This window comes from Diceros bicornis, chromosome 11, assembly GCF_020826845.1.
Source record: "Diceros bicornis minor isolate mBicDic1 chromosome 11, mDicBic1.mat.cur, whole genome shotgun sequence".
Classification (NCBI taxonomy): Eukaryota; Metazoa; Chordata; class Mammalia; order Perissodactyla; family Rhinocerotidae; genus Diceros; species Diceros bicornis.
In genome coordinates, this window is record NC_080750.1 from 29,869,170 (window position 1) to 29,938,757 (window position 69,588).

The window sequence follows — 69,588 nt, forward strand, 5'->3', positions numbered from 1 at the left end:
GTCTGAACTAGCGAGGGGCAGTGATGACGGAGAAACATGGGTGGATTTCAAGACATGTAGAAGGTAGATGTATTAGTTTCCCAGGACAACCAGGGACAAACTTTGGGATTTTAAACAACAGGAATTTATTCTTTCACAGTTTTGGAGGCCAGACGTCTGAAATCAAGGTGCCATGCAGGGTTGGCAATCCTTGGTGTTCCTTGGCCTATAGCAGCCAAAAACTCCCTCCATCTTCACAGGGGTCTTCATATGGCCTTCTTCCCTGTATCTGTGTCTCCAATCCCCCTCTCCTTTCTCATATGAGGACACCAGTCATTGGATTTAGGGCCCATACTAAATCCAGATGCTCTCATCTTGAGATCTTTAAATTAATCATATCTGCAAAGATCCTATTTCCAAATAAGGTCACATTCACAGGTACCAGGGGTTAGGATCTGGATATATCTTTTGGGGGGGGACACAATTCAATCCAATATAGTAGAATTAATAGAATCTGATGATTGGCTGGATGGAGTTGAGGGGGTTTGAAGGAGAAGGAGAAACCAAGGATAACATCCATGAACAACTGGGTGGATGATGGTACCATTCGCTAAAATAAATATATAACACTGGAGGAGAAACAAGTTTGAAGATGGAAGATAACATCTTTACTTTGAGGAAATCCAAGTGGGGATCAAGTAAGTACTAGGCCACATAAATTGTGAGCCCAGTAGATGGAGATGTAAGCTGGGCACGCAGATTTGGGTGGTAACTGAAGCGATGGACGTGGGTAAGTTTGCCAAGGGAGAGCTTGTAAGATAAGAAGAACTCTGATCAGAACCCTGAGATACACAAAATTTGAGGGAGGGACAGGAAGAGTAGCAGTCAGGGAAGTAGGAGAAAACCAATAGGAGAATCATGTCTTGGAAAAGCTCAGGGAAGAAAATGATTAAAGCAGGAGTGAGCTGTTTCTCAGGAGTTTTAGAGAAACCAGAATGAATGAGAGGTGAGGCAAGACAAAGAGGGTAAAGAAGTATTTCAAAAATTTTGGCTGTGAGGGTAGGAGAGAGAGATTGGCAGCTGCTAGGAGATGCAGAGGATTTTCTTTTCTTCTTTGATTTTTATTTAAGATGAAAGAGACTTGTGTCTGCTGGGAAAAAAAGTCTGTGAGAGTTGGATCTAAAGGCTAAGTCGAGGTCATTGAGGAGGCAGGATGGAGGGGAGACATTAACCTCAGACAGGAAGAAAAACATCTCTTCTACTTAAAAGGAGGGAGAGGGGAAATGATGGCTCTGGAGGCAGGTAAGTTTGCTGATTTGATGGCAGGAAGTTAAAGGTTTTTTCATTTATTCATTCAACAAATATTTTTGAATGCCTGGTACATGCCAGGCACTGTTCTAGATGCTAGTGATACAAAGAGAACAAAACAAAGTCGCCATCTTCACAGAACTTACATTTCAGGGGGGAAGGCAAAATAAATATATATGTATGTATGTGTTTTACAATGCCAAGGTAGGGTAAACGCTATGAGGAAAAATAAAGAAGCATAAGGAGAGTCTTGGAGGGGTATCTATTTAAATAGGGTGCCTAGGTCCAGACTCGCTGAGGTGGGAAATGAAAAAGCAAGGCATTCAAGATCTGGGAGGAGCATTCCAGGCAGCAGGAACAACAGACATACAGGCCCTGAGGCAGGAGTATGCTTGGCACCAGCAAAGAACAGAAAGGAGGCCAGTGCAGCTGAGCAGAGTAGGGTAGGAGAGAGGTAGGAGAATGGTAGGGAGAAGCCAGATCACAGCAGTCCAGGAGGCTTTGGTAAGGAGTTGAGATTTTTCGTCTAAGAGTGATGGGGACCTCTTGGAAGGTTTTGAGCAGAGAAGTGACATGATATAATTTGTGAATGAATATCTTTGGCTGCACGTGAAGAGCAGATGGTGGGGAGCAAGAATGGAAGCAGAGAGTCCAGTTAGGAAGTTACTGCACAGTCAGATGAGGGATGATGATGGCTTGGTCCAGGACGGTCATTGTGGAGGGGTCAGAAATAGTTGAATTCGGGATCTATGCCGAAAGTGAACCCCACAGGACTTATTGACTGATTGAAAATGGAATGTGAAAGAAAAAAAGTAGACAGCCTCAAATACCTCAGATAAAACATTGGCCAAGATAGAATTGATTCTTTCAAAGAAATGCTAGCCCAGGTGTCGGAGGAACGCTTGGATGATATAAGTCCAGACTCAGGGAGAAGGGAAGGAAATGTCTGTTTGCTAGCTGCCTGTATGTCCCAGTTTCATGTGTCATCTTGTTGAAGCTCTCCACCACCTTTGGTGATGCTATTATCCTTAATTTTAGAGATAAGAAAAAATTTAACTTGAATTAAATTTAATAATTTATTCAAGTCATAGCTAATACCTGAATTTTGACTCAAGACTGTCTAACAACTAAGCTCTTTTCACTAGCTCACACTGTTCTCTAAAAATACATAGCTGGAAAATAAAGGAAATAACACTTTTATAATACTAGTACAAATTAAAAGATTTAATTTATTTGGGAGCAAACTGGTACTTGAGAAAAATCAGCTTTAATTACATGATGATTCAAAGGTATGTATTCATTTTAGGAGCAATTCTGAAAGACTTTTTTGGGTTTTCAAGAGCTTCAGAGGCTAATGGCACTAGATATTTCAGATTTCTAATTTCACTTTTAGAAGATTTATCTCTAGTATAATTATTGCACTTATTAGCACTTATGCCATCTGTTTTGATGCACAAAGATAGAGAGATCCAGAGCTGGAGACCATTTTCCCTGAGAATTTGGGCAAGAGCCAGAAGAGAAAGGGGAAGAAGTTTGTGAACAAGTGTGTATAGTGATATTAACTCTAAGCTCTGGTAAATGGAAAACTTAAGGGGAACGCAGCATGGGTTAAAGTGGAGCCGGGAAACCCAAAGAAGCCTATCCATAGTCCCAACTCTCTGATGTAAGATTCCTTAGTATCTGGACCCTGGAACAATTCAAAGTAAGTGTGTTTCTATCTGGACAACATTCTTACAAGGTGCTTGGAGTAAAGTTATTTTGTTTCCTTATGTTTCTCTCAGTAAGTGTTTATACTTACTCTCTTTTCAATCAAGGGCACACGCTAAGAGTCGACACCAAAAGCAATGAAGGAAGAGGCGGTGGGATATAGTGGAAAGGTCAAGGGCAATTCAGAGACTAAGACGGCACCGAGGAGGTTCGGGAGAGGTAGGTGGATCTCAGGATGGCCGGCTCTACCCGGAGTGTGCAACCTTGGGTAAGTCACTTACTTTCTCTGAACCTCAAGATCCTCATCGTAAATGGAGACAAATGAGAGTAAAAATAGGACCTACCTCATAGGTTCCTATGAATAAAATGAGACAACCCATATAAAGTACTTGGCAGAAGGGCTCAACAAATGTTTGTTACTATTAAGTTTCGCTAACAGTGTGACTTTAGGCTTAAACCTTTTGCCTCTTATTACCTCAGCTATAAAATGAGGGATAGAACTAAGCGATACTGTAGACTTCTTTACAACTTTATAATCATGACGTTATGTGCATTATTTCTTAAGGTGATAGAAAAGAAAGAAGCAATCTGTCTGTGGTAGCTACCAGGTGGCAGTAGTGAAGAGTTTAACTGCCATCCCATTTTGGGGAAAATTTACTATTTTTTCAGTATACAAATTCAAAAAACAATAAAAAAAGTTTAATCATCCACAATCTTATGCCAAGGCAACTATTGTTAACAATTTGATATATAACTTTCCATCCAAGTTATTTGTTCATATATATATATGTAAATTATTTTTTAATTTTACAAAGGTGGGGATACTATTAGACATACTGTTTTGTAATCAACTTTTTTTTTTAACACACAGATATGGTGAACACCTTCCACCACCAATTAATGTGGTGCTACACCATCATTCTTAAAGGCTGCATGGTCTTCCACAAGTATTTGTGTAAACCATCCTGTATTTGTCAAACATTGATGGTTTCCACTGTTTTGACATTACAGACACTGCTTCAATAAGCAGCTCTGCCATATTATCTATTTCTCAGGGAAAATTTCCAGAAGTGGAATGTCTGGGCTAAAGGTATGTACTTTTTTTTTTAAGGCTTTTGATACATACCACCTGTTTGTCTTTTCCTATTTTTTTGTGCCTGGTAGAGCAAGGTCCCTTATCAGTGTCTTTCTTCAGAATTTAATTGACTATTCTAAAGCATTTATTCTTCCTGATGAAATTTAAAATCTTTTTGTCAAATTTTGCCTCTCCATTTCCCCTCAAATTTTCATTGGAATTTTGATTGATACTATGTTAAATTTGTAGGTTAACTTGGGAGGAATTTGCATCATTACAACATCATGCCTTTCCATCCAGCAACCTGGTATGTTTCACTAGTCATTCAATTCTTCTGTCAGTAAAATTTGAATGTTATTTAGTTTCCATTTAGTTTACTTCTGGATATTTTATATTTTTTGTTGCTATTAATAAATATGATCTTTTCCTATATTTTTTCTAGTGGCGTTTGCTGCTATATAGAAATGCTATTAATTTTAGGATTATTGATTTTGTAATTGGCCACATTACTGAATTCACTTAATAGTTCTAATGTTCTTCAGTTGATCTATCCATTCACTCATTCTATAAATATTTATTGAGCACTTACAATGTGCCAGGCACTATTCTGGGCCCTGGAAATAAGAAAAAAAAATCTGTTCTCAAGATCTTTACACTATACTGAGAGAAAATACTAAACAAATAAACATATGACAGGTGGTGATAAGTGCTAAGAAGGTGGGAGTGGGGGGGAGCATAGTAAGAGGATGGAAAGTGACTACAAAAAATACTATTTCAGATAATGTGTTCAAATAAGTCCCCCTGTGATAAGTTGAAGTTTGAGGAGAGACCTGAAAGGATGTTGCATTTTTTGAGTTTTCCAGGTAGACAGTTATATCATTATACCCTTTCCCACCCGCTGCAGAGTTTCCATGCTCCTGGGAGACTGCCTGTCCGGCAGCAGCAATACCAAAGATTTAGTCTATAAAGGAAACTTCTAGGGTTCCCAATGATACTGGATTTAAATAATGCGTCCAGAGGTCCTTTCAGCCACAACCCCAACTGGATTTTAGAGGCTCACAGAGTTCAATGTGCTCTTGGTAAGTCTACTCACCACCCCCGGCAAATCACAATATCTACCTGCTTCACCAATATAAACTGCCTAAGAGAATAATCCTGAGAGTCTATAATTACAAGCTACTAACTGCTTAAATAAACAATCCCAGGAGGCTATAATTAGACCTTCCATTTAAAAAAAAATTAGAAATAACTCCACCATATTCATATGTCTTTTTGTGTCTTTTAATAGGTCAAGTCCATCATAGAGATTCTTAACCCTGTAATGCTTTCCTCTGATCTAACCTAACTTCCCAGTTCTCTTAACCTATTTTGATTCTTTCACTGTGCTGTCATCAGTCAAATCCCCTATATCCTTAACAACTTTTCTAAACATTCAGTTTATCTTCTTACTGTACCCAAAAACCAACCCATCTCCTGATAATAGGCTTCCTTGCAATACTCTCAAGCTGTGGCTGTTTTTTTTTTTTTTTAAATCCCTCTGCCAACTAAGCAAAGGGCCTACAGATGAGGTGGGTGTCCTGCTTGCTCTCCATTGCCAATTCCCGACCTTTCCTCTTCCTTCCAAAGTCCTAGTTGCGTTGAGGTGCATAACATTACACGATATCATCCATTCTCTCCTCTTGTGACAGTCATCTATTGTCCTCCTAGTCACTTGCCCTCATCGCAGAAAAGTTTAGCATGTGGTGTCCTGTCCTTCTCTCCACTGCTACTCCTGCCCTTGTTCTTGGCATCAACAATCCATCTAGTACCTTAACTATGGCCCTACATGATCCAGCATCTGCCTACTTCTTCAACTTCACATCGTGCCATTCTCCTTCTGTGAAGTGTTTGAGATTTCACCCTTCTTGCAAGTTAACAGGTTAGCCTGCCATACTTTCATACACATATACTGACAGAAGACACCAAACTCTTGGGCTAGGGACATAAAAGATTGGGTACCCATAGCAAAAAGCATTTACAGCAATATCTTATGTCAGTTTCCTGTGCCCCCGTTCCCACACGGTGACAGGATGAGGGCCAGATATTTACCTATATGTGTGGTGGTTGCATCACAGGAGAAGAATGCTGAATTTAGGAGACTCTATGCTTTTATCAAGGCTGCTGGTAACCTGCCCATTCCCCCCTCAGGAGAAGTTACTCATTATCTTGAAATGTAAGGAAATTTCCTCTAGGGGAGAGGAGGAAGGCATCTCTAGCTTGATTACCCTGGAATGTAATAAGCATTGGGGTTTTGGGGTAGATATTCATATCATTATGCCCTTTCCCACCCACAGAAGGCTACTCTGAACTTGAAACCCGAACGTAGCCTGAAGCTACCCAGGTTGATTGCTTGCTAAAACAAAAATATCAACATTCTCAGTGGAATTTAAACAAGACCCAGAGTCTCAAAACAGACTTTTCAAAGTGTCCAGGATATAATCCAAAATTATTAAGCATATGAAGAACCAGGAAAATCTCACTTCTCATGGGGAAAAAATGCCAACACTGAGAAAACATAAATGGTGGAATTATCTAACAAAGGCTTTGAAGCAGCTATTTGTTGGGAGACAATTCTCGTTGATGTCTTGTATTTCTGCAAGTCTTTTAGGCAGAGGCATTAACAGCTCCCCCCCCCCCCCCCCCCCCCCCGACTATCTTTTCAGGGACGTTTGCTATGCAAACATCCTTGGAAGATAGAGATAATGTCTTCCTCTGCCGCCAAAGGCAGATTTGTTTGCTGTCCAGGATAAAAAAGATAATGTCTCTCTCCAGGGCAGAGTTGGATAGGTTTGCTAGCCCCTTATTACAAGCTGGAGTTTCCCGTAGAGTTCTTCTTCTATAATGCAACTCACTGCACGTACCAGTGTCACCTGGTCCTCACTCTGGAGGAATCGGGGCTCAGGAAACCGGCATAAATGCTGATACTCTGCTTCCTGCTACTGCTGTGGGTAATAAATTATCCTTTGTGTCTGATCTAGGAGACCCACGTCTTCTGCCACTATCCATGAAACTGTGGCAGCCTAACTTGTTAACTTGCAAGTAAGGTAAAAATCTTGGGACCTTCAAAGTTCTTAACTCTGTTATAAAAATTCTCTGACAAGCAATCAAGAGCACTTTTGAAACCAATGGAAAAATATAAAGTAGCAGCAAAGAAACAGAAAATACAAGGAGAACCAAATTGTTATTTTAGAATTGAAAAATATAGTAGCCAAAATTTTAAAAACTCACTGGATGGTCTCAGTAGTAGAGTGGAGATGACAGAGGAAAGTGTCAGTGAACTTGAAAACAGATCAATAGAAATTATCCAATCTGAACAATAGAGAGAAAAAAATATTGGATAAACAATGAATAGAATCTCAGGAACTTGTGGAACAATAAGAAAAGGGGCTGAAAAAAACTTGAATAAATAATGAATGAAAAGTCTCAAATTTGGCAAAAGGCATAAATCTACAGATTCAAGAAGTTCAACAAAGCCCAAACATAAGGAACATAAAGAAATCTATGCCCATGTTAGCTCAGGGCCGGTGTCCCCCAGCACAAAGAGGAGGATTGGCATGGATGTTAGCTCAGGGCTGATCTTCCTCACACACACACAAAAGAAATCTATGCCCAAACACATTATAAGAAAAATGCTGAAAAATAAAGACAAAGGAAAAGAATCTTGAAAGTAGCCAGAGAAATATATTACCTACAGGGTAACAACAATTTGAATCACTGCAGATTTCTCATAAAGAACCATGCAGTCCAGAAGGAAGCAGCATAATATTTATTTATTTATTTACTTACTTATTTACTTTTTTGGTGAGGAAGATTGGCCCTGAGCTAATATCCCTTGCCAACCTTCCTCTTTTCGCTTGAGGAAGATTGTCCCTAAGCTAACATCTGTGCCAACCTTCCTCTATTTTGTATATGGGACGCCACCACAGCATAGTTTGATGAGTGGTGTGTAGGTCCATGCCTGGGATCTGAGCCTGCGAAAACCCAGGCTGCCAAAGCAGAGCGCACAAATTTAACCACTACACCACCGGGCCGGCCCCTTAAAGTGCTGAAAGAAAAGAATGGTCAACAAATAATAGCATATCCATTGAAAATATCTTTCAAAATTGAGGTGAAATAATGGCATTCTCAGTTGAAGAAAAACTAAAAGAATTCATTGCCAGCAGATCTGTTCTAAAAGAATTGCTAAAGGAAATTCTTCAGACAGAAGAAAAATGATGCTAGAAGGAAACCTGGAACATCAGGAATGAAGGAAGAGCATCAGATATGGTAAACACCCGTATAAATATAGTAAGCTATTCTCCTCTTGAGTTCTTTAGAATATGGTTGATGTTGAAAGAGCAAAAATTACATTGTCTGATGGGGTTTTCAACATATATAGATGTAACTGATGACAACTATGACATAAAGTGAAGAAGGTAAATGGGCCTATATGGTGGTAAGGTTTCTAGGCTTCACTTTAAATGGAAAAAAATATTGATTCTGAGCATATTTAAAAAATTTAAATATGTATATTTACCTTCCTTGCCTCAAGGACTTTGCAGTTGCTTTTTCCTTTGCCTGAAAAACCATTCCAATTATATATACATCACTTGCTACCTCACCTCATTCGTGTCTGTGCATAAATGCCACCTCTTCAAAGAAGGCTTCTCTTACCACCCATGTAAAATAACCTTTTCTTCCCATCATGCTCTAACTTCTTATCTTACTTTATTTTTCTTCCTTTATTTATCATTAACTAAAATTTTATTATATTTTTGTTAATTTGTTTATCTACCCCCCAGCATACAGGCTTTCCATGAAGGCAATGGTTTGCCTTGTTTACTTCAGTACACCCAGTGCCTAGACAGTGTACTGGTTTTCATTTGTTTAAACTATCAAGCACTGAGAGAGTTGCATGGAAATTTGCCATCCCTTGTAGTTCTAACATTTTTTGCTGCGTATATTTCAAGTCCATTTTATTGGTTGCTAACAGGTTTAGAATTATTTTATCATTCTGGTGAATTGAACCTTTTATCATTAGGTAATTATCCTTTCTATTTCTAATAATGCTTTTTGTGTTAAAATATTTTTCTCTAATATAGGTATGTGAATTTTCTTTGGATTCTTTGCCTGGTATATGTTTTTCTATTCCACATCTTCTACTGTTTGGGTCTTTATGTGTTTGAGTGTCTTGTCCATGGCATATGGCTAGACTTTTTCTTTTAATCTGACAAATTCCATCTTTTAATTAATAAATTTAATACATTTGAATTTATTGTGATTCTTGATATATTTAGACTTGTTCCTACATCTTTTTTATGTTTGCCTTGCTTTTTCTATTTTTTCTTCTCCTTTTTTGCATTTTTTAAAAAATTGAGATTTTAGTTGTATGTTTTAAATTCCATTTTCCTCTATCTATTTGGAATTCATATATTATATTTATTCTTTTTGAGAATAGAAGTTTCCTTGTACGTCTAACTTAACAAAATGTAAAGGTAAATAGTATGTTAACAATTCTTTCAAACAAAACAATGATTTTAGAATAATTTGACTCCATTGACCACTCCTCCTGCCAACACCTACATGCTATTGTTATTCAAGTTATTAGTTCTATCTGTTGGGGTTTTTTTTTTTTTGAGGAAGATTGGCCCTGAGCTAACACCTGTTGCCAATCTTCCTCTTTCTTTCTTTTTTCTTCCCAAAGCCCCAGTACATAGTTGTACATCCTAGTTGTAGGTTCTTCTAGTTCTTCCATGTGGGACGCCACCTCAGCATGGCTTGATGAGCAGTAAGTAGGTCTGCGCCCAGGATCCGAACCAGCAAACCCCAGGCTGCTAAAGCAGAACGTGTGAACTTAACCGCTACACCACTGGGCTGCCCCCTGTCTGTTTTTTCAAACCTCACAAATCAGACTTTTTTTTTTTTTTGGCTGACAATGTTTGGGTTGACAAGCTTGTTTATCATTTGATTCACTCACCATTCTATCTTGCATTTCAGATAATTCTTCCAGGATAATTTCCTTTAAAAAAAATTTTTTTAAAAGCTCTCATTTGGGGCCAGCCCAGTGGCAGAGCAGTTAACTGTGTGTGCTCTGCTGCGGCGGCCTGGGGTTCCAACCTGGGCGTGCACCGACACACCAATGCACCAAGGCACCGCTTGTCAAGCCGTACTGTGGCGGTGTCCCATATACAGTGGAGGAAGATGGGCATGGATGTTAGCCCAGGGCCAATCTTCCTCAGGAAAAATGAGGAGGATTGCAACGGATGTTAGCTCAGGGCTGGTCTTCCTCACACACACACACACACACAAAACCTCTCATTTACAAAGCACTTACTTTATGCCAGGCTTTGTTCTAAGTGCCTTGTTTTCTGTTAACTCATATAATCCTCATAACAATTCCATGAGGTATATACTATTATTGTCAACATTTCACAAATGAGAAAACTGAAACACAGAGACGTTAACTCACTTGCCTAACGCCCTACAACTAGCAAATGGCAGAACAGGGATTCATACCCAGGCAGTCTCCAAAGTAAATGCTCTGAACCTCTGTGAAATACTGCCCCTCAATCATTTAGGAGTTCCTTTAATGCAGGTCCCTGAGGTAAACTCTCAGTTCTCATTTATCTTTAAATGTTTCTATTTCACCTTTGCTCTTGAAAGATAGTTTGGGTAAGTACACAATTCTAGCTCACTATTATTTTCTTTCAGCCCTTGAAAGATATTATTCCATTAACTTCTGGCTTCCATTGATGCTGATGAGAAACCCATTGTCATTTTAATTGCTGTTCTTTTGCAAGTAGTGATCTGTCCTTTCTCTCTGGCTGCTTTTAAGATATTTTCTTGCGAGTTCTTCAATTTCTTTACAATGTGTCATTATGCATTTCTTTTTATTTATCATGCTTTGGTTATGTTGTGATTCTTGAATCTGTAGGTACGTGTTTTTCATCATTACTGCAAAAGTCATAGTACCATTTCTTTAAATATTGCCTCTCATTAGAACAGTGGTTACCAGTGTGAGGTGGGGGCAGGGCCGGACTGACAAAGAGCATGAGGGAACTTTCTGGGGTGATGGATATGTTCTATTTTTTTTGTGTGTGTGTGAGGAAGATCAGCCCTGAACTAACATCTGCCAATCCTCCTTTTTTCACTGAGGAAGACCGGCCCTGGGCTAACATCCATGCCCATCTTCCTCCACTTTATATGGGACGCTGCCACAGCATAGCTTAACAAGTAGTGTGTCGGTGCATGCCGGGGATCTGAACCGGCGACCCCTGAGCTGCTGCAGTGGAATGTGCGCACTTAACTGCTTGCGCCACTGGGCCGGCCCCTATTCTATTTTTTGATAGAAGTTTGTGTTACACCAGTATATGCACTTGTAAAAACTCACTGAATGGTGTATTTAAGATTTGTGCATTTTACTGTATGTAAATTTTACCTGGGGAAAAAAAAAAAGAACTATAAAACAATATTGAACACTAGTTAAACATACTGAACTCTTTAGAGGTGAGGTCTGCAACTTACTCTGAAATACATCAAAAAAATATAATGCATTGATGGATGGGTAGAAGAATGGATAGATAAGTGATATAGGATATGTAACAAAATATAGTTCTAGAATGTAAGTGGTGGCTATGAGTGTTCACTGTACAATTCAACTTTTCTGTATGTTCAAAAAGTTTTCCAAAATGTTGGGGGAAAATATTGCCTCTCCTTTATTCTATTCTATCTTCCTGAGATTCCAACTAGTTATATGATAGACTCTCTCATCCTAGCCTCCATCTCTTAATACCCCTTTCATATTTTTAGTTTCTTGTTTCTCTATGGTATATTCTAGGTAATTTCTTCAGATATATCTTCTCACTTATTAATTCTCTCTTCATCTGTATCTAATTTGCTCTTTAACCTTTCCATTGAGTTTTATCATGCCAACAATTGTATTTTTCATGTCTAGGAAGTCTTCCCTCTCCCACCTACCTCCCAATCTGCCTGTTCATTCCTGGTAGTCTCTTGTGCATCTTTGTGATTACGTCCTTTACTTTTTTAAACATTTGGAACATAGATATTCTATACTCTGCATCTGTCAATTCCTCTATCTATGGCCCTTGGAGTTATACTGTTGAATGTTATTCCTACAGATACTCATAACAGTTTGGCTTCTTGGTGCTTGGAGTTCTTTGACTGAGCTCGTTGCTTGACCTTAATCTTGGGTGTCCTCTAGACTTAAATTGGGGATGTTTTCTCCCAGAGAGATATTGCTTCTGTTTCTGCTCATAGTCAGGGAGCAACACAGCCTTAAAACTAATTCTGGTCCCATAGTCTTGTCTCAGCGAGGGAGTTCCATGCATGGCTTTTCCACTTGGCATCTGGTCCAGGGCTCTGTATCTGGACTGCGGCTGCTATAGATACATGTCCTCCTGTCTGTCTGCTGATCAGCCTGGGCTAAGGGTTGGTTTGTGTGTGTGTGGGAGGGGTGATAGTAGGGATTCTTTAGGACTTTCTCAACCTCTTGGGGATTAATGATGCCTTATACAGCATGTCTCATGCAGATTATAGCTGTTCTGCATGAAGAAGGCCCCTCAAAGAACCTTACCAGCCATACTTCTAGAAGAAAATGTTTGATTATCAGCAAATGAAGTATCCCTCTATTCCTAATTTACCAAAGATTTTTAAATTAAAAATTGATGTTAAATTTTATACCCAATGCCTTTTCAGCATCTGTAGAGATGACGACAGTAAGATTTTTCTCCTTTAGGCTATTTATTAAGAATTGTTTTAGGGGCTGGCCTGGTGGCATAGCAGTTAAGTTCACATGCTGTGCTTTGGTGGCCTGGGGTTTGCAGGTTCAGATCCTGGGCATGGACCTACACACCACTTATCAAGCCATGCTGTGGTGGGGTCCCATATAAAGTAGAGGAAGATGGCACAGATGTCAGCCCAGGGCCAATCTTCCTCAGCAAAAAAGAGGGGGATTGGCAACAGATATTAGCTTAGGGCTAAACTTCCTCAAAAAAAAAAATTGTTTTATCTCCTAGATTCATTGCCTGCTCTAAAAGTGGAACAAGGCTATTTAAATATTTTTCCTTTGCTAGCCAGCACAATGTTAAGCTATGTCCAGAGGGTGCTGTAAAGAATTTTTCTTCCTAGTTCTTGCTTGCTTTCTTGGCTGGCACTTGCAACACACATAGCTGCTCTAGCACCCCCCATCCTGCAGTGCCTACAACTTTTCCTTTGCCTGGCTCCTGCGGTACAGGTGGCTTCCTAGTGGCTGACTACTAGGGTGCAAGTGGCTTCCCCAGCACCAGGCTCCTGCAGTATAGGCAATTTCTCCTGCACCCAGCAGGTTCCCCAGATCCACCTTCAGACTGTTTTGTAGTAGAGTGGCTCCTGCAAGACACCTATCCATGAACAGCTTTCTCTGGCACCCTAGAGGGTCAATTTTCAGCAAGTTCCAGCAGGTGGATTTCCAGCATGTTTCACTGGCACAGCACCATAGCAAATTCTCTGCCAGTCAAGAAGCCAGGGCCTTACCCTCTGTAACAAGGTCTAGATCTCAGCCTGGAGCTGGCCGGCGAGGGGGGTGAGGGACGGGACTTTCAGGAATCTATCTCAGCCCTAGGGGTAGTAACTGCTTCTTATATCTGATATTCCTATAATATTTAGAGTTCTCTTTACTTTCTACTACTAATCCCTTATTACCCCAATCCCATTGTAGTTAATAATTCTTTATATTAAACTCTGCATGGCCAAATTACTAGGTGGTTTCTGTTTCCTGATTGGACCTTGACTGATAGAATTTTCAGTCATTTTTAAATTTATTGAGAATTTAAAAAACTCCCAGTTTATAGTCTATCTTAGTGAATGTTCCATGTGCATTTTGAAATAAATGCGTACTCTGCCATTTTGTGATCTAGTATTCTATAAATATCAATTAGGTCAAGTTGGTTGATAATATTGTTCAAGTCCTCTATATCATAACTGATTTTTAAAATCTACTTGTCTATCAAATACTGAGAGGGGAATACTGAAATGTCAACTCTAATTGTGGATTTATTTATTTCTCTTTTTTGGTTTGTCAGTTTTGACTTCATATAATTTGAAGCTTTGTTACTACATCTTCTTGATGAATTGACCCTTTTATTATTAGGAAATGTCCTACTTTATCTCGTCTTGAAGATGGACCAAATTCCTTTTCCTGAAGTCTACGTTCTGACATTACTATAGGTATTTCAGCTTTATTCTGTTTGCATATCTTTTTCCATCATTTTACTTTGCACTTATCTGTGTCTTTATGTTGATGATGATAAATAGTCAACTAAAGCAATTTATAAATGAGAAATAAGTCCTTTTTTAATTTACTCAGATATTTACCTTTTTGGGGGCTTTTCATCCCTTTGTGTAGTTCTGTTTCCATCTAGTATCGTTTTCCCTCAGCCTCAAGAACTTCCTTTAATGTTCCACATAGCACAGGTCTGTTGTGACAAATTTTTCTCAGCTTTTATTTGAAAATGTCCTTATTTTGCCTTCACTTTTAAACGACAAATTTGCTCCATAGAAAATTCTAGGTTGACTTTTTTTCTTTCAGCACTTTTGAGATACTTATTGTCTTCTGTTTTTCTTGTTTCTGATAGAAAGTCAGTGGTAATTCTTAACTTTGTTCTTATGTGTTTATTGTTCTTTTTTCTGACTGCTTTTAAGATCGCCTCATCACTGGTTTTCCGCAATTTGATCATGATGTGCCTTGATGTCGCCTTCTTTCTGCTTATCCTGCTTGGGGTTGATGGAGATTCTTAGATCTATGATTTTATAGTTTTCATCAAATTTTGAAATATTTTGGCCATTACTTCTTCAAGTTCTGCTTTCCCTCAGTGGTCCAATTACTTGTATATCAGATCACTTCATATTGTGCCCCGGGACACTGACCCTCTTCCCTTTTTTTCTGTATGCTGCAGTTTGAATAGCTTCTATTGCCTTCAAGTTCACCAATCCTCTAGTGTCTAATTTGCTGTTAAGCTTCTACAGTCATTTAAAAAATTTTTTCAGATATTGCAGCTTTTATCTGCAGAAGCCGCATTTTATTCTTTCACATATCTTCCATTTTTATCATTATATTCATATTTTCTTGTAAACCCTTGATTATATTCATAACAGCTTTTTAAATGTCCTTATTGCTAATTCTTGGATCACTGTCATCTCTGGTTCTGTTAAATGATTTTTCTTCTGGTGATGGATCACATTTTGCTGAAGATTCACGTATCTGGTAATTTTTTAATTATGTACTGGTCATTGTGAACATTACATTGCTGGTTGTCTTGATTGTGTGTGTGTGTGTAAGAGTGTTGAGTCTTGTTTTGGCAGGCAGTGAAGTTACTTTTGGATCAGCTTGGTCCTTCCAAGGCTTGTGTTTAAATGTTATTAGGGCAAATCTAGAGTAGCCTTTAACCTAGGTCTAAGTTAGTCCTATTATTAAGGCATGAGCCTTCGGGTGTCTCTGCTGAATTCCTCAGGTGTTCAATGAGGTCTCTTTACTCTGGCTGGTAGAAACTCAGAAGTCTTCTGGTCCTACATGAGCTCTGGGAATTTTTCAACTTACAGGTCCCCAGTAATTGTTCTTTCCTTGGTAGTTGATCTTTGCCTGGCCTTGTGGAGTATTACCCTGCTCAGCTTGGCAGTCAGCCAAAGACTCAAGATTTCTGGAAATCTCTGAGTAAATTCCTTCTTCTCTGGTATTCTGTCAAATAAATTTCACAAATTGGGTCTTTTTTGCTGACCACAGTATCCTTAGCAACTCATAGTGCCTACTTATCAAGTGGTAGGTGCTCAATAAAATATTTGTATGAATATATGGATTTATAGATAGTATTCTCTTATATTTAAAATTCCCTTTGTACCTGAGTTTATTTCCTTTTTCATTCCTAACATCTTTCCCATTTAAAAATCTTTGCTATTTTTATTTTGTCATATTTATTTTATTAATTATTTCAAAGAACCAGCTCTTTCCTTTTTTCATCTGTTCTGTATTTCTGGATTTAATTCATTGCTTTCTACTTTTTTCCTCATTATTTCACTTACTTTTCCTTAAAACTTCATGTGTTTTTCTCACTTCAGAGGCAGTATAGTGTAGTGGCCAAAAGGCTGAGTTTAAATCTTGGCTTTATCACTCACTAGCTTAGTGAAATTCAGCAAGACATGTAACCTCTCTGAACCTAGGTTCTTTATCTATAAAAAGAGGAGAATATTACCTACCTCACAGGTTTGTTGTGAACATTAAATGAGTTAATTTTTATAAAACATTTACAACAGTGCCTGACACATATTAAGTACTGCATAAATGATAGCTGTTAGGTAGACCATTTGGTATATTTTTATTTATTCTACACTGGTTAATTTTTACACATCTGATCTGTGATTTTCCTCTATATACTACTTTTGCTGAATCCTTATGTTTCTATTTTTTTGTCCTCCTTGTCATTAATTTCTAAATAGTCTGTAAATCTGCAAATGTGGTTGTGATTTTCTCCTTGAATCTGAACTGTTTAAGAGATTTTCTTCTTAGCTTCCAAGTAGGTGGCTTTCCTTTTATTTTTTTTACTAAAAAAACTAAAAAAAACCTTGTTTTTATTGCTCTGGTATCAGAGAGTGTAACTTAAAATTGACATTTTTCTGTGTAGTTATTTTAAAAATCAGTTTTTATAAATGTCTCATGGATATCAAAAAGTGCTTTCTCTATCTGCAGGTTAGAAAATATATCTATTAAATCTCATAGTTATTTAGGTCCTCTTCAAAATTATTGTCTATTGCCTGTCTGCAGATGTGTCAAATACCGAGAATGCTACATAACCAAATATTCTACAGGCGAGGAGGGAGAAAGAGAATGAAATAAAGAGGAAGAAACAACAGAAGACACAAGACTGTACTTTTTACATACATCATATATTTGTAAGTCGTGCTTATTCACAAGCTGGGTTTATTATCTAGAAGAATGCCACTACCAAAGGCACACTTGTCTTTAACTTATTGTCCACTACAAAGCCTTCCATCTTAGCTCCCAGTCTGCCTCCATACTTCAACATGTCTAGAATTTTTGAAGTCCAGGCCCAAGCACCTCTAGGGTAAAATCTGGCACTCTATTTTATCCTGTGTTATTCATTGATGGTTCCATGTTAACTTGGTTCTGTGGCTAGATTCTAAATTCCTCACGGGCTATAATATTTTGTACTTTCTCCTTCGCCCCAACCACTACCACAGTACTGAGTATATAGCTAAAATTCCATTAATCCTCAATGACCCTACTTATGAAGATATGACTTGAAGAATTCTAAAACTCAGTAAGCTAACCTATAAAATGATGATGGTAATTTACTGTTTAGGTAGTAAAATTAAAGTCTTTGTTATTTATACTGTAATATCTCTTGTGCGATATTTGGGGTTACTATTAAACACACTGATATGGTAATCTAGGGGAGGCTGACAAGACCAATGCTATACTTCTCTAGGGAACTGGAGTTCTGTCTTTAAGGGAGAGGTTGATTCCTACTATTAACTGGGATGGACAGGAAACCAGGCTTGTGAGAAGAGCCCTTATACATGCTAGTGGTTATCAATGAGATGGGGGAAGGGGGCACAATTTTACCCCCCAGGGGCACGTGGCAAAGTCTAGAGATGATATGGGTTGTTACAACTTGGGGTGGAGTACTACCGGCATGTAGTGGGTAGAAGCCAGGTATGCTGCTAAACATCCTATGAGGAACAGGACAGCTGCCCACAACAAAGAACTATCTGGCTCAAAACGTGAACAGTGCCAAGGTTCAGAAACCTTTAAGTAGGCAAGCAAAGGAACTCTCAGCTCTCTGTGCTCATGCCTGAACTTAAGAGTGAAGCTGTCTAGGAGCTATTCCTTGGTAAGACCAGTTAAAAATGGCCTCTGCCACAGGGAGGTGGCATCTCTGTAGGAAACAAAAGCTGAAAATGAGTAATTATATTTTGTACCTAAGATTATCTTTACATTATTGTTTTTAATATCCATTCAATTAGTCTTCCTACTAGAAAAGTATTTTTAAATACCCATCTAAATACCCTAAATAAATTTTAAATAAATAAATCTAAATAACTACCCTAAAGCATTTGTTATGTTCCAGTTTAAGTTGCACTGCTAAAGGAACCAAATTCAGTCTTTCCTCAGCTGTGCAGCAAAGTATTAAGGAAAGGGTTACATGCTTATACTTTGACACCAAGTGGTAGTGACAGCAAGTAGTTAAGAAATTCAAGGACAAAATGAATTCTCAGAAAATAGGGCTGCATAATCCATCCACTCTTCCCAAGAGTAAAATCTCCTTCAAGCATCAAACCTGGAGGTTCTGGGGTTATTCAATTAAGAAGAGTGACATATACTTCAGTCACAGGAGGAGTCTCTCAAACTACAAACTGAAAATACAAAACTCCTCATAACAATGTCAAGTGTCTACAGTGATTTTTCCATCTAAGTAGTGCTGAACTGTGTATAATTGGTAAAGGGTTCAAATTGACAATCCTTACACAAGAAATTTCTCACTTCACACTAATTTATCCATCATTTGCTGAATAACACTGAGCTTTCAGTCAGTAGTCAAGAGTTAACAATCTAGTTGGTAGGACACAACACATAATTATTAAACTTAGACAGTGAAGACAGTATTCAAAGACCAAATGAGCAACACCCCCCTAAAATGTATTAGAATAAAGCAAAGAACACTCTCAGCTGAAATAATTAGGAAAAGCTTCACAGAGATGAGACTTTTGAGCTAGGATGTGAAATATGAATAGGATTTGGATAAACAGAGAAGATAAAGAATTTCTGATGCAGTTTAGAAAGAGCTAAACCCAAAACGCCAGAATACAAAAAAGAAAGAGCAAGGGTCTAGGGGGGCAAAGATGTTGATGCTTTTTTCACCATCCTTTGAAATTACCTGATTATCCACAGCTTTGAATTCTTTAACTGCTTGTTCTTATAAATCTTCAGATTTTCTTCTTTGAATGGGATAGGCAGAGTAAATTAGAGGAATATATTTCAAGGCTGCTTAATAGTTTGATTAATCTTCAAGAAAATAACCTCACATCTGTGAGGTTATTTAATTGTTAAAACAATTAGGGTTTTCCAGCCCACGTTCTAGTTCCTATAACAGAAAACCGAATCAGTGTAATTAGCATATACACATTCAACCAAGCGAGTTACCTTTTTTCCCCTAACATACCGTGTTATATTAGTGACTGTATAAAGCTTTTCTACCTCAACAGAAATTACTATTAAGGCTTTTGCAAACTGCTGTTAACTCTGGGTGTGCTCAGGTTCTACCACTAATTTGCTCTGACTACATTTTCAATTTACATAATGGAATAAGCAGTTTATCTTCTTTCCTAGAACTTGTAGTGCTCTATTGTTTCCCTCACTCTATTTAAAACCTGCCGCATCCTCCTCTCTCCGTAGTCCTTGACTTTCCAAACGGCATAAACATTAGCTCAAACAGAAAAAAAAAAAAGTCTTGTCATTGTGAAACAAACTAACTTTCCACAAAAAGCAACGTTTGCACATTTGGGATCTTTTGTAAGACTTAATGTATGGTAGGTTTCCTTTGAAGAACTCACGGTAACCCAGAGAAGATTCTTTAAGGTTGGGTGGTCTCATTCATTAATACTTTCCTCAAGTAGTTTGCCAAAGACGACAGCGTGTGCTCAGTAACATTTAACGGCTACAGCATCGTCACCCTGGCACTAAGACATAACTAGGGCACATAGCGAGTTCTGGTCTCAGCAGAGAGGCCGCCTGGTAACTTCCGAGTTCAATGCCCCCCAAGTGGCCCACGTGTGGTCTGCTCTACTTCTTGAGCCCAGGCGTTAGCCAAACGCCCCTGGGCACCCGAGGCCCGCGGACATCCTCACGTGGCCTAGGGGTCGCCTAGCGAAATTCTCCGTGCCGAGGCGGTGGGCGGCCTCGAACTCCTGCCTGCTCACTGAAACCATGTACCTGCCAAGCCTAAAAATGCAGAACTCCCCACGGCCAGGAGCTCGCCTCCAAGTGCTCCCCGCGCCGCCGGGCTTCCGGCGGCGCCTCGCGCCCCACTCCCTCCAGCCCCAGGGCTGTCCCAACTCCCGCGCTCCAGACGGCCCGGGGGAGGCAGGGAGCGCAGCTGACTCCGCCGCCCCCAGCTGCAAGCCGGCCTCCGCCTCCAAGTCCCGGGAAGCCCTAAGGAGACATCGATGCCAGAGCCGAACCCAACGCACGAGCCTTTCGACGACCTTACGGACCCTCCTCTGGCACACGGCCCCGTCCAAGGCGGCTGCTCGGCCGTCTCGCGAGAGAGCGTCTGGCGGTACCTCCTTCCTTTCAGCTGTCTTTGTCTCCCCGCCCCCAGAATGATTGCGCGGCTTCCTCCGGAGGGCGGGAGCCTTGGACGTGGCGGAGCCGGGCCAGCCAGGGTGCCGGGCCTGGGGCGCTCTGCTTGGCCGCTTGGCAGGCTGGCCTTCCGCGCCGCCGTTAAACCCCCGACAGGTCCGGTGCCTTCCCAGGTAGACGGGCGCCGGCCCCAGTGACGCCGGGGCGGAGCAGCGGGCCGGGCGGGAGGACCAGCGAGGCTCAGCTGGTGGGCGCCACACCTGCGGGGGGGCGGGGACGGGGGCGGGAAGGTGCGCACGCGCGCCGCGGGGCCGGCGGGCGGTGGCTCCTGGGACGTAGCGCAGCGGAGCCGGCGGGCTGGGCACGTTGGCTCGCGGTGGCGTAATCTCCCCGCCTGTCTGCGTCTCCTTTCCTCCGCCTCAGTTTGGGGCGGGTCAGGAGAATGGCCTCGGAGATGGAGTCCTCGCTGGAGGCGAGCTTTTCGTCCAGCGGTGCGGTGTCAGGAGCTTCCGTGTTTCTGCCTCCGGCTCGCTCCCGCATCTTCAAGATAATCGTGATCGGCGACTCCAATGTGGGCAAGACATGCCTGACCTACCGCTTCTGCGCCGGCCGCTTCCCGGACCGTACCGAGGCTACTATCGGGGTGGATTTCCGAGAACGAGCGGTGGAGATTGATGGGGAGCGCATCAAGGTGAGCGGATGGGGACTGTCAGGGAGCAAGGACGCCTCGGGATGACAAGTGTCCCAACTCCACCATGGGTTAATCGCTGGCTCTGTGCAAGGTGTGTGCTCCATCATTTCTCACGCTGATGTGGAGACTGGAGTTGGGAATTGGAAGGATTTGTATACAGCAAACTTCTAAGGCAGCGCTTCTCAAACTTTACTGTCATGCGATTTACCCGGGCATCTTGCTTTTTAAAAAAATGCAGTTTCAGATTGCGTAAGGTCCCAGATGCAGATGCAGATGCAGCTAGTCCATGGACCACACTTTGAATAGCAAGAGTGTAGGGTGTATCCACTAACTCATTGGCAGTGTCTCTTGTGCTGGGAGTCAGTGAAGTAAGACCAAAGGAAAAACAGAGAAATTTCTCAAGCATGGAAAACTCATTTCATAAATATTATTTATTAAACCGTCATCTGAGTACTGCTCTAGGTATTGTGGAAGTAAAGCCTTCTTGCCTTTGAGGAAGTGCTTAGGTATTCTCTTGCATATGGTTTTGCTACGGTAGTTTCTGTATGACATTTTGTTGTTTAGAAAAATCTATTTTCTTGCAGAAATATTCTGTACATGATAGTTCCTACTTGGGTTGCCAGAAGCACATTCTTGGCGTCACTCTCTCCCAATTCTTCTTTCTTTATTTTTTTTGGTGAGATCAGCCCTCTGCTAACATCTGCCAATCCTCCTGTTTTTTTTGCTGAGGAAGACAGGCTCTGGGCTAACATCTGTGCCCATCTTCCTCCACTTTATATGGGACGCCACCACAGCATGGCTTGCCAAGCAGTGCATTGGTGTGCGGCGGGGATCCTAACCGGCGAATCCCTGGCTGCTGCAGGAGAGCGCGCACACTTTAACCGCATGCGCCACCGGGATGGCCCCTCCCAATTCTTCTTTAATTCTTATTGGTGGCTCCTGAGACTAGGGACATAGTAATAGTGGAGAAGGTAGTAGGCCCAAGACCAAAACTGGGGTTCTGAGGGGTTGGAATGGGGGCATTGGAAAATGAGGATCACTGATGGGGCTGAGGCCTCCTGATGGTATAAACTTTAGACACACATCTTTATTCCAAACCACCACTAACTCCTCAGGTATCTGCTAATACCAGCCCTTAAAACATGCAGACCCAGGGAACTGTTCTGCCTTCCTTATACTGCGTTTACTTTTTTACTTTAAATTAAGGTGTTCATCTTTACCTCAGTCCCCCCTGGGGGGAAAAACAGCCTCACTGCTTCATTCCTATCCTCACATCCTTGAGGCAAGAACAATTTATTTTTTAGTTGCTTAACCACCACCCTACCCTCTATCTAAAAGGGCTTAAATGCTAATGATAGTAAAGGAGAAATAGGGTTGAAAAGAAATCAACCTTCTATAGTCCCTTTTGCCTTTTAATTTTCATTTTAATTTTTCATTGTTCCACTCAAACTGCAATCGGTGGTCCTTTGGGTGCACTGTATTAGCGAGTTAAGAAACATTTATATACATTACAGAGGAAAAGATAGTATGAGAAGAGGCTGAATATTTTTCAATCAGAGTTAGGTTAGGCCCAGGAACCTGTGGGTGAGGAAGATAATGCGGCTTCTGAGGTTTGAGAGGGAGTTTAGTTTGGGAGAAACAGGAATTCAGGGAGAAAGTGCATGGACTTTGGAGCCCAACTCACCTGGATCAAATCTGAACCTATGAAAGGGTAAGGATGGGCTATGTGTCTTTAGTAGGGTGACCAACTTTTCCCGTGACTGTCCCAGTTTTAAAACTGGAAGTCCCACATCTCAGGAACCCCCTCAGTCTGAGGCCAACTGGGGTAGTTGGTTACTCTAGTCTTTAGGCAGTTTCCTTAATCTTTCAGAGTCTATTTTCTCTTCTGAAAAAATTGGGATAATAATACCATATCAGGCTGGTGTGAGGATTAGATGAGACCGTGTATGAAGCACCTGGTTCATAGTTGGTAATCGTAAGAACCCTGGTTGCTTAACATCATTATTCCCCTTTGGCACCATCAGTTCTGTGGCTGCGCAACTAGAGAGTGAAGCAGAGATAAAGTAGCGCATAGGCAGACAGCTGAAGGGGAGAGAAATTCCCCCCAAATGGGAGCAGGATGTTAAATAAGTAGAGGGAATGGAGGCAGAGGAGGAGTTGGGATTTGATGGCCATTTATCTGCTTCTGGGTTGCTATTTATACTTTAAGATCACAAATGGATCAGGTGCAAATTTAAGAGAGAGAACTTATATTGAAAAAAATATAAGACATGTCCAGTGTATAAAGTTGAATATTTAAGTACTGGGATAAGTGCTGGCAGTGGTAAGTCAACCAGAACCCACAGGTGTGATGGGAATCTGTGAGCACAGAGTTGATCCTTCTGGTTGAGAGGAGTAAGGAGGAAACATTTTTTCTGGGATTATTCATCCTGAGCTTTAGCATAGCCTGTTTTGTTGGTAGGGACATGGACACTGAGTTTCTTTTTCTTCTTTCTAAGGCCTTAGCCAATCACTGTACCTCCAACTGTAAGACTTGAGAGAGATTTTTATTGTAGTTGAAAAGACTACAGAAATGTTCTGAGATTTCTATAGTACAAAGAAATATGGCTATATTGGACATTTTTTTAAAAAACTTGATTTTTTTTAGTGTCTTTAAAAAAAAACTGAAGTGATATTAGAAAAGCTTTATTCCCTGTGCTGCTTCTGCTCTTTTGATAAACCTCTAATACATCTTAAGTGCTGCTAAAATGTTTGTACTATGTTCAGATTTTCTCTTTGGAAAATTATAAGCCTAATCTGAAATGACATTTCTTCTAATTTTTCATCTTAAAGTGAAAGCTGGACAGCTCTATGTTGCTTTACTAATAAAATGACATTTGAGACATTATTTTTATTTGATAAAAAATGAGATATTGTGTTAAATGTTTTTAATTGTGGACTGGACATTTTTCAGAGAGCATGTCTTATAGCAGCAGTACCCTTTCAGAATCAGTTAAAATGTTTTATGAAGTGTAATAAAGTCTATATTTGATCATCTGTTCCTAAGTACTATATATGTATGTATAGTTGAAAGAGGAAAATCTCATTTGCAGAATTTTGGAAGTTGAATAAAATTATAGAATTAATTCCTTAAATAAAAATACATTTGATTTTTAAATTGAGACTCCCTACTCTCATCCTTATGCTCCTTCCTTGTATGTGTATCCCCATCATAAGTAGCCATATTCCTTTCGTACAAGCATTTTTATAATGGCAACCAACACAATCATTAAAGCCTAGTGTTGCATTTAATCCGTCCTCTCATTAGGGGTCAGCAGTTTCTATTGGAACATTGGGATAGCTTACTTATCATTTGTAGAGGTATGACATTTTGCTGTTTTAAATACAAGATGTTAATGTTAAACAAAGGAAAGTAATCAGATTCTCTCCCCTCATTGGTAAGTCAAATGTTTAATGAGTAATTGTAGGAAAGAAGACATTTTGTTAGTCACAAGAATTATGATACTCTGCAGGGGGTTGGCAAGCTATGCTTGAGGGCCGAATACGGCCTGCTGCCTGTTTTTTTTTTTTCTTTTTTATTGAGGTCATAATAGTTATAACATTGTGAAATTTCAGTTATACATTATTATTTGTCAGTCACCATATAAATGTGCCCTTTCACCCCTTGTGCCCACCCCCCTACCCTTTTCCCCTTGGTAACCACTAAACTGCTCTCTCTGTCCCTGTGTTAATCTTCCACAAACTAGTGAAATCATGTGGTGTTTGTCTTTCTCTGTCTGGCTCATTTAGCTTAACATAATACCCTCCAGGTCCATCCATGTTGTTGCAAATGGGATGATTTTGTCTTTTTTTTTTTTTTTTTTTTTTGTGAGGAGATCAGCCCTGAGCTAACATCCGCCAATCCTCCTCTTTTTTTGCTGAGGAAGACGGCCCTGGGCTAACATCGGTGCCCATCTTCCTCCACTTTATATGGGACGCCGCCACAGCATGGCTTACCAAGCAGTACTTCGGTGCGCACCCGGGATCCGAACCAGCGAACCCCGGGCCGCCGCAGCGGAGCGCGCGCACTTAACCGCTTGCGCCACCGGGCCGGCCCCTGATTTTGTCTTTTTTATGGCTGAGTAGTATTCTATTGTGTGTGTGTGTGTGTGTGTGTGTGTGTGTGTGTGTGTGTATGTGTATGTATATGGGCCGGCCCCGTGGCTTAGTGGTTAAGTGCGCGTGCTCCACTACTGGTGGCCCGGGTTCAGATCCCGGGCGCGCACCGACACACCGCTTCTCCGGCCATGCTGAGGCTGTGTCCCACATACAGCAACTAGAAGGATGTGCAACTATGACGTACAACTATGTACTGGGGGGCTTTGGGGAAAAAGAAAAGGAGGAGGATTGGCAATGGATGTTAGCTCAGATCTGGTCTTCCTCAGCAAAAAGAGGAGGATTAGCATGGATCTTAGCTCAGGGCTGATCTTCCTCACCAATAAATAAATAAATAAATAAATACACACACACACACACACACACACACACACACACACACACACACACACACACACCCCCCACATCTGCTTTATCCAATTATCAGTCGATGGGCACTTGGGTTGCTTCCACTTCTTGGCTATAGTGAATAATGCTGCAGTGAGCATAGGGGTGCATAAGTCTCTTTGAATTGTTGATTTCAAGTTCTTTGCATAAATACTCAGTAGTGGGATAGCTGGGTCATATGGTATTTCCATTTTTAATTTTTTGAGAAATCTCCATACTGTTTTCCATAGTGGCTGCGCCAGTTTGCACTCCTACCAGCAGTATATGAGAGTTCCCTTCTCTCCACATTCTCTCCAACACTTGTTTCCTGTCTTTTTAATTATAGCCATTCTAATAGGTGTAAGATGATATCTCATTGTAGTTTTGATTTGCATTTCCGTGGTGATTAGTGATGTTGAACATCTTTTCATGTGCCTATTGGCCATCTGTATATCTTCTTTGGAAAAATGTCTGTTCATATCCTCTGCCCATTGTTTGATCAGGTTGTTGGTTTTTTTTGTTGTTCGGTTGTGTGAGTTCTTTGTATATTATGGAGATTAACCCCTTGTCGGATATATGATTTGCAAATGTTTTCTTCCAGTTGGTGGGTTGTCTTTTAGTTTTGATCCTGGTTTCCTTTGCCTTGCAGAAGCTCTTTAGTCTGATGAAGTCCCACTTGTTTTTTTTTTTTTTTTCCTTTTGTTTCCCTTGTCTGAGTAGACATGGTATTCAAAAAGATACTTCTAAGACCCTTGTCAAAGAATGTACTGCCTATATTTTCTTCTAGGAGTTTTATAGTTTGAGGTCTTACCTTCAAGGCTTTGATCCATTTTGAGTTAATTTTTGTGTATGGTGAAAGGTAATGGTCTACTTTCGTTCTTTTGCATGTGGCTGTCCAGTTTTTCAAGCAGCATTTATTGAAGAGACTTTCCTTTCTCCATTGAATGTTCTTAGCTCCTTTGTCGAAGATTAGCTGTCGGTAGATTTGTGATTTTATTTCTGGGCTTTAATTCTGTTCCACTGATCTGTGTGCCTGTTTTTGTACCAGTGCCATGCTGTGTTGATTACTATAGCTTTGTAGTATATTTTGAAGTCAAGGATTGTGATGCTTCCAGCTTTGTTCTTTTTTCTCAAGATTGCTGTAGCTATTCGGGGTCTTTTGTTGCCCCATATAAACTTTAGGATTCTTTGTTCTGTTTCCGTGAAGAATGTCATTGGGATTCTGATTGGGATTGCATTGAATCTGTAGATTGCTTTAGGTAATATGGACATTTTAACTATGTGTATTCTTTCAATCCAAGTGCATGAAATATTTTTCCATTTCTTTATGTCATCATTGATTTCACTCAATAGTGTCTTTTTAGTTTTCATTGTATAGGTCTTTCACTTCTTTGGTTAAATTTATTCCTAGGTATTTTATTCTTTTTGTTGCAATTGTAAATGGGTTTGTCTTCTTGAGCTCTCTTTCTGTTAGTTTGTTGTTGGTATATAGAAATGCAAGTGATTTCTCTAAGTTGATTTTGTACCCTGCAACTTTGCTGTAGTTGTTGATTGTTTCTAATAGTTTTCCAATGGATTCTTTAGGGTTTTCTATATATAAGATCATGTCATCTGCAAACAGTGAGAGTTTCACTTCTTCGTTGCCTATTTGTATTCCTTTTTCTTGCCTAATTGCTATGGCCAACACCTCCAGTGCCGTGTTGAATAAGAGTGGTGAGAGTGGGCACCCTTATCTTGTTCCTATTTTCAGAGGGCTGGCTTTCAGTTTTTCCCTGTCGAGTATGATGTTAGCTGTGAGTTTGTCATATATGGACTTTATTATGTTGTGGTACTTTCCTTTTATAACTCATTTTATTGCGAGTTTTTATCATAAATGGATGTTGGATCTTGTCAAATGCTTTCTCTGCATCTATTGAGATGATCATGTGGTTTTTATTCCTTGTTTTGTTAATGTGGTGTATCACATTGATTTGTGGATGTTGAACCATCCCTGTGTCCCTGGTATAAATCCCACTTGATCATGGTGTATAATCTAATGTATTTCTGTATTTGGTTTGCCAGTATTTTGTTGAGGATTTTTGCATCTATGTTCATCAGCAGTATTGGCCTGTAATTTTTTTTTTTTTTTTTTTTTTTGTGAGGAGATCAGCCCTGAGCTAACATCCGCCAATCCTCCTCTTTTTTTGCTGAGGAAGACGGCCCTGAGCTAACATCGGTGCCTATCTTCCTCCACTTTATATGGGACGCCGCCACAGCATGGCTTACCAAGCAGTACTTCGGTGCGCGCCCGGGATCCGAACCAGCGAACCCCGGGCCGCCTCAGCGGAGCGCGCGCACTTAACCGCTTGCGCCACCGGGCCGGCCCCAGGCCTGTAATTTTTCTTCTTCGTATTGTCTTTGTCTGGCTTTGGTATCAGGGTGATGTTGGCCTTGTAGAATGTGTTAGGAAGTGTTCGCTCTTCCTCAATTTTTTGGAATAGTTTGAGAAGGTTAGGTATTAAATCTTTGAATGTTTGGTAGAATTCTCCAGAGAAGCCATCTGGTCCTGGACTTTTATCTTTGGGGAGGTTTTTGATTACTGTTTTAGTCTCTTTACTTGTGATTGCTCTATTCAAGGAGATTCTCTATGTCTTCTTGATTCAGTTTTGGGAGGTTGTATGAATCTAAGAATTTATCCATTTCTTTGAGATTTTGCAATTTCTTGGCCTATAGTTTTTCATTCTCTTACAATCCTTTGTATTTCTGTGGTATCTGTTGTAATTCCTCCTCTTGCATTTCTAAATTTATTCATTTGAACCTTCTCTCTTTTTTTCTTAGTGAGTCTGGCTAAGGGTTTGTCAGTTTTGTTTATCTTCTCAAAGGACCAGCTCTTTGTTTCATTGATCCTTTCTATTGTTTTTTTTGGTTTCAATTTTGTTTATTTCTGCTGTAATTTTTATTATTTTCCTCCTTCTGCTGACTTTGGGCTTTGTTTGTTCATGTTTTTCTAATTCTGTTATGTGTAGTTTAAGATTGTTTATTTGAGATTTTTCTTGTTTGTTAAGGTAGGCCTGTATTGGTATGAATTTCCCTCTTAGGACTGCTTTTGTTGCATCCCATCTGAGTTGCTGTGGTGTATTTGCATTTTCATTTGTCTCCAGATATTTTTTTATTTCTTCAGTGATCTATTGGTTGTTCAATAGCATGTGGTTTAGTCTCCACATCTTTGTCACTTTCCTAGCTTTTTTCTTTTTTTTTTTTATAATTTTATTTATTTATTTATTTTTCCCCCAAAGCGCCAGTAGATAGTTGTATGTCATAGCTGCACGTCCTTCTAGCTGCTGTATCTGGGATGCGGCCTCAGCAAGGCCGGAGAAGCGATGCTTCGGTGCACACCCGGGATCCAAACCCGGGCCGCCAGCAGCGGAGCACGTGCACTCAACCGCTAAGCCACAGGGCTGGCCCCTCCTAGCTTTTTTCTTGTAGTTGATTTCTAGCTTCATAGCATGTTGGTTGGAAAAGATGCTTGATATGATTTCAATCTTCTTAAATTTATTGAGGCTTGCCTTGTTTCCCAACATATGGTCTATCCTTGAGAATGTTCCATGTGCACTTGAGAAGAATGTGTATTCTGCTCTTTTTGGATGGAATGTTCTATATATATCTATTAAGGCTATCTGGTCTAGTTTTTTGTTTAAATCCACTATTTCCTTGTTGCCTTTCTGTCTGGATGATCTATCAATTGATGTAAGTGCGGTGTTAAGGTCCCCTACTATTATTGTGTTGTTGTTAATATCTCCTTTTAGATTTGTTAGTAGTTGCTTTATGTACTTTGGTGCTCCTGTGTTGGGTGCATATATATTTATCAGTGATACATCTTCTTGGTGGAGTGTTCTTTTTATCATTATATATTGCTCCTCTTTGTTTCTCATTACCTGTTTTATCTTGAAGTCTACTTTGTCTGATATAAGTATGGCAACACCTGCTTTCTTTTGTTTGCCATTAGCTTGTCTTCCATCCCTTCACTCTGAGCCTGTGTTTTTCTTTAGAGCTGAGATGTATTTCCTTGAGACAGCATATTGTTGGACCTTATTTTTTAATCCATCCCACGACTCTGTGTCTTTTGATTGGAGAATTCAATCCATTTACATTTAAAGTGATTATTGATATATGAGGGCTTAATGCTGCCATTTTATCTCTTGTTTTCCGGTTCTTCTGCGTTTCCTTTGTTTCTTGTCCTGTGTATTTCAGACTACCAATTCAGTTTGGTAGTTCTCTATGATGGTTTTCTTAGTTTTCTCTTTATTTATCATTTGTGTCTCTTTTCTGATTATTTGTTTAGTGGTTACCATGAGGTTTGTATAAAAAAATCTCGTAAATGAGATAGTCCATTTTCTGATAGCCTTTTATTTCCTTAGACTAAGCCGATTCCATCCTTTTCCTTTTCCCCTTCTAAGTTATTATTGTCACAACTTACTCCATCTTGTATTGTGAGTTTGTGGTTTAAATGACGAGATTATGTTTATTTTTGGTGTTTTCCTTCCCTTTGTCTCTAATGTTATAATTAAGTGTTTGCTAACCTGTTCTGATAGAGAGCTGCAATTTTCTGATTTTGTCTACCTGTATATCTCCTTGCTCAAGGTTTTGTAACCCCTTTCTTTTTTTTTCAGGTATGAGACCCTTCTTGAGCATTTCTTGTGGGAGTGGTCTTGTGGCGATAAACTCCCTTAGCTTTTGTCTATCTGGGAAAGTTTTTATTTCTCCATCATATCTGAAGGATATTTTCGCTGGATAGAGTATTCTTGGCTGAAAGGTTTTGTCTTTCAGAATTTTGAATATATCGTTTCACTGTCTCCTAGCCTGTAAGGTTTCTGCTGAGAAATCCGCTTAAAGCCTGATAGGGGTTCCTTTGTAAGTTATTTTCTTCTGCCTTGCTGCCCTTAATATTTTTTCTTTGTCATTGCCTTTTGCCAGCTTTACTACTATATGCCTTGGAGAAGGTCTTTTTACATTGATATAGTTAGGAGTTCTATTGGCTTCTCTCACTTGTATTTCCAGCTCCTTCCCCAGATTTTGGAAGTTCTCAGCTATTATTTCTTTGAACAAACTTTCTCCTCCATTCTCCTTCTCTTCTCCCTCTGGAATACCAATAATCCTTTTGTTGCATTTACTAAGTGAGTCAGATATTTCTTGGTGAATTTCTTCATTTCTTTTTAGTCTTAGTTCTCTCTCCTTCTCCATCTGAAGCATTTCTATATTTCTGTCCTCCAGACTGCTGATTCTCTTCTCCATAATATCAGCTCTGTTATTCAGGGAGTCCAGATTTTCTTTATCTCACCCACTGTGTTTTCATCTCCAACATTTCTTGTTGGTTTTTCTTTATAGTTCCAATCTCTTTTGTGAAGAAGTTCCCTGATTTCATTAAACTGTCTATCTGTATTTTCTTGTAACTCGTTGAGTTTTTTTATGGTAGCTATTTTAAATTCTCTGTCATTTAGATTATAAATTTCTCTGCCTTTCAGGATTGATTTCTGGGTGCTTGTCATTTTCCTTCTTGTCTGGAGATTTAATATATTTTTTCATAGTGTTTGATGGCGTGGATTTGTGCCCCAGCATAGTGTTAGTATCTGGCCGCAGCTTCCACTTGCCACCACTGGGTGGCGGTCAAGAGCTGTGTATTCTGAGCTTGCCGCGTCCTCAGCTTGCTCACTTACAGCTGCTGCTTTTCTATTGCATGTGCAGGCGCTCTGGCTGACCGGCTGAGCTGGAGCGCCACGTGGAGGGAGGGGTGCTTTATTTCGCCTGCATGATCCCAGGGGCTTCTCGCTGTGCCCTTGCTATCTGTTCTCCTGGGGCACTAGCTTGATGAAGACACCCCCGCAATAGCTTTGTCACCTCTCTGTGGGGCTTTCCCATGGGCTTTGGGGGAACTTGGAGAGCGAAGGTGTTCTCGTGGAGGGCCGCCCCTCCCCACTCATCTCTCAGAGCCGTGCATGGTCTGGAGCCCAGGGGTCACTGCCATTGGGGAGGGAGAGGAGATCCCCTTACCCTCCTTCCACTTCCTCTCGGGGGTCCAGCACCTCCACCGTCAGACATATGGCTGTGTGGGTTTCTCAAACATCTTTTGTGTTGTGTGCATGTCCTCTGTTGGTATATGAATGTCCTTTTCATTGTATCTTAGGGGGGAGAGTCTAAGGGGAAACCTCGCTCCGCCATGATGCTGACGTCATCTTCTGCTGCCTGTTTTTATATGGCCTGCAAGCTAAGAATGATTTTTACCTTTTTAAATGGTTGGGAAAAAATCTTAAGAATATGATTTCATGACAGGTGAAAGTTATATGAAATTCAAATTTCAATGTCCATAAATAAAGTTGTATTGAAACACAGCTATGCTAATTTTTTATGTATTGTGCTTGCTTTTGTGCTATAATGGCAGAGTTGAGTAGTTGCAACAGAGACTATTAGATCCTCAAAGCCTAAGATATTTACTCTTTTGACCCTTTACAGAAAAAGTTTACTGATCCTGATATAGTGAATAGATAATTTGTTATCCTAGATAGGGATAAGATTTATATACCTAGAAAGATGACCAGCAAAACCAGGCAGTGAATGAGGGCCAAGTTACTGGTTTGGATGTTGGTGGAGGAATCATTCTCACTTGGAGTGCTAGGTGAGGTTTCACAGAGGAAGGGCTGAGCTGAGAGGGCTTTTCTGATGAGGAACATCAGCAGGACGCTCCAACAGGATCAAAGATTCCAGTGGAAAAGTGGCAAGTGAGAAGCAGGTGAAAGTGTTGGTAGCAACATTTGTGAAGAGTTTGAAAACCAAACCTAAGAATCTCAGCTTCATTTTGTATGCATGGTAAAAAGACCAAGATTTTAGGAAGATAAATGTGGTAGCAATTGAGGATGAATGCCCCTTGACTTGTTTTTCTATGTGCATTCTCTCCTTTAGTAGTCTCTTGATCTCAGCTATTGCTTCTATGAAGATAACTTGCAGATCTTTGTTTGGCCCAGACCTGTCTTTTCATTTGCTGTTCTGCATTTCCTACTGTCTTCTAGACATGGCTTTTTGGATAATCCCTCCTTCACCTGAAATGTCTGAAAGTAGTTCCTCTTCCTTGGCAAATCTCCCTTTCCTGTTTCTCTTCAGTGTCACCTAGGTTGTCCTGACGTCGTCATCCTCATGGCCTTACCCCTCTCCTTTGTTCCTTAAGTCCAGTTGGTTTTCTACCTACATAATTTCTCTCATTCATCCTTTCTTCAAAATCCTAGGGCAAGTCTTTTGTTACCTCTCTGTGAACTGTTGCAGCAGCTCAACTCATCTCTCATCTTCACTTACAGGCAAACTTCCTTTTATTGTGCTTTGCTTTATTGTGCTTCACAGATATTGCATTTTTTACAAATTGAAGGTTCATGGCAACCCTGCGTCGAGCAAGTCTATTGGCGCCATTTTTCCAACAACATTTGCTTGCTTCATGTCTCTGTGTCATGTTTTGGTAATTCTCGCAATATGTTGAACTTTTTCACATTTCATCTGTGATCAGTGTTCTTTGATGTTACTATGTAATTGTTTTGGGGCTCCATGAACCGCACCCATAAAAGATGGTGAACTTAACCGGTAAGTGTTGTTTTTCTTCTGACATCTCCAGCAACTGGCTTTTCCCCCATCTCTCTCCCTCTCCTCAGTCCTCCCTATTCCCCGACACACAACAATATTGAAATTAGGCCAATTAATAACCCTACAATGGCCTCTAAGTGTTCAAGGGAAAGGAAGAGTGGCATATCTCTCACTTTAAATCAAAAATCTAGAAATGACTAAGCTTAGTGAGGAAGGCATGTCGAAAGCTGAGATAGGCTAAAATCTAGGCCTCTTGTGCCAGCCAAGTTGTGAATGCAAAGGAAAAGTTCTTGAAGGAAACTTAAGTGCTGCTCCAGTGAACGCATGAATGATAAGAAAGGGAAATAGCCTCATTGCTGATATGGAGAAAGTTTTAGTGGTCTGGATAGATCAAACCAGCCACAACATTCCCTTAAGTCAAAGCCTAATCCAGAGCAGGGCCCTAATTCTCTTCAATTCTGTGAAGGCTGAGAGAGGTTAGGAAGCTGTAGGAGAAAAGTTTGAAGCTAGCAAAGGTTGGTTCATGAGGTTTAGGGAGAGAAACCATCTCATTACATAAAATTTGCAAGGTAAAGCAGCAAGTGCTGATGTAGAAGGTGCAGCAAGTTATCCAGAAGATCTAGCTAAGATAATGAAGATGGCTACACTAAACAAAAGGTTTTCGATGTAGATGAAATAGCCTTCTATTGAAAGAAGATGCCATCTAGGATTTTCATAAGTAGAGAAGAAAAGTCAACACGTGGCTTCAAAGCTTCAAAGGACAGGCTGACTTGCTTGTTATTGGCTGATGCAGCTGGTGACTTGAAGTTGAAGCCAATGCTCATTTTTACCATTCTGAAAATCCTAGGGAGATTTTACTAAATCTACTCTATTTTGCTAAAAGAATTATGCTAAATCTGCTCTGCCTGTGCTCTATAAAATGGAACAACAAAGCCTGGATAACAGAAGATCTGTTTACAACCTGGTTTATTGAATATTTTAAGCCCACTGTTGAGACCTACTGCTCAGAAAAAAGGTTCCTTTCAAAATATTACTGCTCATTGACAATGCACCTGGTCACCCAAGAGCTCTGATGGAGATGTACAACAAGATGAATGTTGTTTTCGTGCCTGCTAACACAACATCCATTCTGCAGTCCTTGGATCAAGGTGTAATTTTGACTTTTAAGTCTTATTGTTTAAGAAATACATTTCATAAGGCTATAGCTGCCATAGATAGTGATTCCTCTGATGGATCTGGGCAAAGTAAATTGAAAACCGTCTGGAGTGATTCACCATTCTAGATGCCATTAAGAACATTTGTGATTCATAGAACCAGGTCAAAATATTGACGTTAACAGGAGTTTGGAAGAAGTTGATTCCAACCCTCATGGATGACTTTGAGGAGTTCAAGACTTCAGTGGAGGAAGTAACTGCAGATGTGGAAATAGCAAGAGAACTGAAATTAGAAGTGGAGCCTGAAGATGTGACTGAATTGCTGCAATGTCATGATAAAACTTTCACAGGTGAGGAGCTGCTTCTTATGGATGAGCAAAGACAGTGGTCTCTTGAGATAGAATCTACTACTGATGAAGATGCTGTGAAGATTGTTGAAATGACAACAAATGATTTGGAATATTACACAAACTTATTTGATAAAGCGCTTGCAGGGTTTGAGATGATTGACTCTAATTTTGAGACATTCTGCTGTGGGTAAAATGCTATCAAACAGCATCACATGCTACAGAGAAATCGATCCTGAAAGGAAGAGTCAATTGATGTGGCAGACTTCATTTTGTCTTATTTTAAGAAATTGCCACAGCCATTCCAACCTTCAGCAGCCACCACCCTGATCAGTCAGCAGACAGCAGCATTGAGGCAAGACCCTCCACCAGCAAAAAGATTACGACTTGCTGAAGGCTCAGATGATGGTTAGCATTTTTTAACAATAAAGTATTTTTAAATTAAGGTATATACATTTTTTTTAGACATGATGCTGTTGCACACTTAATAGACTACACTGTAGTGTAAACATAACTTTTATATGCACTGGAAAACCAAAAAATTTGTGTGACTCATTTTATTGCACCATTCACTTTATTGCAGTGGTCTGGAACCAAACCTGCAATATCTCCAGGGTATGCCTGTAATCAATTTTGTGCATTGTTGCCAAAATGCCAGATTAGTGTTGCACTTTAGGAAGGTTAATCTCCCCTGCCTCAGCTGCCCTGGGTACTTCTCTATTATATTGTGAAGTTCCAACTTTTAAAATTAACATAGGCCTTCCTTCATCTTGCTCCAGACAGCTTTTCTGACTTTTCCCCAGTTAATTTCCTTTAAGTATCCTATAGTCTAGCCAATTATTTGCTGGTCCCTGTTTTTTCCCTTGCATCTCCCACTCTTCGCCTGGACTATCCCCCTTTCCCATATTTCACCACATGTAATTCTTCCTTACTCAACTCAGACAGTATGTCTCTATCAAAAATCTCCCACTTCTCCTTCTCCCTTCTATTTCTTCCTTCTGTGAACTTTCTTTAGCACCATACTTAAGCCTTGAAATGGTCTTTGTCTCCTCGTTGTGTTATATAGGTATCTACCTCTTTTATTAGGTCTTATTCAGGGCAGGATCCATGTCTGGTAATTCCATAGACCTCTTCCAGTGTCTAACTCAGTTTCTAAACCATGCAATACTTAGGGGATACGTATTGAATGTATGGCGGCAAAAAGATCAATTGGTAGGCTGCTCTGGAAATCCAGAATTGAGGAGATAAGGGAAACTAATGGAAAGAAAGAAGTGATAAAAAGTATTTTGATGATCAAGCCAAAAAGCTTCAGTAACTGGCTTTTGGTGATAAGAAGGAAGAGGACTCACAGATGACTGAGATTGTTGAGTCTAGTTGACTAGAGGAAGGTAGTACCATTAGTAGAGATGAGGAGTACAATATGGAACATTGAATAGAGGGTCTCTGTAAAAAGTTTTGTTTTAGTCATTTGTTGAGATGGTGGTATGTTCAAATGGAAATGTCTGATTGGCAGCTTGAAATGTGGGATTGGAGCACAGGGGAAATAATCAAGAATATGAAAATGAAGTTAGATAGATAATTTAGAGGAAGATAGGTAGCTGAGAACAAAACGGCCAATGTGGTTAACATGCACAGAGAGAAGAGGAGGGATTTGTTTTATTGTGTGATGAAGATGATATAGAGGGCTGGCCCCGTGGCTTAGCGGTTAAGTGCGCGTGCTCCGCTGCTGGCGGCCCGGGTTCGGATCCCAGGCGTGCACCGACGCACCGCTTCTCCGGCCGTCCTGAGGCCGCGTCCCACATACAGCAACTAGAAGGATGTGCAGCTATGACATACAACTATCTACTGGGGCTTTGGGGGAAAAAAATTAAACAAAAAAAAAAAGATGATATACAATGAATGCTGAAGCCAAATATAAATTAGATTATTTGCTCTTATCCATTGTTCTGTCTTGATCTTTATTAGAAGTAAATTAATAATAATAATAATAAGTAAATTAATTGACTTTCAAATTCTTTGAAAGTCAAAGAATATTTTATATGAGGTCATCTTATATGTACCTTAGAAGAATTAAATCGATAATTCATCTTAAAATGTGGTGGTGGTGGTGGTTAAGGAGATACTAAATTGGTTGTCTTGATTTGATTCAGTTTGATTTGCATTGGAATTCAGTGAGTGAGAGTATTAGCAGTCAGGGTACCCTAAAAAGAATGCTGAAGAATCTTAACTTGTGACTCCGTAGCTCAGAAAACTTTGGGGGATTTGGTTCTGGTCTGACAGAGATTCTGAACTGCAGTGGTTTGAGGCTTGCATGGTACAAGCAATACATATATGTTTTCCCAGACCCAAGCTTTCTCACTATCTGAAGCATCCCTGCAACCAGCTCAGAGCTCCCATTGTTCTTCCAAACTGATTTCAGAAGCCTGTGATTCTTGGACCTCTTCTTATGAAGATGGCAGCATTGATGTGTGGACTCTGTCAGGACTCTGTACTCAAATTAGCTTAATCAAAATGGAAATTTGTTTCACATAACTGAAAAGCCCAGAAGTAAAGTTCTCTTTTTTGCCAGTTCCCATGATAGTCCTAAGATGGAGACTCAGTGATTCTGTTTGAGGATTCAGGCACATGCCCATTCCTAAACTGTGGAGGGTGGGGGTGTACAATGCTCTGACTGGTCAGGCCCAGATCACATGCCTAGCTGGGGAACCAGGGATTCACATGAATTGAAAGCAGGGGAAGGATGGTTCCCCAGGGAAAATGAGGTGCTGTTAACAGACGTGGGAGTGGATGCTAGGTTGGGAAAAACTATGCGTCCACCACAGGATCAGTCAGCCCAGGTTTAAATTTTGACTTTAAGACTTAGCAGTAGCCTTGTCACCTCAGGTGAATGACTTAACCTTAGTAGACCTTGATTTCCTCATCTGCAGGACTGGGTAGTTATTGCTGTGAGTTGTGTATCTTAAATAAGATAATGCATGTAAAGGGCTTAGCATAGTGCCTGGAATGTGCTCGGGTTGTGCTAAGCCCCCAATAAATACGAGTAGTTTGAGAGTAAGTGCTCATACTTTCAGGAAAGGTGGTGATAATGAAAAATAAATAAGCAGAGGAAGGATAGAGAGGATAGCTAAGGTTAGTGTTTCCAAATTGTGTGTATTCTTTGCTCTAAGGCAACAACTAATTTAAAAAAAAAGGTGAATCCATAATGTTACATAAATTAGCCCTGATTTTAAGATTGAAATAGCCTCTTGAAAGGCTACATGACTGGATCTAGGTCACACAAGTTGGTGGCAGTGCTGGGATTACAACTTGGGTCTCCCAACTCTGGCTTCCTTTCTCTCGCTGCTTACTGTCTTCCTTTCCCTTTCATTACACTATAATTAAATTCCTCAATGTAAAGAAAGTATTTCTTTCAAATAGTCACACAAAATTTGTTACTTCTCCTTATTAGCGAAGCTAAAATTTATTTTTAAAATTTGCCATTTGGATCCAATACATCAGCCGTACATATTTCCACTCTGCATAACAAAAGCAAAAAGAGTTCTCTTGATATGTTACTAATACTAGTTATGATGTTGATTTACAACTTACTAAGTTTTAATAGAAGTGCTCATGTAGTTATCAGATAATCTTTTATATAGGCTGCTTAGAAGCAAAAATAATAAAAGTGTGTTCTTTGGAAGAACAGGGGAAAAGGAAATTTGACAGCCGATCAAAGAAGGAAAGATCATTTGGGTTAATACATTTGTCTTTTTTAGTCAAGCAAAAAAGTATTAAGTCAGCTTTCTCATTTTGGTAATAAAACTGCTAAAAAAAGCTTTCATGAACAATAAGAATCTACTCTTAGGACTTAGCAAATAGCTAGGTTGGCATTTTTCTTAGAACTTGATACTGGAATTTAAAGTAGAGCTTCATGAAATATTATGAAAGGAAGTGTATTTTATTTTGTCTTTATAATGTTTAAAATGGGAGTATTATCTGTGAGAGCATGTATTAGCCATTTTTCCTAAGATATTAAGTATTAAATTGGGGAAAATTCCTCTGAAAATACTTCCTAATTTAACATTTACCAGACAAAAGCATGTTACTTCCTTAGGTTCCAAAGTGTCATTCTCTTTTTTAAACATGGTGAACCATTCCACTCATAGCTAAACCTCAAGGTTTTTCTAGACTGTCATGGGGTTTGTTCTCCACCTAGTGTCTCTCTATCTGTCTCTCTCTCTTTTGATCAAAGTTTTCTCTAACCTCGTACGGCTGACAGTTTTTATCAGTCGTCCTGTCCTTTCTTTGGTGAGTCTCTCACTTCTCCTTCCCCAGTCCCCTTGCTCATCTCAGTGTCGTGTGCGGACATGAAAGGCAGCAGACAGCAGAGCCCAGTGCCTTTGCCCAAGCCTTCCCTTGTTTTAGCAATTCTGAGTGAATTTTTGAATCTTCCTTTTAAATACTCCTTTGTAAATGCCTCATTAACTTAGTAATTACTTTTATGGCTCTCCAGTAAAGTATGAAGAGTTATTATTTCATACTTCTTGTTTACTGGAAGTCTTGATATGATTAGAATGCATAGAGTTTTGAATAGGATTGATGAGGAGTATTGTTGAGTCAGTCCATCCTAAAACAAACAAAAAAAAGTTTTTTAGGGATAAACCTCTTTTTTGTGTGTGTGTGTAAGAGGAAGATCATCCCTGAGCTGACATCCATGCCAATCCTCCTCTTTTTGCTGAGGAAAACTGGCCCTGAGCTAACATCTATTGTCAATGCTCCTCCTTTTTTCCCCCTTTTCTCCCCAAAGCCCCAGTAGATAGTTGTATGTCATAGTTGCACATCCTTCTAGTTGCTGTATGTGGGACACTGCCTCAGCATGGCCGAAGAAGGGGTGCGTCGATGCGGCCCAGGATCCGAACCCGGGCCACCAGTAGCGGAGCACATACACCTAACCACTAAGCCACAGGGCTGGCCCTGGAATAAACGTCTTCATAATCACCACTTCCATATGTTGAGGACTTCCATAGCTCTTTGAGGCAGGCAGGTCTAAACTCTGCGTAATTATTATTTTTTTAAAGTTTAGTTTGTTTTTATAAAATAAATGCATGTTTGTTATGGAAAACATAGGAAAGTTGATATAAAGGGGGAAATTGCCTTAAAGACAACCATTGTGAATATTTTGGTATATAGTCATGCATCGCTTAATGGCGGGGATCCGTTGTGAGAAACGTGTCATTAGGCTATTGCATCCTTGTGGGAACATCATAGTGTACTTACACAAACCTAGATGGTGTAGCCTACTACACACCTAGGCCATATGGTACTAATCTTAAGGGACTACCGTTGTATATGCGGTCTGTCGTTGACTAAAATGTTGTTACGTGGCGCATGACTGTATTTTCTTTTTGTGTGCTTTTAAATTTTTTTTAGTCTGTGAATGTACTTTGCTTAACACATTATAAATCATTTTTTTAATAAATGGTTTTTGAATACTTGAACTACAGGAAATGTTATTAAAAGAGAAAAGATCAACTCCAGTTTCTTTGGACAGCTTTTATATAGGTCATCCATATTATTCCCCAGATACCTTTCTAAATGTTAAAGATACGGTTTGGAGTGGTTTTTTTTTTTTTCATTTTAAAAAACTGGGATATAATTCATATACCAGGAGATTTGTCACTTTAAAATATACAATTCAGTGGTTTTTAGTATATCCACGAAGCTGTGCAACCATCATCATTATCTAATTCCAGAACATTTCATCACTCCAAAAAGCACACCCATTAGCAGTCACTTCTCATTCCTCCTATTCCCTCAAACCCTGGCAACCATTAATCTACTTTATGTCTCTATGGATTTGCCTATACTGGACATCTCATACGCATTGAATCTTACAATATGTGGCCTTTGGTGTCTGGCTTCTTTGACTTAGGATAGTAGTTTCAGTATTCATCCATGTTGTAGCGTGTATCAGTACTTCATTCCTAATGTTGTACAACCACCACCTCTATCTACTTTCTAAATATCGCTGTCACTCCAAAGTAAAACCCCTCACCCACTAAACAATTTCTCCCCATTCCACAGCCCCTGGCAACCACCAATCTGTGTTCTGTCTCTCTGGATTTATCTGTTTTGGATATTTCATATAAATAGAACCATAGAATATGTGACCTTTTGTGTCTGGCCTCTTTATTTAGCATATTTTGGAAGTTCATCCGTGTAGTAGCATGTATCAGTATTCCATTCCTTTTTGTGGCTAAATAATATTCTGTTTAACATTTTGAGGACCTGCCAAACTGTTTTCTAAAGTGGCTGCACTATTTTACATCCCCACCAGCAATGTATGAAGGTTCCAGTTTTTCCGCATCTCTGCCAACACTTATCCATCTTTTCTTTTTATTATAGCCACCCTAGTGAGTGGAAAGTGGTATTTCATTCTGGTTTTGACTTGAATTTTCTTGGTGGCTAATAATGTTGAGCGTCTTTTCTTGTGCTTATAAGCCATTTGTATATTTTCTTTGGAGAAACGTCTATTCAGATCCTTTGCCGAATTTTTAATTGTTGTTGTTTTGTTATTGAGTTGTAAGAGTTCTTAAATATTCTGGATGCTAGATCCCTAACAGATATTTTATTTGCAGATATTTTCTCCTATTCTGTGAGTTGTCTTTTCACTTTCTTGATAAGGTTCTTTGAAATACAAACATTTTTAATTTTGATGAAGTCTAACTTATCTGTTTTTTCTTTGGTTGCTTGTGCTTTAGGTGTCATATCTAAGAAACCATTGCCTAATCCAAGTACACAAATACTTACCTATATGTTTTCTTCTAAGACTTTTATAGTTTTAGCTCTTGAGTTTAGATTGTTCATCCATTTTGAATAAATTTTTGTATATGGTGTGAGGTAGGGGGTCCAAACTCATTTTTTGCATGTTGTCCCAGCACCATTTATTTAAATGACTGTTCTTACCCTTAATGAATTGTTTTAGCACTCGTGTTGAAAATTGGTTGACCATAGATATATGGATTTATTTCTGAACTGTGTTCTGTTCCATTGATCTATATGTCTAATCTTATGCCAATATCACACAGTCTTGATTACTGTAGCTTTGTAATAAGTTTTGACAGCTATAATTTGAAGAATTTTTAATTGTATGTTGAGTATGTTTATTCTTGACATGTTAGTTGGGATAAAGAAGTTGTATTTTTTTTAAAAAATGAAAGTTGTATTTTTAAAGAATTATACATTTACTTTATTAGCTCTTTGCATAGTCAGTGTAACTAGTCTATAAGTGCTTATTTTATAGGGTCTGAAACCCTATAAAATATTTATTTTTGCTGTTGAGGTAGCCAAGGTCTAGAGGTATAACAGTGACCCATTGGCACATAGTAGGTATTGAGTAAATATTTGTTGATTTAAATAGTCTTAGATGTTAGTAGTTCTTAGTTTGCTTTACTGACAGCTGTTTGCTTCTATCTCTGATTTATATGATACTGTCTTTGTGGCCCATCTGCCAATTATGTTTACATCACAAAGTGGGTCTTTTGTAATGAATTACTTTGTCACGTGGTCTCTAGGAATGCATTGAGGCAAAACCTTATGATTTCCTGAGTAAATGTTAGTGTAAGAGGAAAAGGTTTTGAACAGTGTACATGGTAAATAATTTTAGGATGACATTCAGCTACATGTGAGAGAAATTCAACTGTGATGACTTAATCATGTAAGCTTTTATTTTTCTTGTGTAATAAGGAGACCAGAGACAGCAGTCTGTATGATGGTACCCTCTCAGCAGGATTCCAGGTTTATGCTAGACTTGTGCTCTGTCATTCTTGTATGTGGCTTTCTTCTTCATGCTTATAAGATGGCTGCTGAACTTCCAGGCATTATATTCCATTCCAGGCAGAAAGGGCAGGGTAATAGAGGTGCAAAAGGCACGTGCCAAATGCTCTTTTTTAAAATCACAAATCAGTAGCTTTCCTGGAAACCCCAACTGAGAAAACTGTTTACAAATTATTGGCCAGAACTATGTCACCTAGCTTCCCCTAGTTCCAAGACAGCCTGAGAAATCAAGTTTGTGTGGTAGTTTATATTTCTGCCTAGAGCAAAATTAGGAAGAAAGGAAAAATATTAAGAAAGTGGAGGAATTTGGACTAAAAAGAACTACCAAAAAAAAAAAGATGAAAAAATCAGAACTGATAAAAATTAAAGTACCATGGAAGAGATTGGTGAGCAATATTGCCATGTCTAATCACATTTTTTAAAATGTATTTCTTTATTCATTCATTACATCTTAATTGAGCACTTGCCATATCCTGCCATGTTCTGAGCACTTCATATCTTATATTCTACTTACTTTTTGGGCCATCTGCAATATCCCCTCAGTTTCTCTCTACTTCTGTATTGCTCTATGAGAAATCACCAGTTTAGGCTTCCAGTCCATGCTCTGAATATCTATAAATAGTACAGATCTTTCAGTTAAAAGTTATCTAAGTAAATCTGCCTCTAGTCTTTTCCACTGTGGCCAGTACCCTCATCATTTAACTGTTTTTTAGGAAGTAAACAAAGGCAGGATAATTCAGTGTTTTAAGAGAATCATAACACATGACTTGTTAGCCTTAGATATCATTTTCCCCAATTTCCCCATATTTCAATAAGGAGACATTGGAATAGTTTGTTGGTAGACATGTTTAGGACAGATAAGTGATTTTCTAGCTTTTTAAAATTTTCAAGGGGGCCTGGATATCATAGACTGTATATGTATGCTAGTTTGGGGGCTAGACCACATGACTTTGAACATCTGTCCTAAGTCTACTGTTTTAAATAAGACTAGTGAAAGTTAGAGAAGGGCATATAGTAACCAAATTTACAGGAGTTAGACACTTAGCATGTTTGTTAAAACCTGATACATTTTTCTCTTAACATTTTAAAATCAGTTTTTCAGGTATAATTTCATCCAAACAGATTTGATTTACTGAAATTTAAATGCTAAATTGAAACATTTGTTCTGACACTTCATTTATTATGAGGTAACTAGATTGGTATCATGAAGTCTGGCTCCCATAAATAACACTGAAAAGGCATTATGGAAGGGAACAAAGTAATATAGGTGAAGAAGTACTAAAGACCTTGCAAATGTGATTAAAATTTTCGATATGTATAACTGGAATGAAATTTTCAGTTTTCCTCTTTTTTTTTCTTTTCATTTTCAGATCCAGTTATGGGACACGGCAGGACAAGAACGATTCAGAAAGAGCATGGTACAACACTACTACAGAAACGTACATGCCGTTGTCTTCGTGTATGATATGACCAACATGGCTAGTTTTCATAGCCTGCCATCTTGGATAGAAGAATGCAAACAACATTTGCTAGCCAATGATATACCACGGATTCTTGTTGGAAATAAATGTGACTTGAGAAGTGCCATTCAAGTACCTACAGACTTGGCACAAAAATTTGCAGATACACACAGTATGCCTTTGTTTGAAACCTCTGCTAAGAACCCCAATGATAATGACCATGTGGAAGCTATATTTATGACCTTGGCTCATAAGCTTAAGAGCCACAAACCATTAATGCTTAGTCAACCCCCTGATAATGGAATTATCCTGAAGCCTGAACCAAAGCCTGCAATGACGTGCTGGTGCTAAATAACAGTCTTTATTGTAGTATCTAATTTTGACTAAAGAAATACTGTTGAAGTATGACAGTGATAAGTCATAAGATTTAATTTCAAATGTAATGGATCATCCTGACACTGTACTTTTTATCATTGTCATGCTTACTTTTGTATTTTGTATCTACTTAATCAAGTTTGTCATTGTGACAACACAAGGGAAAAGTTGGTTGTCAGGAGAGGTTGAAATGAAGCAAAGGTAGGATGAATCAGAACATCTTTCCATTGAGAGCCCAGAGGAGGAGGCTTTGAATGAGAGCGTGATGGGATTTTAAGTCAGTGACTGTTCAATCCTCTGTTCCTGGGATTGAAAAAAAATATTAAGGGTTTAGTACACACTTACTGGTATGTCCTTTGAATGGGAAGTATTCTCGATAGGCTAAAAGCTGGTATTTGCCTTTCCCTAGAGTTCTGTCTTTGTATTATTAATGTATTTAATTGCATTATTATTGGTACATTTTAGAGCCAAGACTTAAGTTCCAGTGAGAGGAGAAGACATAGAATGGTTTCTGGTATAAAAGTCATAATGAATGACTTTTCCAACGGTTCTGGATGCTTGTTCTAATCAATATCAATCAGGTCTACAAAAGTCATTGTTATTTTTAAAAGAGTAATTGAATTGTTTTCTTAATAAATTCTATTAAAATATGCAAAAATAAGTCAAATTTTAATGTAAATGAAGTGACATAATAAGGTGCTTTGTATTTTATTTTGGTATCTTTAAACAGTGAAAAACTAATTGGAAGCATTTGAGGAATTGTAACTTGGGGGGAAAATAGGTAAACATGGTTCCTGGCTACCACGGGACACCTATTGTTAGCTTTTAGTAGTTTCAAACTGTGTATCTGGCATAGTATCTCTTGCTCTCCCCGACCGACCGCTAACCAAATTAATGACTAAAGGCTGAATTAACAAATCAACTTCCATTTGGATTGTAGCTCCGAGGGCATCCCTCTAATTGCTATGAATCTACATATATTCCTGTAATAGTATTGTGTTACAGTACATCAATTTAAAAAATCTTTAAATTTGGTGGTCACAACAAGCCATTCCTCCTCAGTATGAAAGATAAATTAGATATTGAAAAATATCTTGTCTATCCCTCGGTGGAGAGAATATTTCAGAAAGTTTTTTACCCTAAATACTTTTATTTTGAATTTAAGACTTTGCACATAGAAAATAGTGAGCTTGTATATGAAGTTATTACATGAATGGAATGTAAGCCATGAACTTTAACTGAAGTGTGCACATTCACTAATTCTGATAGATTCCTGTCCTTGATAATTTTAGAGGAAATTAAGCCAAAAGATGATTGTACTTAAAATATTTTCAGAATGTGGGAAACCAATTACATATGTAATCTAATCTAGTGTAGAATTTTTGTTTAATCATTTTGGTGGTCATAACTGGATAATTTAATTATAAAAACAAGATAATTCTGTTAAATGAACTAACTGAAAGTAATAATTATAGGAAATAATGATTCAGTTTTAAATATTAGAGCTTAAGGAAAAACAAGTTGGCTTTATTTGTGTTTAGGGAAATTAATCCATTTTTCTTATCATGTTAGAATTAAAAATTGTTTGACTTTAAATGTTGATTTGTAACTATTTTTATAGTAAAACGACAGCTGTAATAATTGTGATGAGCGTAACAGTTTCTGTAAAGAAGGGAATCTGTTTATTACTTTTCAAAACATTTTCTAAACTGTGGGAAGAAAGTTTACAGACTTTCCAAGCACATTTATGGTTTTTCAGTGCTGTTAATAATGGTTTCCAAAAAAACAGCAATTTAACTTTATTTCTTTTTGTAAGAAGTTAGTAGTAAGTATCTTTTACAGTTCTGTGAAAGGACTTATTTTTTCACTTTAATATTTATTAATTTTAAAATATTTGTATCTCATTTGTAATGATTTATTGTTTTAAATTTTTATATGTGTGTTTTCATTTTTAAAAAGAACATACTTATCAGTTGAATGGGGATAAAGCTTTTAGATATTTTCCAAAATATATATAAAACACTTCATTGACTGTTGAGAAATCACTTCGAAAATGGTGGCTATCAAGCAACAAATTGTTAATTTTTAAAGCACAAGTCACACATTTTGTAACTCCTGTGTAAATTTGTTTTAACTGTGACCTTTAATTAAAAACATCAGGTATGTTTTGGAAAAGTCTTAATTTGAGAACACCAAAGGAAGGTAATCCAGAATCTAAGGTAGATTGCTTTTAATGACAATGCTTTATTGACAGTATATTGCTAATACATTTCCTCATGAAATCTAAACTAAAGTTAAATAATTTTGTTGTGGAATAGCGTCACTGTAACATTTCCCTTCTAAAGTTCAATAAACCAGCTTTGCCATAAACAACTTGTTTTATTTCCTTTGTTTGGTTAGTAGGTTGAGAATAAATAAAACAAAAAATCTTTTGTTTCCCCTGGCTTCCGGGTAATATATAATACATTAGAAGCAAACAAAAACTAACCTGTTGGAAATTTATTTGAAAATACATTTGGGGTTAAAGAACTTTTCTGAAGAAAACCCTAAGTATTAAAATTAGCTGATGGGAGGCCAGCCCGGTGGCATAGTGGTTAAGTTCGTGCACTCCATTTCAGCGGCCCAGGGTTCTCAGATTCAGATCCTGGGCGCGGACCTATGCACTACTCATCAGGCCATTCTGTGGAGGCATCCGATATACAAAATAGAGGAAGACTGGCACAGATGTTAGCTCAATGACAATCTTCCTCAAGCCAAAAGAGGAAGATTGTCAACAGATGTTAGCTCAGGGCCAATCTTCCTCACACACACACACAAAACAGTTAGCTGATAGAGTAGCTTTTTTATTTGTGCGGCTGAGTAATCCAACTTGTGTAAGCACTTCATTGCAAACAGCAGATACTGCAAGAGTGGTTGACATCTCCAGATTTAGAGGCAAAAGAATTTAGCAGAATGAGTAACTTTGAAGTGTATGAGAAAGAAGAGAAGGAAGTACATTACAGGTATAACATTGCAATTTTTACATTCAAATTACTGATTTAGGCCCTTTAGGAGAGTGTGGATTGGGGCTTGGGGCCTCTGAAGTTGATACTCCTTTCCCTGCTCAGTATATTTCACATATAAGTTACTCTTCTGTTTAAATACAAAATTACATCATTCATCAAAGACTGCTTTCTTAATCGGATGTTAAGACAATAAGTTGGTCAAGTCTATGGAGGGGGAGATTTGCTAGACCCTTGTGGCAAGGGCTAATTCACTTCATTTGTTGGAATAACCTGCTTTATCAAATATTTGTCAAGTACCTGGTGTGTTTTTTCCAGTTGTGTTAGGCGGTGAGCTACATAAATGAATAAGACTTTGTCCTTGAAGAACTTGGAAGATAATATATAATCAAATAGTAATTCTACAATATAACGTGGTAAATGTAACCAAAGAGGCATATACAAAGGGCAATGAGCACAGAGAATGGAGTGATCTTTTGGCTTTGATGCAGGGGAATGAGTGTGCTGTGGAATGAAGGGCTGGTCAGAACACTGGGAAGTGAAGCTAGCAAGACAGGTGTGGTTGAACTGCCAAGTCGCCATATGCAGTGGGGTTAGGACTGAGATGGGTGCAGGTATCATAAACTCAGTTTGAATCAGCCTTTAAGGGGGAGGTTATTGTCAGGAGTCTGACTTGTCTCATTAGACTCTAGGACAAGGATGCAGCTGGACTCAAAAAAGAGCTGGGATTGAGCACTCAGTTTCCGAACTCTAGGCTCACCTTCTCTGCACATCTTCATTCTCTCTCTCTGTTATCACTGGATTTCTCCACTTTTCTGGTTCAGTTGGCAGAAAACGTGGCCAGTGACTGCTTGTGAACTTTTGTGTGCTGCAGGCATCCAAAGAGAAATCAACTGTTTGTCAGCCCCAAGTTGAAATTTCTAGGATAGACTGTTACTGCCCTGGCTAGAGTGAGGTGCCCAAGACCAATAGCCAAAAATGATCAAATAGGCAGTTTCCACATTTGAGAGAGAAGGAGTTTGGGGGAAGGGAACGAAGAAAGGATAGCTACATGAAAACATTTGAGCTTTACTACTTAGGCAATGAGTGACTAATGAAAGCATTTAAGCAAGGTACTGAGTGAGACCATCAGATTTATGCTGGAAATTCCAGTGGCAATGGGAAGGATATGTGGGAATGGAGCCATGGTGGCCAGTTAGTTTCCTGTAAGAGCCTAGAAGAAAGGGCTTTCATTGGGATGTTGGCAGAGGAATATAGATTTAAGACATTTCAGAGTTAAAATCTCCAGGAGTTGAAGGCTGATTAAATGTAACTTGATAAGGCAAAGGTCAGGAATAAAATTCCACGAACCAGTTAGTATGGTTCTTTCCTGGGGCTGCACACGGCACTCATATATGTAGCTAGATGTTTTTAAAATGGATGGTTTTGGTCATAAAAATTTTTCAGATTACAGTAGTCCCCCCTTATCCATGGCTATGCTTTCCATGGTTTCACTTACCGGTGGTCAACTGTGGTCTGAAACTATTAAATGGAAAATTCCAGAAATAAACAATTCACGAGTTTTAAATTGCGCACTGTTCTGAGTAGTGTGATGAAATCTCATGCCTTCTCGCACTGTCCCAGTCCATCTCGCCTGGGACGTGAATCATCCCTTTGTCCAGCATATCAGGCTGTATATATTCTCCGCCCATTAGTCACCTAGCAGCCGTCTCGGTTATCAGATCTGCTCTTGGGGTATTACAGTGCTTGTGTTCAAGTCACCCTTATTTTACTTAATAATGGCCCCAAAGTGCAAGAGTAGTGATGCTGGCAATTCGGATATGCTGAAGAGAAACCGTAAAGTGCTTCCTTTAAGTGAAAATGTGAAAGTTCTCGACTTAGTAAGGAAAGAAAAAAATCACATGTTGAGATTAAGATCTACAGTAACTTTTATTATAGTATATTGTTATGATTGTTCTATTTTATTATTCGCCATTGTTGTTAATCTCCTACTGTGCCTAATTTACAAATTAAACTTTATCATAGGTATGTGTGTACAGGAAAAAACAGTATATGTAGGGTTTGGTACTATCTGCAGTTTCAGGCATCCACTGGGGGTCTTGGAAATTAAAGCCCACAGATAAGGGGGGCTACTGTATTGTATTGCTTTAACTTGCCTATATCAAAAGTTTGATTCCTGTGATCTGTTATTTCCATATTTGTTTTTCAAACTTTTTGAATCAGATGAAAATTATCATTAAAAATTATCAACTTTTATGTCCTAATACTATTAGATATTTATTCTTTTAAATAATTTAATTGCAGAATATTTTGTATATTTTACTTGGAGTCCTGGAACATTCTGCAAGTACTAAAACAGAAGTTCAATTTTCATTTTGGTCCTTCATTCCATGGAATTAACAGATGATATGAAGGCATTTCGTTACTTCTCTTGGCTCCTCGTTATCAATCCTTTGATGGTGGAAATTGAGTTCCATGTATTTATAAAATATGCACAGGTAATAGGGCTTCTTTTTTTATTAGATTTTTGTATAGGAAATACACTCACGTGGTTCAATATTTGGACCATGTACAGAAGGGTAAACGGTGAAGTCTCCTTCCCACTCTTCTCAGCAACCCAGTTCTTCCACCACAAGTAACTAGTGTCTTAAATTTGTTGTTTCTTCACGTAACAACCAAATATCCTGGAGATGAATTCATATTAAAATATATAAGCTTTATCATTCTTTCTTAGGCCTGGTTGACCATAATTTATTTAGACAGCTCTCTATCGATGAACATGTAGGTTGTTTCCAATCTTTTTCTATTATAAGCAATATTGAAATGAATAAATTTTTACATAAATCATTTCACAAATATGTGAATGTATCTGAAGGGCAAATTCCTAGAAGTGACATTGCTGGATAAAAGGTATGTGCATCTGCAGGTTAGATTTCTAATTCCCCTCCTCAGAAGTGCACTAGCAATTGGAAGAGGGCTTGTTTCCTCACACTTTCCCCAATAGAGTCTATTATCAAGGTTTTTGATCTTTGCACATCAAGAGGTGAGAAATTGTATCTCAGCGTCATTTTAATTTATATTTCTCTTATTGTGACTAGGGTTGAGCATCTTTCATATTTAATAATCATTTGTATTTTCTGTTGAATCGTCTGTTCATATCCTTTGTCCTTTTTTTTGCCTTTTACTGATTTGTAAGAATCCTTTATATATTGGGGAAGATAACCCTTTTTTGTAATATGAGTTTTAAATCTTTTTTCTAGTGTGTCCTCTGCCAATCGATTGCTTATAATCGTTTTTGGCATGAAAATAATTTTGATGGAGCCAAACTTAGCAGTCTTTATCATGATTTTAGTTTTGTGTCCTAATTAGAAAGACCTTCCTTGTTCTGGGATAATGTAAGAATTCTCATATGGTTTCTTGTAGTACTTTTATGATTTCTTCCTTTTTTTTCTTTACATATAAACTTTTGATTCATTTGAAATTTTTTCAATGAAGGATATGAGATATGAATCCAACTTTTTTCTTTTCAGATGTCACCTACTTGGCCTAACACCATATTTTGAATAATCTATCCTTTCCCCTTGAATTTGAGATGCCACCTTGATCATTTACTAAATTATCATGTATTTGGACTTATTTCTGGATTTTCTATGCTGTTCCATTAATCTGCCTATTCATCAGCCACTTGTTTTAATAATTATAGGTTGGGCTGGCCCCGTGGCTTAGCGGTTAAGTGCGCACGCTCCGCTACTGGCGGCCCGGGTTTGGATCCCGGCGCGCACCGACACACCGCTTCTCCGGCCATGCTGAGGCCACGTCCCACGCACAGCAACTAGAAGGATGTGCAACTATGACGTACAACTATCTACTGGGGCTTTTGGGGGGAAAAAAAAGTAGGAGGATTGGCAATAGATGTTAGCTCAGAGCCGGTCTTCCTCAGCAAAAAGAGGAGGATTAGCATGGATTTTAGCTCAGGGCTGATCTTCCTCACACACACACAAAAATAATAATAATTATAGTTTATTGTTTGAATATCTAGTAGGATTAGTTCTGTTTTTACTATCCTTTTCCAAAATTTTCATGGTTCTTGCTTATTTTTCCATTGGAACTTTAAGATTTGTTTAAGATCTAAAGTCTAGTACAAAAAAATTCCTATTAATGTTTTTATTAGGTCCGTATTCAATTTTGAGGTTAATTTAAAGAGAATCAATATCTTTATGCTTTTGAGACTTCCTATTCAAGATCATGATGGGTCTTCCCATTTATTCTGCTGTTCTTTTGTATCTCTCAGGAGCATTTAGAGATTTTTTCATATAGATATTCCTCATTGCTTGAAAGGTTTATTTTTGATATTTTATCTTTTTATATTGCCCTTTTAGTGTATGTTTTTGAGATTATTAAGTGTTTGGAGAATGCATCTCAAAACTATTCTACACATTTGGTCAAGCTGGAGAAATTAGACCAGATATGCTCCAGTCTCAAACAATTAGAATTTTGGACAAAATATATGAAACACAGTGTTTAGACACTGGACAAAAGGAAACACAGCACTTGCAATCCCACAAAGAAGATAAAAGAAATAAGATGAGTTTTACAATTGCACAAGCTTATTGCTTGGGAGGCAATTTCCAGGCTATCATGCAGGGAGGCGGAGGCTAAAGAGAACCCTGGAAACCTTGCTAAGTTGAGAAGACGCAGGTTGGAGTTTAGGGAAGCCAAAGTGGCTAGGCTCTGCAGGGTAGAGTTGTGGAGAGGAGGGATCTGTACTGAGAGGGAGCATCAGAGAATCACAGAAATATCCCGGGTCTTTGCTTGGTATTGATTTGTGCATGTGTGAGAGGAATCTACTTAATGCCTAGACAAGAACCACTAGAAAGGAGTGAAGAATAATATTCAGAGCTCAAACAGGGCTGAGAATAGTTTGTGTTCCCACCAACCAGAGTGGAAAGACCTTGTAATACTCAGGACATCAGGTAGAATCCTCAGAAGGGTATCATCATAATAGTGGGGCTAATTTAGGACCTGCCCTAAAAAGTTTAAAAGCAAGCCTTGAAAGAATCTAACTAATTTCAGGTCATTTATCTGTGCCAGAACAAGAAACCATGCTATTTTCAGGAATACAAAAAAATCCAGCACTCAACAATGTAAAATTCAAAATGTCCAGAATCTAATAAAAAATTACCAGGCATTCAATGAAGCAAGAAAATATAACCTATAACCAGGAGAAAGAATAGCTCATAGAAAGACTCAGAAATGATAGAGATAATGGAACTCAGAGACAGGGATGCTAAAGCAGTTTTAAATATGATTCATATGTTTAAGAAAGAAAAGCATGAGCACGATGAGGAGAGAAATGGGAAATATAAAAGAGAACCAAATGGAATTTCTACAGCACTAACAAGAAATGAGCTTTCGAGCCAGAAAAAACATGGAGGACCTTAAATGCATATCACTAAGTGAAAGAAGATAATCTGAAAAGGCTACGTATTGTATGATTCCAACTATCTGGCTTTCTGTGAAAGGCAAAACTATGGAGACAGTGAAAAGATCAGTAAAAAGTGGCTGCCAAGAGTTGTGGGGGAGGGGTGAAGAGGGGGAGCACGGAAGATTTTTAGGGCAATGTAACAACTCTGTTTCACTATAATGATATGGTACTATAATGGTGGATGCATGTCATTACACATTTGTCCAAACCCATAGAATGTGTAACACCGTGAGTGAACCCTAATGTAAACTATGGACTTTGGGTGATAATGATTTGTCAACATAGGTTCATCAATTGTAACAAATGTACCATTCTGTTGGGAGATGTTGATAATGGGGGAGACTATGCGTGTAAGGGGGCAAGTGATATCTTGGAACTCTCTGTACTTTCTGTTCAATTTTGCTGTGAACCTAAAATTGCTCTAAAAATAATTTTTTTTTTTTTTGTGAGGAAGATCAGCCCTGAGCTAACATCTGCCAATCCTCCTTTTTTTGCTGAGGAAGACTGGCCCTGGGCTAACATCCCTGCTCATCTTCCTCCACTTTATACGGAACGCTGCCACAGGATAGCCTGACAAGCGGTGCATCCGTGCGCGCCTGGGATCTGAACCGGGGCCACCAGCAGCGGAGGGCACACACTTAACTGCTACGCCACAGGGCCGGCCCTAAAATATTTTTGTTAAAAACCCATGTGTCAGAGACTGCAAGTCGCCTATCCAATTTTTGTCTTTGGTTCTGTATTAGTGTCCCAGGACTGCCATAACAAAATACCACAAACTAGGTGGCTTAAACAACAGAAATTCATTGTCTCACAGTTCTGGAGGCCAGAAGTCTGAAATCAAGGCGTCAGCAGAGGTGGTTTTTTCTGAGGGCTGTGACAGAGAATCTATTTCAGGCTTCTCTCCTGGCTTTGTAGCCTCGGGCGTTCCTTGACTTGTAGATGGCTGTCTTCTTGTATCTTCATATCGTCTTCCTTCTAAGCATGTCTGTCTGTGTGTCCAAATTTCACCTTTTTATAAGAATACCAGTCATATTGGATTACGGCCTACCCTAACAACCTTATTTTAACTTGATTACCTCTGTAAAGACCCTATCGTATCCTGAGGTACTGGGGGTTACGACTCCAACATATCTTTTTGGGGGCCACAAGTCAACTCATAAGGCCCCTCTTCCTCCTTCTTTACTAACAGAACACTGATTTTGTTTGGAATGGCCATGTAGTCCACTAAATAATCCTAGCCTCCTTTGCAACTAGGTATGGCCATATGCCGCAGAGATCTGGGGAACAAGATGGAAGCAGATGCCTGCCAGGGATCTCTAGGGAATTTTGCTTTCCTGTAAAGAAGACTGCCCTTTCCCCGGTTTGCTTCCTTCATTTTTGTTCCTGTCTGGCATGTGAAAGGCAGGGGAGAGTTGGTATGGATATCTTGTCCTTACAAAATGGTCTGGAGAATGACGTCCTATAGCCACCACACCAGCTCAGGCTGCTTACCTCATGAATTCTGGTGAGAAGAATAATCCCCACTTGTGGGAGGATTTGGTTACATGTAGCTGAACTCAATCCTGACTGGAAGAACACTTTAGGTGAAAAAGTGAAGGAGACTTGGGGACATTGGGATTAAGGCTTTTGAACAAAGATTGCACTCACCCACTCTAGGAACTGTGCCTATGTAGGCAGGGAGCCAACTTGGCGGCCACATGCTGCCCTGGTGCACTAGTCCTTCATGGGGAGGAACTTTCTTGGAGAGCTTGAGTTAGTACCATTCTATCATCTTCTAAACCTGCCATACCTTTTCAGGAATTTAGTGGAAAATGTGTGAGCCATGCAGACACCATTCCCAGGCAACATCCTAGGAGTGGCAGAGCAACAAAATAGAAGGACCCTGGGTCCCAGACACTGTGTAGCTACTTTTGTATCCCTGGACTGCTTATGCCAGGACTATTGAGTGAGAGTCAAGTAGAAGACTTCTATCTAGTTTAAGCCAATGTTATTTGGGGTTAACTACTTCCTCACCTAAGTTATCCCAGGAAAGTATATCTAGCTTCAAATTGTTAAAATTTGTCAATCTATAATAAAATTAATGGTATAAAATTTTACCACTGAATGTAAAACAATATTTGTGTAAAGTCCGATATGGAATTGGTATAGATTAGAGGTCTCTTCTAGCTTGTTTAAGATGGACAGGACTTTTTAGAGGGTTTTAGGCAGCTTATGGAATCTCCCAGAAGATCTGGGGCAAAGATTTGGATGCTACCAAGACAGGAACAACAGCAGCCAGGAGAAATGCCCAGGCGTTGTGGTAGAAAATCCACTGCACACGACCTCTCCTCAGCACCTGTGACACTCAGGACCTGACACCAAAATGTCCCCAGAGCCACCCCAGAAGAGCTGAAGGCTTCCAACATCGTGCTGGCAAGAAGGGCCATTCTCCCTGTCACCCTCTTACTGTGCATTTCCTCCCTTCCCAAATGGCAAGCCTGCTGAGCAGAACCTAGACCACGTCCCGAACTCAAGCTGCAAAGAACCCTGGGAATTGAAGTTTTTAACATTCCAGGCTCTGCAACAGGAAAGCACAGTAGAGCAGGACGGAGGCATCGAGTGAGCCAGTCATAGCATCTACCACAGAAAGTGATGCCAGCTTACGCCTGTGAACACTTTTTGCAGGGAAATACAGCATGCCTCTGTTTTCATGCATTTCTGAAGTGTGAACTATAGGGATCCTCACTGATTTGGTGATTTGTTGTATTTTTATAAACTTCTTATGCAAATGTAAGATTAGTAGATGTTGCCTGCTTCTTGGAGTCTATAATTCCATTGTACATCCACAGACGCTATATAGCACATATTTTTAAATTCTGAAAACATTGGGAACTTAATCGTGTGAGGTTATGTGTGTCATAAACTAGACAAGGAGGCACTCCTTAGGCTTTGCCCTGCTTCCTCTTCTCTTCTAGCTGAACTTCCTTCCCTCTTGTGATCTCTTCTTCAGAAGGCACTTGATTCTCAAACTCACTTCCAGGGCCTTGACTTTGCCCCTGAATTCCTGTGAGCCATCTCCCTTTTAAGGTACCCAGTGACACACCCAAATAAACATGTCAAAATCCAAACTCATAATCCTCCTCCCTAAACTTATTTTTCTTTCTGAGTTTCCTCAAAACCTCCAGGTTTGATTTGAGCTTCCCTTTCCCTCATCTCCCACATCTAGTCTCCCACCTGGATCTATCGCTTCCGCTGCCTTTGATCCTTTCACTTATCCTCTTCTTTCCAAGAGGCTGAGGGCGCCACACATAGATTCTGAGGTCCAACTACGTGGGCATTGAATCCCAGATGTTCTAACAGCGAAACCTCTCAATGCTTCAATGTCCCTTCATTTTTAAAACGGGGCTGACAGTAACTCAGAGGGTTATTGTGAGAACTAAATGGATTAATATATGTGTAGTATCTATTGTTGCATAACAAATTTCCCCCAAACTTAGATAAAACAATCATTTACTGTCTCTCACTGTTATGGTGGGTCAGACATGTGAGAGCTCTTCAGCTGGGCCGTTCTGGCCGGGGTCCCTCTAAAGCTGGGAGAGGAACGCTCAAACAGCTGGGCTGAAACAGCAGGCCCTCCTCTGGCATCTCTCTCTCTCTGGTATCTCCACATGGTGTCCACAAGGTAGACAGACTTTTTATATGGTGGCTGAAGACACCCAGAGTAAGTGGCACAAGACAAACCTGCAGAAGCCCAGGACTTTTTCTAACTTAGCTCAGAAGTCCCGCACTATTCATCTAGAATGGTGATTGCAAAAACCTGCCTGCATTTCAGGGGAGGAGACATAAGCTCCCCCAGTGCATGGACGCATGTTGAAAATCTTGTGTACATTTTAAAAAAACCATCACATGGGGTGACCATGAAAATGTTTTATGCCACTCAGGTGATTCACTGGTTATCTCATGGCAGAGTAATTAAAAGACTTATCAAACTGAAAGATGTGCTACACATTTTTCTTTCACAAAGAGACATGGTTCAAATTGTTGACCATTTCTGTAATACAAGTGTCTGGAATGTGTTTCACACTAAGGAATGTATTTCATACTTATTAGTTATTTCTAGAAAAACAAACACACTTAATCTCTCTCTTCCTGGTGGATGTTTAGAAATATTTCCACCTGATGTGCTTTTGTTTCTAAAGTCTGTGTCACTTATAAAAACTCTCCTATCTGAACATTTTAAAAGCTAGAATTTTCCATTCTGTTTAAAAATCTTCTAGACTAAGACTTACAATAGACTGTGGATCCATTTGTTAAAAATATAAATGCAACACCCAGTTAGTTTGCAAGAACGAAATGGGGAGATGGAAATATAACAAATGAATTTCAGTAAAAACCTTTGCACAACTGGTGGGTAGAATTGAAAATTCGGCGTCAGGGTTCAATAAACCTGGTCGATGATGTTCTTCTTATATTTGGGCCCAAGGATCTTTGTGAGTTTTTTTTTTTTGTCTTTGATAGTCATTAGATGCAAACTAGATTTAGAAACAGACCTTCGGCTTGCTTTATCATGAACTGTTAAATCAAGATTTTCAAAATAACGAAGCATATTTAATTCCACCACTTCCACTGAAAAATATTATCAGCAAAATAGGCCTCTGCGTGTGTGCAAGAGAGAGAATAAAAAGGCTTTTTAGGACTAAATGAAAAGAAATAAAACAATTATTTAAAAATATTCTTTATTTCACCTCATCCTTTAAATTTCTATTTTGTGTATGTTTCTTAATCTACTTAATGTTATCAGTATGGTTTGTGATTATAATTTTAGATGAACCGATGAACGTGCATTGGAAGTGCTGGCTCACACTTTGTGATAAGGGTGTATGGTCTAAAGAGTTTGAAGACTACTGAGGTAAGCACTTCTGTCAGCGGTCTGTAAAGCAGCCTTAGCAGATGGCTCGGGTATCTTCAGCTTCAAGGCTTTGTGGCTAAGTGCCTCTTTACTGTGTGGAAAGAGGTGGAGGCAGGAGCCACCGCTTGAGGATGCATGCTAAGCATCCTCCCCTTGCTCCATTCCTCCCTGGAATATTAGCGTGGGAAGGAGGAGGAACTACTTTCATTAATTCTGCTTATAGTAGCCTTGATTATGTATAATAATCTCCACATCTTCACAGTCAGTATCTAGTATTTGAATGTCATTTGTTTCCTCCACAATCACCCTCTTTTCCCAAAGTGTTCACCATTTGAAAATCACTCACATCCTTAAGTGATTCCTCTTGATTCTTTAACAATTTGGCTCCAAGGGCTTTCAAGAGGGAAAAAATCCCTGATATGATGGTTGCGTCATGCTTCGTGAAAATGAGCAATTCATGCCCAGCATGAAGATGCTATGGCAATATTGCATAAAGACTTTGCTGACAACGTGGATCTTCTGGGAGTTTTGTTACGTGAAAGTAAAAATGAAGTCACTTTGCTTTTAACTCCTTTGCTAAGCTTAACAAAACAAAGCAGCATTTCTTAACTTTAACAAGACAATTAACTGAAAATACTGAATTCCTCATCATTTTCTCTTGTATCATAATGGCAAGCGAGGTCCAGGTCTTCCAGCCGAATCTCGGCAAGACCCCTACAAGACATGTTACAACTCTCTCAGCCTCAGTTTCTCCATCTGCTAAACGGGGTCAATAATAATACTTGCCCCCTTTTATGCCTTAAGACAGTTATTATTAATTCACTTATACTAATGAAATCCTCTTAGAAGTGTTAAGTAGGACTTCCTTCTTCTGCAGTTGACAAAGTGGTTTCTAATACAAACTTTTCTTCTTTCTATTATATTTTGTCTTATGGGAGCCATCATCCTCAAATTTCCTACAGGCAGAATCTTTTTTGGCCTTATGAATTGAATTCTAATATACTCTCAACTTCAGGTTCCTCCACAGCAGAAACCAGACAGATAAAAAGCCACTGAAGTCTTCCAAACTGCGTGCCCCAATCTGGAGTTTTTGACCGGCGCAGAGGGTTGCTCAGATTACTTCTTCTTACTGTCTTAAAGGCTATTTCCCTTCGAGGTGATCCATTAACGCCGGCCGCACAGGCAGAAAACCGACGTCTTCTAAAAGAAGCTTTTCTCTCTTCCCCTTTCTTCCCCTCTGAGCCTCAGAACTTCTCACTTCGGCCAGTTTTTGGAACTTGGGCAGTGGCAGCCGCCTCAGGGAGGGGGAGGTTCTGGGCTTAAGACGGTTTCTATTTTGGAGGCGCACGCTGAGTCACCCTCTCCTATCTCCTGCCCCCAGCCAGTTCTCTTTATCCATCAGGCAGCTTCTGCACCGTGCCTAGGACCAAGGAACTTTCTGAAGACCTTTGAACATTTTTGAGACCTGAACAAAAAACAAGGATTGACCCCAAAATATGAAATAAAACAAAATTAAGAAACATTTAATTAAATGTCTACAAACTAAAAATTGTGCTGATGTTATTAATTGATAAAATGTTAATATTCACAAAAATAGTAATTATATTCGAAACAATTAGTAGGTTAGATTATTTCCCTTTAAAAGGGCTGTCACTCATGCTTGCTGAGAAACTTATTACAAATTGAATGTTTTACTTGTAGCTAAATTATTTTTAAAATTTTTCAGAAAACCAGTACTGTGGGTACATTTTAATATATTTGATCTGATGTGGAGTGAGACCTCCAAAAGCAGCAGTGCTTGGAAATTTGAATACAGACTGTGTGCTGGATGGTGTTAGGGAATGGTCAGTCGTGTTAACGGTATTGAGGTGAAGTGGGAGAATCTTAGGAGATACATATGGAAGCATTTAGGGGTGCAGTGTTGACATGTCAGCAACTTGCTTTCAGAATGTCCAGCAAAATAATAAGAACTATATGGTGGAGAGGAGGAGGAATTAGTTTCATTTATTCTGCTCATAGTAGCCTTGATTATGGATAATAGTTTCCACATCTTTGCGGTCAGTGTTTTATATTTGAATGTCATTTGTTTCCTACAAAATCATCCTTTTCCCCTAGGTGTTTGCCACTTGAAAATCACTCAGCATGTCATCCACCTGCTTTCAAAAGGTTCTGCACAATGATAACACATATGTGTGTGTGTATTTATGCATACATATACATACACATATACAGAGAGAGAACAAATGTGGAATGAAGACAATAATAAAACAGGTTAAGAGGATGAAGAATGATGGAGGCTGGAGGAGCATTATTTGGATAGCATGGTCAGGAAAATCCTCTTGGAATAGTTATATCTGAACCAGATCTGAATGAGGTGATGTAGGAAGATTTGAAGAAAGAATATTCAAGACACAGGGGAGAAGGCATATGCAAAGGCCCTGAAGTAGGACTTAACAACACTTGATATTGCCCAACTAAACTTTTTTTTTTTTTTTTTTTTTTGGTGAGGAAGTCTAGCCCTAAGCTAACACCTGCTGCCAATTCTCCTCTTTTCACTGAGGAAGATTGGCCCTGGGCTAACATCGTGCCCATCTTCCTCTACTTTTTTATATGTAGGATGCCTGCCATAGCATGGCTTGATATATGGTGTGTAGGTCCGCACCGGGATGAGAAACTAAGAACTCCGGGTCACCGAAGCAGAGCCTGTGAACTTAACCACTACGCCACTGGGCTGGCCCCCAGCTAAATTTTTTTTTTTTGTTAATCTGGTGAGAGTAAAATGGACTCTAATGGTTTTAATTTTCCTGTTTAGTAATCAGCAACTTTTCATATGTTTATTTGCTAAGTGTGCTTCATTTTTTATGAAATTCTTGCCATGTCTTTTGCCTAGTGTTGTATTGGGTTGTCTTTTTCTTATTGGTTTGTAGGATTCTTAATATATTCTGGAGATGACTCCTTTGCCCATTATATGCAAGGCAAATATCTTCTCCCTGTTATGGATTGTCTTTTCACTCTTTTTATAGTGTCTTTCAAGGAACAGGTGTTCTTAATTTTAACACAGCTGAATCTATCAATCATTTTATTTATGGTGTGTGTTTTTGTCTCTCATTTAAGAAAATTTTTCTTACCCTGAAGTAAAAAGAGATGCTCCATCCATGTTATTCCAAATGTTTTATAGTTGTGTTTTTCATATTGAAGTCTTTAATCCACCTAGAATTGATTTTCATATAGTATGAGGTGAGGATCCAATTTTGTATTTTTTTCCATATGAGTATCTAATTGTTCTGACACCATTTATTATGTGGCCCACCCTCTCCCTACTGATCTGTAGTGACCAATTTATTATCAATAAAGGCACCATATGAGCATGCGTTTGTTTCCGGGCTGTTTTATTCCATTGGTCTATTTGTCTGTTCCTAGATTAATACTAGCCAGCCTGGCGGTCTAGTGGTTAAGATTCGGCACTCTCATCACCTTGGCCCAGGTTTGTTTCCTGGTCAGGAACAGTATGACACCTGTCTGTCAGTTGTCAGACTGTGGTGGCTGCGTGTTGCTGTGATGCTGAAAGCTATACCACCGGTATTTCAAATACCAGCCGGGTCACTCACGGTGGACAGGTTTCAGCAGAGCTTCCAGACTAAGACAGACTAGGAAGAAGGACCTGGCCACCCACTTCTGAAAGAATCAGGCCATGAAAACTCTATGAATAGCAGTGGAAAAGACCGGGCAGGGTTCTGCTCTGCTGTACATAGGCTTGCTAGGAGCCAGAATCAATTAGACAGCACTAACAACAACAAGATTGATACTACACATCCTGATTCAACTTGTCAAATTCTATGAAAAACACTGTCAAGATTTTAATTGGGATGCTTTGAATTTATCAGTCAGTTTAGAGGAATTGATATCTTAACAATGTTGAGTCTTCCTGCTCAAGAATATGGTAAATCTTTCCATTTATGTAAGTTTTCTTTAATGTCTTTCAGTAAAGTTTTATAATTTTCTTCTTAGAGGACTTGATTTGGTTAATATCTAAGAACTTTATTTTTTTGTTCCTTTTTAAACGTATCTTTACAGGTTTTCATTTTCTAATTGCTTGTAGCTGATATATGGAAATACAACTGATTTTTGTATATTGGTTTTATCTAGGAATCAAGTGAAACATTTATTGATTCTAATTGTTTACTTGTAGGTTCTTTTTGGTGTTCTACATAAATAATCAGTCACTTGCAAATGAGAACTTTTCTCATTATTTCCAATTTCTATACATTTTTTACCTTACTTTGTTTTATTGCACTGGCTAAGAGGTCCAACACAATATTAAATAGGAGAGGTGACAGCTGACACTCATGTCTTGTTCTTGATCTCAAAGAGAATGCTTTTGATATTTCACTGTTAAATATGAGGTCTGCTGTAGGTTTCTCATAGAAACATTTTCCAATGTGCATTTTCTGACACTGCCAAGCAATTCCCCAATTCTCAGTAGATACTGACTGGGTTATCCCACAAATTTAACTCAATTCTAATACTAGCTACCTAGAGATAGTGTCAGATCCCACAGGTTAAGAGTTCGGTCCCACAAGACTGCCCTCACTTCAGATGCCAATAACAAGTCCAGGTTGTCATCTGTGCTTCTGACCCACTGGCTATAAATTGGAGGTTCCCACAACCCCCTCCTTTGCTAGAGTGGCTCACAGAACTCAGGAAAACCAGTTTACTCACTAAATTACAAGTTTATTACAAAGGATATTAAAGGATACAAATGAACACCTGGATGAAGAGATACATAGGACGAGATCTGGAAGTGTCTAGAAAATAGGAGCTTCTGTCCCTGTGGAGTTTAGGGTGGACCACCCTTCAGGCATGTGGATATGTTCTGGTTCACCAACCTTGAAGCTCTCCACACCCATAGTTCAGGGATTTTTATGGAGGCTTCATTATATAGACATAATTGACTAAATCATTGGCCATTGGTGATTAAACTCAATCTCCAGGCCCTCTCTCCTCCCTGGAGGTCAAGGGAGAGGACTGAAAGTTCCAACCCTCTAATCACATGATTGGTTCTGCTGGCAACCAGCCTCCATCTTAGGTTACTTAGGGGCTTTCCAAAAGTCATCTCATTGACATAACGAGGTGTGGTTGAAGGGGGCTTGTTCTTAATAACAAGACACCCATTTCACCTTTATTGCTCTGAAGCTGTTTCAGGAACCGAGGATAAAAGATCAAATATTACAACAAAAGCTGCTCCCTTTGCCCTTATCACTTAGGAAATTCCAAGGGTTTTGGGAGCTGTGATCCAGGAACTAAGAATGAAGACCAAATATATATTTCTTGTTATAAACCACAATATCACACCTCCCCCCACCCCCTTCCTCATTAAATTCTCTCCAAGCCCACCCTGCTTGTTTTATTTATTTATTTATTTATTTATTTAATTTTTTGTTTATTGCAGTAACATTGGTTTATAACATTGTAAAAGTTGCAGGTGTACATCATTGTTCTTCTATTTCTGCATAGATTACATCATGTTCACCACCAAAATACTAATTACAACCCATCACCACACACATGTACCGAATTATCCCTTTCACCCTCCTCCCTCCCCCCTTCCCCTCTGGTAACCACCAATCCAATCTCTGTCCCTATGTGTTTGTTTATTGTTGTTATTATCTACTACTTAATGAAGGAAATCATACGGTATTTGACCTTCTCCCTCTGACTTATTTCACTTTGCATTATACCCTCAATGTCCATCCATGCTGTCACAAATGCCTGGATTTCATCGTTTCTTATGGCTGAGTAGTATTCCATTGTGTATACATACCACAGGTTCTTTATCCATTCGTCCCTTGATGGGCACTTAGGTTGCTTCCAAGTCTTGGCTATTGTGAATAACGCTGCAATGAACACAGGGGTGCATGTACCTTTGCAAATTGGTGTTTTCAAGTTCTTTGGATAAATACCCAACAGTGGAATAGCTGGATCATATGGTAGTTCTATCCTTGATTTTTTGAGGAATCTCCATACTGTTTTCCATAGTGGCTGCACCAGTTTGCACTCCCACCAGCAGTGTATGAGAGTTCCCCTCTCTCCACATCCTCTCCAACACATGTTGTTTCCTGTCTTGTTAATTATAGCCATTCTGACGGGCGTGAGGTGATATCTCATTGTAGTTTTGATTTGCATTTCCCTGATAGTTAGTGATTTTGAACATCTTTTCATGTGTCTGTTGGCCATCTGTATATCTTCTTTGGAGAAATGTCTGTTCAGGTCTTTTGCCCATTTTTTAATTGGGTTGGTAGTTTTTTTGTTGTTGAGATGCATGAGTTCTTTATATATTTTGGAGATTAAGCCCTTATCAGATGTATGGTTTGCAAATATCTTCTCCCAATTGTTAGGTTGTCTTTTCGTTTTGTTGATGGTTTCCTTTGCTGTGCAGAAGCTTTTTAGTTTGATGTAGTCCTATTTGTTTATTTTTTCTATTGTTTCTCTTGCCCGGTCAGATGTGGTGTTTGAAAAGATGTTGCTAAGACCGATGTCGAAGAGCGTACTGCCTATGTTTTCTTCTAGAAGTTTCATAGTTTCAGGTCTTACATTCAAGTCTTTAATCCATTTGGAGTTAATTTTTGTGTATGGTGTAAGGTAAGGGTCTGCTTTCATTTTTTTGCATGTGGCTATCCAGTTTTCCCAACACCATTTGTTGAAGAGACTTTCTTTTCCCCATTGTATGTTCTTGGCTTTTTTGTCAAAGATTAGCTGTCCTAGACGTGTGGGTTTATTTCTGGGCTTTCGATTCTATTCCATTGATCTGTGTGTCTGTTTTTGTGCCAGTACCATACTGTTTTGGTTACTATAGCTTTGTAGTATATTTTGAAATCAGAGAGTGTGATACCTCCAGCTTTGTTCTTTTTTCTCAGGATTCCTTTAGCTATTCGGGGTCTTTTGTTGTTCCATATACATTTTAGGATTCTTTGTTCTATTTCTGTGAAAAATGTTGTTGGAACTTTGATAGGGATTGCATTGAATCTATAGATGGCTTTAGGAAGTATGGACATCTTAACTATGTTAATTCTTCCAATCCAAGAGCACGGAATATCTTTCCATTTCTTTGTGTCTTCTTCAATTTCTTTCAGCAATGTTTTATAGTTTTCGGTGTACAGATCTCTCACCTCTTTGGTTAAGTTTATTCCTAGGTATTTTATTCTTTTTGTTGCAATTGTAAATGGGATGGTATTCTTAATTTCTCTTTCTGCTACTTCGTTGTTAGTGTACAGAAATGCAACTGATTTTTGTATGTTGATTTTGTATCCTGCAACTTTACCATATTCGTTTATTACTTCTAAAAGTTTTCTGGTGGATTCTTTAGGGTTTTCTATATATAAAATCATGTCATCTGCAAATAGTGACAGTTTCACTTCTTCCTTTCCAATTTGGATCCCTTTTATTTCTTTCTCTTGCCTGATTGCTCTGGCTAGGACTTCCAATACTATGTTAAATAGGAGTGGTGACAGTGGGCATCCTTGTCTGGTTCCTGTTCTTAGAGGGATAGCTTTCAGTTTTTCACCATTGAGGATGATATTAGCTGTGGGTTTCTCATATATGGTCTTTATTATGTTGAGGCACTTTCCTTCTATACCCATTTTATTCAGAGTTTTTATCATAAATGGATGCTGTATCTTGTCAAATGCTTTCTCTGCATCTATTGAGATGATCATGTGATTTTTATTCTTCATTTTATTAATGTGGTGTATTACGTTGATTGATTTGTGAATGTTAAACCATCCCTGCATACCTGGAATAAATCCCACTTGATCATGGTGTATAATCTTCTTAACGTATTGTTGTATGCGATTTGCTAGTATTTTGTTGAGGATTTTTGCATCGATGTTCATCAGTGATATTGGCCTGTAATTTTCTTTTTTTTGTGTTGTCCTTGTCTGGTTTTGGTATCAGGGTAATGTCAGCTTCGTAGAATGAGTTAGGGAGCTTCCCCCCCTCCTCAATTTTTTGGAAGAGTTTGAGAAGTATAGGTATTAAGTCTTCTTTGAATGTTTGGTAGAATTCACCAGGGAAGCCGTCTGGTCCTGGACTTTTATTTTTGGGGAGGTTTTTGATTACTGTTTCGATCTCCTTACTGGTGATTGGTCTATTCAAATTCTCTACTTCTTCTTGATCCAGTTTTGGAAGGTTGTATGATTCTAAGAATTTATCCATTTCTTCCAGATTGTCGAATTGGTTGGCATATAGCTTTTCATAGTATTCTCTTATAATCTTTTGTATTTCTGAGTTGTCTGTTGTAACCTCTCCTCTTTCATTTCTGATTTTACTTATTTGTGCCTTCTCTCTTTTCTTCTTGGTGAGTCTAGCTAAAGGTTTGTCAATTTTGTTGATCTTTTCAAAGAACCAGCTCTTGTTTTTATTAATTTTTTCTATTGTTTTTTTGGTTTCTATTTCATTAATTTCTGCTCTGATTTTTATTATTTCCCTTCTTCTACTGATTTTGGGCTTTGTTTGTTCTTCTTTTTCCAGTTCCTTTAGGTGCATTGTTAGATTGTTTATTTGAGATTTTTCTTGTTTGTTGAGATAGGCCTGTATCGCTGTAAACTTCCCTCTTAGAACCGCTTTTGCTGTATCCCATAAATTCTGGCATGTCATATTTTCATTTTCATTTGTCTCCAGGTATTTTTTGATTTCTTCTTTGATTTCTTCGTTAACCCAGTCGTTGTTCAGTAGCGTTTTGTTTAATCTCCATGTATTTGTGGCTTTTCTGATTTTCTTCCTATAGTTGATTTCTAGTTTCATACCGTTGTGGTCAGAAAAGATGCTTGGTATTATTTCAATCTTCTTAAATTTATGGAGACTTGTTTTGTGGCCTAATATGTGATCAATCCTGGAGAATGTTCCATGTGCATTTGAAAAGAACGTGTATTCTTCGGTTTTTGGATGGAATGCTCTGTATATATCTACTAGGTCCATCTGTTCTAGTGTGTCGTTTAAGGCCAATGTATCCTTATTGATCTTCTGTTTGGATGATCTATCCGTTGGTGTAAGTGGAGTGTTAAAGTCCCCTACTATTATTGTGTTACTGTCTATTTCTGTTTTTATGTCTGTTGATAATTGCTTTATATATTTGGGTGCACCTACTGCTTGTTTTAAAGTTATGACTTTATTTCTCAACTCCATACTGGGGCCAGGTGCTTTATACATTACCTCATTTAATCTTCACAAAAACCCCTCTGCAGTAGGTATTACTGCTTCTCTTAGAGAAGTTAAGTAACTTTTCTAAAATAATATTGCTAGAAAGGGATTGAGCAAGGCTTGTCTAACTTGGCAGGCCCTACTTTTCCCAGAAATCGTTGCTGCCTTATCTTTGGGTTGAAATTTATCCAATATGGGGAACCACAGGGAGATGAATCAGAGCAGTTGGTTTGAACAGAGGAGGCCTGTGAGGAGAGGAAGTAAAGAGAAACGGGAATTTAAATGGACGATGAGAGCTGCCTCAGCCCTGGCATGTGATGCTGAGTTTGCCTGAAGCAAGCATTTCACCATGACTGTCTGGGTCACCCTCACTTCCAAACATCTTCTCCCAAGACTCCCTCAGGTGTCTATAGCCATGGCAATCCAAATAGCTGTTGGGCGATGAGGGCAACACGGCATTTCCCATTGCATTCTGTTCTCAGCCAATCACAATTGCTCCTTTACTTTTTTTGGCTGTGAAGTTGGTTCCCCTCATTATCCCTTCCTGGAAGTCATCCAGCCATCATACATGTCTTGTGTTAAGCACTTGTTATTCCCACTATGAACTCTTGTTTAGCCTCTCCTTTCCTTTGATGAAGAAGTGATGACTACAAGATGGAGATCCATAGGGAAGACCCATTCATTTATTCAGCAAATATTAAATGAGTGTCTTGTATGTTTCAGGCACAATGTGAGGGGCTGAGGATATAGCAATAAACAAAAAAGACAAAGGCTGTACCCCAGTGATGTTTATATGCTAGTGATAGAAGACAAACAACTAAGTAAACAAATACACAAAATAACTGTGGATTGGGATAAAGGATGACAATGAGACAAATTGGGTGATGAGTTAGAGGGTAAACTGAGGGGACCTTCTAAGATGGAATGGTCAGACAAGGCATCTCTAACACGGGCTGTATGAGTTAAGAGCTGACTGTTGAGAGACAGTAAGCCATGCAAAAAGCTGGAAGAGAGCACTGGGCAGAGGAATCAGCAGGTGTAAAGGCTTTGAGCCAGGAAAATGCTTGGCAAGTTTGAGTAACAGAAGGTCTGGCTGGAGCACAGTGAGTGGGGGAGAATGAACTGAGTGATACTGGAGAGGGAGAGGGAGCCAGGCCATTTTAAATAATTTGGATTTTATTCTAACTGCAATGGGAGACCATTGAAGGGTTGCAATAGGGCAATGGCATGATCTGCTTTACTCTTTTAAAAGATCACTCTGGTTGCTGTGTGAAAAGTGGATTGGAGAGTGAGAGAAGAAGGCAGCATGCCTATGGAGTGTCTTTCTTTTACATAGCTTTCCCAGAGGCTCCACTCAGTGACAGCCTGCCTTCCTCGTGACATCTCATTGGCCAGAACTGGGTCAGGTGGCCAGCCCTAGCCTCAAGGGATTCTTTTCTTTTTTTTTTTTGTGAGGGAGATCAGCTCTGAGCTAACATCTAATGCTAATCCTCCTCTTTTTTGCCGAGGAAGATTGGCCCTGAGCTAACTTCTGTGCCCATCTTCCTCTACTTTATATGAGACGCCGCCACAGCATGGCGTGACAATTGGTGCATCCGTGCGTGCCCAGGATCCGAACCCATGAACCCTGGGCAGCGGAAACGGAGCGCACGAACTTAACTACTACGCCACGAGGCCGGCCCCTGCAAGGGATTCTTGAAATGACACAGGAAGGGCAAGAGGAAAAATGGCTTCTGAAAGCCAATCCAGTTTCTGCACTGGGGTCATCTGCATTATCCTCACAAGCCTGTGAAATGGGCGGGGAGATTTTTATTGGACTCGTTTACAGAGGGACGCTGTGTTAAAGAGCACAAAGCTCATAGGGCTTGAGTCCCCATCTTTTTACCTCAAATGGAATGTGCTCTTCTCACTACCTTTCATTATTCTGGGCCCTGCAAAAGGCTGATCCCAGTCGCACGTGTCCTGGTGTGTCTACTGGTGAACCATTCTCCCAACTCTGTGTTCAATGTCCAGTGTAGCTGAGCAATTAACACGGCTGAACAGGCACTAGGGGGATGACAGGTTATCGGACCAGACTTTGGAATGGAAAGAAGCCTTCTAAAAAAATGAGAAGAAAAAATAAAATAATAAATAGTGTCTTCTGGTATGCTAGGAAATATTGTTCCACCAGGCAGTATGATAAGGTGGAGAGCGTGCACCTCAGGAAATGTGGAAGACAATCCATTGGAATATGGGAAGGACATCAGAATATTGTGTTTGTATGAATATAGATGATATAGACATAGAAGTTCAGCATTGCTAATATTTGATACACAAATGGACGCTGGATGTCAGACCAGGCACATGCCTTACACATGTGGAATCCAGGTATCCCGATCCTACAGTCTACACTGTGGAGAGGTTAACAGCAGGACCCTCACTGTTCTTTCACTTTCAGTGGATTGTGACAATATGGGTTTGCAAGTGCCTGGTTAAGTGGATTTACTAGTAATATTATCTTAAATGGCAAACTCTTTACAATTCTTTGTGATGAGATGGAGAATGTCAATGAAATTCTACTTAGAAAAATAATGCTTAATAATCATTACATACATGTATTC

At 39.2% G+C, this 69,588-nt stretch overlaps 1 protein-coding gene across 3 annotated transcripts; it reads left to right on the forward strand.

Moving 5' to 3' along the window:
- Positions 1-20,533: 20,533 nt before the first annotated feature.
- RAB33B (RAB33B, member RAS oncogene family) lies at positions 20,534-46,785 on the forward strand. 3 transcript variants are annotated; one of them, XM_058550103.1, is made up of 3 exons: positions 20,534-20,612; positions 20,880-21,147; positions 43,954-46,785. In XM_058550103.1, the coding sequence occupies exons 2-3, from the start codon at positions 20,899-20,901 to the stop codon at positions 44,392-44,394; spliced, it is 690 nt and encodes a 229-aa protein (XP_058406086.1). In that variant the 5' UTR covers positions 20,534-20,612; positions 20,880-20,898; the 3' UTR covers positions 44,395-46,785. The 3 variants fall into 3 exon arrangements, with proteins under 3 accessions (XP_058406086.1, XP_058406085.1, XP_058406084.1); XM_058550102.1 differs by having other exon boundaries at positions 20,551-20,629; XM_058550101.1 differs by lacking the exon at positions 20,534-20,612 and adding an exon at positions 20,646-20,703.
- The last annotated feature ends 22,803 nt before the right edge of the window (positions 46,786-69,588 follow it).

What these genes read in the sequence shown, in the direction of transcription:
- RAB33B (XM_058550103.1), top strand. Translation starts at nt 20,899, where the DNA reads ATGGCCTCGGAGATGGAGTCCTCGCTGGAGGCGAGCTTTTCGTCCAGC. An exon ending in TTGATGGGGAGCGCATCAAG is followed by an intron (nt 21,148 to 43,953) that starts GTGAGCGGATGG and finishes TTTCATTTTCAG; the next exon opens with ATCCAGTTATGGGACACGGC.